The sequence below is a fragment of the Spinacia oleracea genome, chromosome 5 (genome assembly GCF_020520425.1).
Source record: "Spinacia oleracea cultivar Varoflay chromosome 5, BTI_SOV_V1, whole genome shotgun sequence".
Lineage (NCBI taxonomy): Eukaryota > Viridiplantae > Streptophyta > Magnoliopsida > Caryophyllales > Amaranthaceae > Spinacia > Spinacia oleracea.
Genome location: NC_079491.1, coordinates 57,490,062 through 57,551,009, shown reverse-complemented (window position 1 = coordinate 57,551,009; position 60,948 = coordinate 57,490,062). Strand labels below are relative to the sequence as shown.

The 60,948-nt window shown below is 35.1% G+C and overlaps 4 protein-coding genes across 4 annotated transcripts; 2 read left to right on the top strand and 2 right to left on the bottom strand.

Moving 5' to 3' along the window:
• Positions 1-3,650: 3,650 nt before the first annotated feature.
• LOC110777486 (cytochrome b561 domain-containing protein At4g18260) lies at positions 3,651-10,000 on the bottom strand. The gene is made up of 4 exons (XM_021982092.2): positions 9,724-10,000; positions 8,823-8,990; positions 4,287-4,435; positions 3,651-4,047 (listed from the first exon to the last, which is right to left on the bottom strand). Exons 1-4 carry the CDS (start codon positions 9,883-9,885, stop codon positions 3,696-3,698), a joined length of 831 nt encoding a protein of 276 aa, XP_021837784.2. The 5' UTR covers positions 9,886-10,000; the 3' UTR covers positions 3,651-3,695.
• A 7,619-nt stretch (positions 10,001-17,619) lies between these two features.
• On the top strand, positions 17,620-24,137 carry LOC110804854 (uncharacterized). The gene is made up of 11 exons (XM_056829670.1): positions 17,620-17,669; positions 17,778-17,921; positions 19,386-19,688; positions 19,782-19,871; positions 19,955-20,129; positions 20,280-20,420; positions 20,515-21,111; positions 21,780-21,932; positions 22,038-22,502; positions 22,926-23,539; positions 23,894-24,137. The coding sequence occupies exons 1-11, from the start codon at positions 17,620-17,622 to the stop codon at positions 24,135-24,137; spliced, it is 2,976 nt and encodes a 991-aa protein (XP_056685648.1).
• A 147-nt stretch (positions 24,138-24,284) lies between these two features.
• Positions 24,285-25,837, top strand: LOC130461997 (uncharacterized). The gene is made up of 5 exons (XM_056830327.1): positions 24,285-24,678; positions 24,769-24,827; positions 24,919-25,034; positions 25,128-25,490; positions 25,663-25,837. The coding sequence occupies exons 1-4, from the start codon at positions 24,452-24,454 to the stop codon at positions 25,278-25,280; spliced, it is 555 nt and encodes a 184-aa protein (XP_056686305.1). The 5' UTR covers positions 24,285-24,451; the 3' UTR covers positions 25,281-25,490; positions 25,663-25,837.
• Positions 25,838-26,606: 769 nt separating this feature from the next.
• LOC130461534 (protein FAR1-RELATED SEQUENCE 5-like) lies at positions 26,607-31,213 on the bottom strand. Its single transcript, XM_056829669.1, has 6 exons — positions 31,014-31,213; positions 29,898-29,978; positions 28,870-29,788; positions 28,560-28,724; positions 27,124-28,237; positions 26,607-26,720 (listed from the first exon to the last, which is right to left on the bottom strand). Exons 1-6 carry the CDS (start codon positions 31,117-31,119, stop codon positions 26,607-26,609), a joined length of 2,499 nt encoding a protein of 832 aa, XP_056685647.1. The 5' UTR covers positions 31,120-31,213.
• Positions 31,214-60,948: the final 29,735 nt, after the last annotated feature.

Here is a 60,948-nt window from a genome sequence, read left to right as displayed (position 1 = left end):
TATGCGTATGATTCTTGGTTTCGGGGGTTTCAAGATGCTGCTCTTGTTCATCAACCTATTTTACTGTCTGATCATGCATCTATAATTTTATGTACTGATTGTGTTGCTAGGATGTCTCGCCCTTATCGGGTTGAGAATTGGTGTTTACAGGCAAAAGAGGTGGTGGATTTCATCTCTGCTACTTGGGCCAAACGTTTCTTACGATCTCCAATGTTTACTATTGCGGCTAAGCTTTGTGTGATTAGGAGGTTTTTATTAGCCTGGTGTGTCAAAACTAAGATCATGTGGGGCATTGACTAGAGGCAATTAGCTTCAGTGGTCGCTAACGCTGCATCGGACCTGGCTCCAGGTTCGTCAGCTGCCTTATTCATCAACACAAGGGACGAGTGTGTGGCCCAGGCTGTGGCTGCATTCATTTACTGGAAGCAACAGTCTAAGGTTAAGTGGGATGCTTTTGGGGATTGCCATTCAAAATTATTGTTCGCCTCTATGCAAGCTCGGAAGCATAAAAACCGTATTTTAAGCCTTCAGGACTCTTCGGGTCACTGGGTTTCTTCAGGGCATGGGTTGCAGGGTCTAATTTTTTATTATTACTCAGACCTGTTCCGGGTTCATTTTCCGTATGAACCTCTCACCTATGACTGGGGTAAGCTTCATCTACCAATGCTTTCTAATTTGGATAAGGAAGTTTTAATGGTTCCTTTTACCCATGACGACATTCATTCAGCCATGTTCAATATTGGAGATTCCAAATCTCCGGGCCCGGATGGGTTTTCTTCAGCCTTCTTTAAAAGGCACTGGAGTATTGTAGGCGTCCATGTGGTGTCGGCGGTTCAGTATTTCTTTGTGCATGGGCATATGTTAAAGGATTGGAATCGTTCCTTTCTGGTGCTCTTTCCGAAAATTGATCGCCCTCATCTTGTGTCTCATTTCCGTCCCATTGGCTTGTGTAATGTTATTTATAAGTGTATTGCGAAATGCATTACTCATCGTCTGAGGTCGGTCCTTCCGTCCTTAATCTCGGATACTCATAATGTGTTTGTTCCGGGTAGGCTTATGTCGGACGAATGTTTAATTGCTCATGAAATTATCTCTTTTGTTAATTCTGCCAAAGCTAAGAAGCGTTTCTATGTTGTTCTCAAGTTAGATATGAATAAGGCTTATGATAGAGTACGGTGGGATTTCTTATTTCAAGCTCTTCAGGCTTTTGGGTTTCCTCCATACTAGGTGAACATCATCCGCCAATGTGTGGCAACGGTTTCGTATCAGGTTCTAGTGAATGGGGAGCCGTATTGCTCTTTTCAGCCCAGTTGTGGTCTAAGGCAAGGGGATCCTCTTTCTCCGTATCGTTTTGTCCTATGTATGGAAGTTCTGTCTGCTTTGCTTAGGCAGGCGGAGTCTAGTAAGATTATTCAAGGTATTTCTATTACAAGGGGTGCTCCGCCTGTGTCTCATCTTTTCTTTGCGGATGATTCCCTTTTATTCTTTAGGGTGTCACCTAAAGTTTGTGATGATGTACTTGATCTTCTCTCAGAGTTCAGTACCATTTCAGGGCAGGTTATTAATTATCAGAAATCTTTTGTGAAATTCAGTCTGAATACTCCTTCGGATTATCGGGATTACTTAGCGGCATCGTTACGTCTTGGGAAAAGGGAATCTTTGGGGCCTTATATGGGGGTCCCTGAGGATTTGGGTAGGTCGAAGTGTTCTTCGTTCTATGGCCTAGTGGATACGATTGCGCGTCGTCTGGCTAATTTCGCTTCATTGCGTCTTTCTTCGGCGGCGAAATTGGTGGTCATTAATTCTGTGTTGATTGCTTCTATTACGCATGTGCTTTCTGTTTTTAAGATTCCTCAGTCGATTTGTGAATGTATTGATCGTCTGTGCCTTCGGTTCTGGTGGAGATCGTCTCAGGCTTCTCGAGGTATCTCCTTGATTTCGGCTGCAACGGTTCAGTTACCTAAGGGGATGGGTGGTTTGGGAATCCGGAAAATATGGGCGTTTAATCAGGCGTTGTTAGCCAAGTCGGCTTGGAGGATTGTGCATAATCTGCAACTCCTGGTCTCGCGCATGTTTACGGCTAGGTATCCTGCCTTGTCTCTTCAGAATAGCCATCTTAGGGTTTCCAGTCCTTCGTGGGGTTTCAGGAGTTTAGCGCAGGGTTTCCAGGTGCTAGGCTTAGGTATAGCCTGGAAGCCAGGTTTGGGTACTAAAGTTCGAATTCTGGAGGATGTTTGGGTCTCGAATGACTTGGTTAACTTCAAATCGGCAGCCATTGGGTTGGGTAATCCAACTCATGTTTCTTCGCTTCTTGATCCGCGTTCTTACGCGTGGGATTCTTCGTTAGTTCGTCGTCTCTTTCAGGATGATATTTTAAGTCAAATCCTTGCCTTGGAACGCCCTGTTGCTCCTATTGATGATTTTGTCTATTGGAAGTTCTCTCTAGATGGGGTGTTTTCGGTTCGGTCAGCTTATGCTATGTTAATGCGTGGTGATCATAATGTAGCTTCTACAGCCTCTTGTCCGTCTGCGGATTGGTGGAAGCTTTTTTGGGGATTGCATATCTTGCCTCGGTTTAGGTCTTTATTTGGAAGCTGTTGCGTTAGGGTCTTCCCTTGGCTTCTATTCTTCATCAGCGACGTATGCCGATTGACCCGTTTTGTTCCTTTTTCCACTAGGATCCAGAAACTCCTTGTCACTTGTTCAGGGACTGTCCTTTGATTTCTCATGTTTGGAATTCAGGACCTTTGAGTAGTTTCAGCCCGCCTCAGTCGTCTGGTGTGTTTGCGGACTGGTGTGTTCGATTTGTGAGCAATATTTTCTCTTCTCCGTTTTCAAATAAGCTTCTAGACCTTTTGGGATCTATATTTTGGAGTCTTTGGAGTTTTCGCAATGAGATTCGATTTCGGCAGGCATCTTGGGATCCTGGGGTCTTGGCAATGGTGATTCAAGGTTGGAAGGCGCGGTGTTTGGCGGCTCAGTTGATTCGTCATCCGCAACTTACTCCTCCAGCGGCTGAGGATCCCCGGTCTGTTCAGTCACATGCTTGGTCTTCAGCTAGCTTTGATCTTGGCTCCGGAACCGGTTTACAATGTGTGCATTTTGTTTGATGGGGCTTGGGATGCGTCTTCAAACAATGATGGGATTGGTTGGATTTTTAGGTTCTGCTCTGCATGCGGAGCTCACAGCTTGCTTATGGGCAACTAAAATGGCTCTTCATCAGGGTTTTTCTTCTTTGCTGCTCTGTTCAGACTGTTCGGTCCTTGTCGGCCCGTTGTCCGGGGAAGACGTTGCTGCTTTTGCGGTTTCCTGGTTGGTTCGCGAGCTTCGCCAGCTGTTACGTTCGTTGATTCAGGTTACCATTCGAAAGGTTTCTCGCTAGTTAATTGCTTCGGCGCATGATCTAGCGACTTCTGCTAGGCGCAGACAGCTTCTTCGGCATCGATTTTAGTTTTTTCCCTGTTATCTTTGTTTGATTTTTAGTCCTCTTTGTCAGAAAAAAAAAATTAATTAATAAATTTGACGTCCCTAAATCAGATACTTATATATTCCCCTATTGTATACAAACTTGTGTAAAAGAACTACAGCGTAAACATCCAAGTTAAAGTATAAAAAAGAAATTTGCAAAATAAAGATATCAATCGAGAAACTAAGAATAAGAAAACAATATATATCAAATATATGTTAATTATGAATTATTTGAACAAATTTTTGAATGCATTGACTTTAGAACAAGGCTCCTTCCACAAATCTCTTTTATCATTATTTTTTATAGAGCTCTCTTGATCATCAGAAGGTCTTACTTGTCCACCTTCCCCTAAACACACACCTTGCTTTTGCATGTAATCCCATTTGTCTTGGAAAAGATAAAAGAAAGCCATTGAAGAAATTTCAGCTGTGAATAAAATTATCCAAAGTGTCACACTTCGATTGGTCCTCTTCTTGTAAGCTTCTAAGCCAGTGTATATGTTGAGAATTCCCACTATGCATGTCATTGTGCCAAATATCCAGTGAAAGAAATACCATAGGCTTCTTTTTTTGGTTCCTCTGCACAAAAAATTAAATTGTACATTTTTGGATTATATAATTTGAATAATGTATCATATATGGAGTACTTTGTATTTCTACTTTGAATAATTACTACATGTTTCTTTAATTTTAGTGCTTAATAAATGCATATGTCCAGGACATTGATGTCACTAAGAAATGAGAAGTATTTTTGCATATCTGATATCTGATGACTTTAAACAATTTGGCACAGCGGGGGTAGTATATGGTATGTGTACCTATTCGGTCTACAAAATCCAATCACGGCTTGAACCCAAATGGCGATATAAAGTACTAGACCAATTCTCTGATGGTTGTTATTGAAAGAATTCTCAAAGGTTTTGATCGACTTTATTGCTCCGACTGTGCCAATGGACAATGAGAGTATCTGTAACACGAACAACAAAGGTGACAAATTAGATATAAGTGTCTTTCCTTTTTTTGAATAAGAGAGATACATTAAAGAAAGGATTCATCATCATGATATATTGATATATTGATATACAATTAGGTGTATTAATAAGAGAAAATACAAGTCTAAAATTAAAATGATACCGATCATCTTTTTGCCGTTATAGCTAAGCCTTGATGATGATTAATGCATGCATCAATGCAGTTGAATAGTTGAAGCTATCATTTGAAATCTGGATTGAACCAGATGCCCGGTATTAAAAAATAAAAACGAACTTAACTGGCTTATCTGATTAAAGTTTTGAAGGTGATCTTTATTAGCTGATATCAAATACATTATTGTTGTCTTTCCATACAAAAGACATTAATTTTGCGTGGAGTGAATATTCTAACGAAAATGATAAAGGTCGCCCTAAATTCTTATATGAAACTGTCCTCACCATCAATTAATGGTGAGATCAGTTCACACTTGCGAATTTAGGTATGTTACTTCTATAGTTTAGACATGTTACTTTTTTTTTTATAATTTTAGAGGAGATATTTTTTTTAGTTTAGGTATGTTACTTACTTACTTCTATAGTTTATATATGTTACTTTTTTTTATACGAAGTAGTTTTAGGGGAGATACCTTCTTAGTTTAAGTATGTTACTTCTATAGTTTAGACATGTTACTTTTTTATATATAATTTTAGAGGAAGTACTTTTTTTAGTTTAGGTATGTTACTTCTATAATTTATACATGTTACTTTTTTTTATACGAAGTAGTTTTAGGGGAGATACCTTCTTAGTTTAGGTATGTTACTTCTATAGTTTAGACACGTTACTTCTTTTTTTAATAATTTTAGAGGAGGTATTTTTTTTAGTTTAGGTATGTTACTTCTATAGTTTAGACATGTTACTTTTTTTTTTTATAATTTTAGATGAGGTACTTTTTTAGTTTAGGTATGTCACTTTTATAGTTTAGACATGTTACTTTTTTTTATACGGAATAGTTTTAGGGGAGGTGCATTTTTAGTTTAGGTATGTTACTTCTTTAGTTTAGACATGTTACTTTTTTTTTTTTATATATAATTTTAGAGGAGGTACTTTTTTAGTTTAGGTATGTTACTTCTATAGTTTAGATCTGTTACTTTTTTTTTTTATAGTTTTAGGGGAGGTACGCTATTGGTTTCGCGCTCGTCACACCATCAAGTTGATGGTGTGACCGGTCTCACAGGAGACGCGCTGAAAGGTCGCAACATGCAACCTTTAAGCCGTGTCACAATGATGACATGGCATGCTTATGTGTCATGATTTAAATTGGAATTTAAAATATTTAACATATATATCCTATTATACATGTTTAAAATAAAGGTAGGAAAATCTTAATATTTTAATTTGTTTCTTTCTTTATATCGATTACCTTATTTACATATTTTCATAGTAAATTTTTTGCATTGATAGTAAAAATATTATGATGACTCATAGCCTACGTGGCGCTTATACGTACCAATTAAACTACGACACGTAAGATTGCGACAACTAAATGTTGTCGCAACTTGCGACCTTTATCATCATCGTCTAACGAAAATATATATACTCGATCTTATGTGTTAACTCAACGTTAATAAGTTCCGTTACTTTTTTTTGTTATGAATGAAAGACCCTTTAAGCTTGAATGTTGACAAGCTACATGCATCCATCATGGGGAGCGTTTGGAACTTGTATTACTCTTCAATGAAAAAAGAATTACAAAGAAAAATTCTCAAAGGTGAAGAAGAGAGTATTCTTGGTGTCCTTCGATCTAGGGTTTCTACACTCTTGTGTTTCACTCACACTTCTCTTTCTTAATGTGAAAATCTCATGTTACATTTGGTATTTTATCAAACAAACGATTGAATCGAGTTTGGATCGATTTTATCGGTTCGGGTTGAAACAATTTCATTTCCGTAACGAGTCGGATCCGATCGGGTTCAAAAATTAATGGGTAAGATTAGTTCGGGTTGATTAAGCACGAGTTCATATCGAATAGGATTTCAATCGGGTCGGGTTATAGTTAGTCCGGGTCAGGTTGGGTCGGGTTGCATGGAACGTTAGATTGTAAACGGATTTAGTCGGATTGTAACAGGACGGACTCAACATGAGTCGGTTTCATATCGGGGCGGGTTCATTGGATAATGTTCTGAAATGGGTCGGTTGAAAAAGTTTAGTCAGGTTACATGCATGGGGTTCAAGTTCATATCGGTTCGGATTCTTATCATTATGGTTCTTATTGCTTTGGGTTCATACATTGTGGATAAATTAGTAGCGGCATAAAATTAGTAGCGGGATAAAATGAGTAGCGAGTTGTACTTCGGGTCAGGTCAATTCGGTCCAAATTATAAAATCACAATACCTGGTTGTTACTAAAATCATAATTTACAATACGTTAAATTATAATATTGAGGGCTTAATTAACTTTTAAAAGTGTTAAGAACTTAAGATCAATAGCAAATTAAACGAGTTACGAAAGAAACGGGTTTTGGGTTGTAACCAGTTCGGATTAAACGAGTTACGGGTTGAAAGAACTCAGGATGTAAACGGTTTGGATTAAACGGGTTTTCTCGGGTTGAAACAGAATGGGCCAGTAACGGGTTTCAGATACGTTGGATTCGGGTTGCTGCGAAAAAGTTTGTTATTGGGATTCGGATCTTAATCGATATTTTTGGGTGGTTTCGGGTTGAATATGATCGATCAGATCGGATTTCAGGTTCCAACTTGTGAGTTATTAATGGTTCGAGTAATAAATGATCAAAATAACCCAACGGGTTCAACAATTCAGATTGAAAATTAACCACCCTAATCATAACCGTATGTTTCTTAATTTGATTTCTACGTTCTACTCTTTCCTCTTCAATTGTCCACATTGTACCAAGTAAATCTTTTTTCAGATGCAATAAATTGGGTAGGCTGATGAGATGGAAAATGTTTGGTTGACCCTAAGGGTTAGCAACCCTTAAGATACATATAACATAAAATAATATATAAGTGTAATGAATTGGAGAGAGAAAGTGTTGAAAGGTGAGTTTCAATATATTTGTAACCAATCAAAATTCAATATTTAAAGGGTTACCAACCCTTAGGGTTACTCTATCATTGTCCTGATGAGATGCATGATTACGTCTACAAATTGCTTCATCATTGGCCGATTAATATCACTTTTAACAAATAATGTCCTCGATTGTGCTCTGATTTATTTAAAAAACCTAACTTATCCAACTTTAATTTCGTAGAAATAATGACATAAAGGGTATACGTTGAGTTGACAACAGGGGTAAAACTGAGTGATTTTAAAATACAAGGGCAATGTGCACCAAAAGGGTCAATGCAGAAATACTGATGATATTTCCATTTTGCCATTGATGGCTTGGTTGAATTGATCACCTAGCTAGCTTCCTTATCCAATTTTACAACTTGTATTTTTTTTTAATTGATCGTGGAATAATTGTGGAGGTTTGGTGAATGTAATGATTTGTCTATACATAAAGCTTCCTTTTTATAACTAACAAAACATAGTGATAGCAAAAGAAGATCCTTTCATCGTTGTGCACTCCTTTTATTTCCACAACAAATAAAAATCATAAAACATCAATGGTTGACTTGATTGGTACAACGACGTTCTTCATAGTTTGAGATAAAAAAAGAATGTATCTATGAAATTGTGAAATGATTTAAATAACTTTAAACAAAATCCGATTGGCTAAGAACTATTCCGTACTTCATTTAATTGGTTAACTTTAACGACTACTCTATCTGTTCTATAATTTTCATCACTTTTTTTTATTATGCACAGTCTCCAATACAATACATTAATTTGACCATTAATAATTTTGTTTCGGATTAGTTAAAATTATAAAAATTTGATACTCCGGTATTAGAAAATTTAAATTGTAATGGATGAAATGAGATTTAACAAGTTGCTATTTTTTTCTATTACCTATACTAATAATTACGTTAAAACTTTGACCATGAATAATACTTCCTCCATTCTTATTTACATGACACAATTGTACTTTCGACACTATTCACACATGTTCCTTTGACTTACTTTTGTGATTTATACATAAGAAAAAACATAGTCGTGTGGGATCTTATTAGATTCGTCTCAATAAATATTTTTTAAATATCAACTTTTTATAATTTTTTCTTATCCATAATAAAAGATATTAACGTTTGAAATCGTGCATTGACAAACGTGCCTAAATAATTGTGTCATTTAAAAAAGAATAGAGGAAGTAAACATTAAGAACGTTGTAGAGCGGAGGAAATATATTATGGATTTAATTACAGCGGCCGCACTAGATATCGCGAAAAAGGAAGTAAAAATAAGAGGAAAGTTAATTTACCTGTACTACGAGATGGAAGTAAAAGTAAAGTTTGAGTCTAGTTCCGTTTTCCTCTTTGTTGGATAATCTGATAAGAAGTATCCCTATAGGCATAAGGAATCCTAAGGATGCCCAAAGGAGAACCCCATGAACTGTTACTTCAAATCTCATCTTCGGGCTTAGTAATTCCTGCAATTTAAGGGTATATACAACATGACAAAATAGTTAACAAATTAGTTAATGAATACGGGATAATTATTAATATATTTTATTTTCTGTCTCTTGAAAATTTGAAAATGTTAATTAAAATAGGCTGAGAGGAATCCGAAGAGAGTTTTTAAAAAATCATTGTCATTTCAAATTTCAGCTAAATTATTAAAGCTGGATCAACCCAAAGGAAACCAAGAAAAATATCACCGACTTGGAATCTTAGACAAACAAAATTAAGAATTTTAACTTTAGGGACTAAAAATATTAGGAGACAGTCTTATTGGAAAAAAAAATTAAGGTTAATTTTATTTCATTTGGACAAACTTTTAATCAAGGACTTTTTATTTTATGGAGTTCACCAAAAACTACAATTAGGCTTTGTTGTATTCCCTTTATTCTTATTACTTATTTTTATAAAATTAGACTAAATAAAAAAGCAAAAAAACATTTGTAAACAACATTAAGACCGTATCATAACAGACTAAAAAATATCCCGATTCCAAATGATCATGAGATCGATTCTCATCCTCGCCCTTGTAACTCATTCGCACCAATAAAAAAAATAACAGACTAAAAAATATCCAGCACGGACTAGGAGGAATTACACTAGAAACTAATAAATTAGGCCAAATTAGGCGAAGAGAATTGAGTTTTAGGTTTTAAAACCCATAAAACTAAGCTAAAAGAAAGAGGTAGCAATTAGCAAACTTACATCGCGGTTAACATTGTTTATGTGAGCGAAAGCGGGGAGCGTTTCTTTGAGGGATGAACAAGAAGCAAATGGAAGATGAACGGTAACGAAGAGCGCTAAAAGCGCGAAAGAAGTAAGATTTCTCTTCAATGACACCATTTTTGAAGTATGATTTACATGCATTGTTATTTGTTATGATGAAAACAGTTGTGAAAATAAAATATAAGGAAGTTTTTATAAAGGAGTAATAAAAGCAAAAACATCCTTGTTTTAAGATGATCTATTTAATACAATATCCACATGTTCACACACAACAAAATTTTTATTTTAAAAAAATTAAAAATAAAAAGAGAGTTAATGTTCAGCTCTTTCATCATTGCATGAAAATCACTTAGGATATTGTTGAAATTATGGCAATGTAGGACTTTTTTTTAAGGTGATAAATTAGTGTGTGGTACGGGTGTAATTTTAGTGGAGTTAACTTTTTGTAAATATGTGTCTATATGGGTATGTCGTTAACGGATTGTCGTGGTGATGGAAGATCAACGGCTGATCAACAACCTTCTAATATGAAGCCCCATATCCGAAAATCAAAATAAAATTGAATCTTTTTATTTGTGATTAGTTGATATGATTATTATACCTTTGTCAATATTTTCCTATTCTGTACTCATAATTACACTTCATTACCCCATATTTTTTTCCATTTTTAAGCTTAAGATGGGAAATTGGGAAGGAAAGAAATGTACATTTAAAAGTATAGTAATTTATTACCTTTTGTTTTTTACGTTCACTTTTCTTTAATTTATTACTATTCATTTTTAAGAGTACATTTGTATTTATATGAAAAGATATGACATGCATTATAGCTAGTTAAGATGGTAGGAAGTGTAACTTTTAGTCTACGAGATCCTATGTTCGATCCTTACTACATGATCTTTGGTTGACAATGGCATGTCATGATACTTATTAGTGGTGACGTGGCGTAATAAGGAGGGCTATACGTGACATGTATGCATTTTTATAAACGTCTTTTAAGATATTAGTATAGATGGCTTAAAAATCCCTTCGGATATTGTTGGTACTTCGTACTTCTTCATATTTTTTAGGAGTTATATTTAATATTAAAGAAATTTAGTTAAATTTGAAATAATAATGATGTAAGTGGGTAAAAAATTGGGGAATCGGCACTACAAGAATTTGTATCTTTAACGACAACCTAATTACGACGGGTCAAAAATCCCGTCGCAAAAGTCTTTTACGACGGGGCTAACAACCAAACAAAGACGGGAACAACCGTCGCAAATGTCTATTACGAGGGTTAACGACAGGATTTTCCATTAACGACGACCCCCTCTTATAACGGATTCGCGACAGGAAATCACGTCATTAATTAACAATTATTGGCCTTTAGCGACGGAATTTTCCATCATTAATGGTACAATTTTTTGTAGTGCGGTGTTACGGGTTACCAACACTGGAATTATAACTCCTAAAATAATACAGTTGTAAGTAGCGAGTAATTGTAACTCCTGAAAATGACGGAAGAAGTATTAATTAGTTGTAACAAATGGCTATTGTTGTTCCTCGTATTAATTACTAGTTTACTACATCCATTTCTTTAAGTGTAGTTTACTTAGATTTTACCCTTATGCGAAGGGGAACTTAAGTTCTTTCTCCTTATCTTAATAATAAATAAAAAAATGGGTGTAGCGTCAAAAGACGCCCCATACTACTCAAAACCGCCACACTATTTTCCCTTATTTTCCATTAGTACCCTTACTTAATCTTACTTTCCAATTCTCTCCCACCACCACCGGCCACCACCTCCGGCTACCATCGCCGGCCACTACCTCCGGCCACCACCATCACGTCGTAGACGACGAAATGGCCGAGTTTTCACAAGAGTTTTTTTTGTCCGAATTTTTTTTTTAGAAACTTATGCCATTTTAGCTTGTACCATGGTACAAGCTTATGAATTTTAAGCTTGTACCATGGTACAGACTTATGAGTTTTTAGCTTCGCCCATGGTATTGACTTATGCCATTTAAGCTTGTATCATGGAAGGAGCTTAAAATTCATAAGCTCGTACCATGGAAGGAGCTAAAAATTCACAAGTCTTTTTTTTTTCCGATTACATTAAATCAAATGCAACAACAAATCAAAATCTTAAACAATATAGACTTATGAATATTTAGTTTGTACCATGGTACAGGCTTATGAATTTTTAGCTCCTTTCATGGTACAAGTTTAAACTGCATAAGTCAATACCAGGGTCGAAACTAAAAACTCATAAGTCTGTACTATGGTACAAGATTAAAATATATAAGTTTGTACCATGGTACAAGCTAAAAATGCATAAGTTTCTAAAAAAAATTCCGGACAAAAAAAACTCTTGTGAAGACTTGGCCTTTTTGTCGCCTAGGACGTGATGGTAGTGGCCGGCGATGGTGGCCGGAGGTGATGGCCGGCGGTGGTGGTTAGACTTGGGGCGGGTATATGGGTAAATGTTGAATGATGGGGTAAATAAAGAAGGGTACATGGGTAAATGAATGGTGGCGATTTTAAGTAATATGGGCGGTAAATAGTAAGCCCCTTCTTTAATTAAGCTTGTTACACATGTATTATATTGACCATATATCTTAAATGTATTTATAAGTACAAATTATAAAAAAATAATTGATATTTTAAATTCATAAATTCTTATTTAAAAAAGATGGTGTTTAATGAATATTGTATATCGAGTTAAAGTTAACATAAAATGTTTAAAAGTTATCCCAATATAATGTAACAGTTATCTATTCTTTTAGTGATAAAAGCTGTCATTTTAATTATAATTATTCCTTCAAAATTACTACTTATATATAAAGGTAACTATATAACCATTTAAAATGTTTATCCTTCAATTTTTTTTCATAATATAAAAGTTAATCAAAACATGCATGTTAAAATTTACCAAAAACTAGGTACACGTTACCCCGATGTACAATAAATTTATTGTACACCGTTGGTGCGTGCAACACATTTTGTATTTTAAAAATATACTTTGATAAGAATGTAATAAGATTACAAAGAATTTTTTTATTTTTTTGGTTATAGGGTACGTTCTATTCACCTGATTTTCACTTATTTTTCTGAACTTGTATGAACTTATTAGTACTTATCAAAACTTATTTTAATTATAAATCACTTGTGTAGCCCTTATTTTTCCTGAACTTATATTATCTGAACTTATTTTTTCTGAAGTAAGTAAAAATAAGATGAACAAAACAGAGCTTAAATCACAAAATATAATCAATGTTTTATTTCTTTGGCTACATAAACATTAAACAGCACACCTGTTCTTAAATGGACTTGGTCCACACTAAATTTATTGTGGACCATGCATTAAAATAAAGTCAACAACATGTTCCTAGTTTATTTTGGCATTTTATTAGGATTATTATGAAAAAAATATCAAATTAGTGTCGTTGATACATGTTGTGCTTGAATAATGTGATTTTAAGTCACAATTCGCTTTTAAAAACATAGGGTTATTTTGGTGTTAATTTATTACAGTTACTAGTCTTATATGCACGCGATGCGTGCAGGATTATAAAAAAATAAAAAAATGTGTTGTTCCAGCTAATCACCACAAATAATAGGCAAGCAAAATTATTGTTTCAAAGTTGATCTAATGAGAATTTAGACATCATTTCTACTTTTTAAAAAAAAATCTAAATATTCAAACAATATAATACTCATTCCCGTACACTTTGAAAAAGCTTAATTGTAATACCGAAATAAATAAATTAATTAAAACATACATAGAATAAAATAGTGTGTTTCATTTTTTGTTCTCACATTGTACTTGCCTAACACTCCTCCGCCCAATCAATTTGCATCACATAACTACCATTAATTATAAGAATGTCCTAGATTAAAATCTTCAATTAGTGGAGGTAGCCCACGAAAAAGTTTTGAAGTTTGAGAATACTTTTTCCATGACTCGACCTATTATGTCCATTAAGCTGCATAAACGTTAATCATAGTCATAGTAGATTGAACTCTAATGAAATAACAATTTTATTTTAGTAGCTAAGCAGTCTAAAATGTATTGTGTAAGGTAAGTATTATTACTTTTCAAATTATCACTTTTACCATATAGGATAAGTCAGAAATTATAATTAATCTATTATCAGATAAAACTTATCCTTCAAAAAATCAAATATTAATCTATGATAAAGTTATCATGTGTTCAAGAATAAAGAACTTTTCTAGATAAGTTTATTTTTTTTCTCAAAAAAATAAAAGAATAAAGAACTTTTCTTTTAACGAATTATATACTCCGTACTCCACTTACTCCAAATTGGTGGTGGTGGTGTTCTCACCAAATTACTCCAACCAAACTTTTCTTAATAAAAACAATAAACCCTACTCCAAACATATCTCTTTCTCTCGCCTCTTTTCATCAAAACATCATATTAGGAAATTATCAATTCATCTAATCTCTTCCTCTCGCCTGTTTTTATCAGAAAATCATCAATTTGTCTGATCTTTCTTCGTCGCTCTCTCTTCTTTGGTGACAACACCAGCAGCATCAACATTAATAAAGAAGGAGATCTGCCCAATTGCCCAAAGACGCCGACAATATTCCTCACCAACCGCTTCTCATTTTTCTTATTTAGGCTAACTATTATTGGGGTTTCCGGTATCGCTCCGCCGCAATGGTGGTGGTGATGTCTAATTTGATTTATCTGTTAAATTTGAGAATTGTATTTCATCACGATCTTCTTTTGATTTGTAATGCTGGAAATTTATAAAGAAATAGTTGTTTCCGGGAAGAAAATGAGAGAGAATGTCGGCGTGATTTACAACATTAATTGAGTGATTAATGTGTTATTTACTTTGTAATTTGCCTTCTTGTAGCTGTATTCATTAATTGTTGTTGACTTATTTGCTACGGAGTATAAATTTTGACAATTCTATACGTTAGAATTTCGTGATTGAGGATTAGTATTAAACAGTCAGTTTTATAAATTAATTCAATTTGATTAAAAAAATCAGTTAGCTATATGGATTAATTTTTGTTGACTTCTTTGCAATAAATTTTCCCAATTGATTGATTATGTACGTTAAAATTTTGTGATTGATGATTAACAGTAAGTAGTTTTCTAAATTAATTTAATTTGGCTAAAAAAATCAGTTATTAATCTGTATCTTGGACACAAAAATTTGGGTTGTGGGTAACTGGTTATTGGTTAACGGGGGAGGGTATAATTGAGTTTTGGCAAGTGGACACGAAAAGTTAATTTACTACAATACCCTCAGGAGCTGGCTTATAGAATAGAGATTATATGAATAATAAAGTCACTATGAGTGTAAAAATGATGCTAGAAAAAACTATTGATTTTGGGTCTACATTAACATTATTGTGGATCAGATCCACGCAAAAATAATCCTAAATAGCAAAGACAAAGAACTTAAAAAATACTAGATAGTTGTTTAAAAACGGTATAAATAAAATGCCTTTTCTTTTCTAGAAAATCAAAAGGCAAGTACTCCTCAAAAAACCAATTGTTGTCCTTAACTACAAAAGCTCATTTCATAATTCATACTCCGTATATGTTAATTTGTTAAAAGTTAAAAACTAGAAGTGGTGGGGCTATTTTTACAAGCTTTTGGAATTTGTGTGGAACCGTGGATTATGAAGGATTTGGATTATTTGTTGAGAGGTCCTCTATTGTATCTAACTTATGGTGTCATGCATGCATCTTCTATTAAATTTACAGCTAGTGTGTGATCCGGGCTTTGCTCCGAATTTTACTTTTTGTAAAAATGTGACCATTGTTAAAATACTGTATTTTACATTTATATGGTAAAATAAAACAAATATTGTAGCTAGTTGAGATGGTAGGAAATGAAACTTTAATCCATGAGGTTTGATGTTCAATCCTTGCTACATGCTTTTTTGATTGTCACTAACATGCCACGATGCTTATTAGTGGTGATGTGGCGTATAAGGAGGGGGTATACGTGACACATATACGTTTTCCTAAACGCCTTTTAATATATTAGTATAATTCAATAGGGGGGAGGGGGAGTTCAAAATACTTAGAACTTATTTACTTTATTTTTTTAGATGATATAATTTGACTTCTGACATTATTTATATAATCTAGTTTGATTATCAATTTTGATTAATTTATACTTAAGAAAAAATATAGTCGTTTTTCGTGTTGTTATAATCGTCTGAATGTGTAGATTTATAATATAAACTAGTTAGTGTCCTTTGTGATGTCCCGTATAAAAGATTAATGGATCAATTAGATTATTATATAACTCGCTTTGAGTCTAATTTAATTGGAAATTTTGGTAATATTAATCCAACATTTGACCGATTTTCTTTTATTAAGACCACATGTGACATATTTTTTTTTTTAAAATACGAACCTTTATGACCTAACTACTTTTATTAGGCTTGAATGACCAGTTATCGGAAAGACCATACACTACAAAAAAAAGAGATAAAAAAGGGCGGACATATTTGCACAACGAAGGCGAATCTAATTTTGCCTTTGTAGAACTAATCAAATAGGGCAAAGTAGGAAAATTTCGCCCTCTTTGATACAAAAAAGATGACGACTAATATAAATCGTTTTCTTTGAACATAACCAAAATAATAAACCCCATAATTAAGCAACGCGCGGATGGTACAGGCGCGTGCACCTAGATCTAGGTGCACCTGCACTAAAACGCAGAAAAATAAGAACAAAACGCAAAAACATAAAAAAGCAACAAAAAACATAAAAGAACACAAAAACATAAAAGAAAGAACATCAAGAATTAAACCAAAAGAACAATAAGTAAAACAGGAAAGAACAATAGCATTGAAAACCAAAAAAGGTTAAAACAACAAATAAGTAAAAACACGTAAAAGAACAATAAGTAAAAACACGTAAAAGAACATAAAACACTAAAAAGAAAGAACATCAGCAATTAAACGAAAGAACAAATAGAAAAGAACAATCATATTAAAAACCAAAAAGATTAAAACACGTAAAAGAACATAATACACTAAAATGAGAGAAGATCAGAAAGTAAAGGAAAAGAACAAAAAGAAAAAAAGAAAAACACAAACATATTAAAAACCAGAAAGGTTAAAACAAGGAAAGAACGATTTCTCTGCACTTTTAAAAAGAACATGGCAAATGCAACACCAGACGCACAAAAGAACAAAAGAACCAACGAAAAGAACAACAAAAACGTTAAAAAGTGAAAAAACCGCCAAACAGAAGTTTTTTATTGAAATAATGAACGTGGCAAGAAAAAAAACCGCAAAACAGAAGTTTTCCTATGAAAACATAAAACGTGGCAGTTAATTTCTCTCTCCTCAAAATCTTTTAATAAAAAAAAAATTAAATAAGTTACTTGTCTTTCATTTTGTATTTTAAAAAATTAAAAAATAGATTACTGTTTAAAATAAAAAAAATTAAAAAATATAATTTAAGTAAAAACAGTAATAAAAAACAAATTTAAAAATACTAACAACAGATAATAAAAAGAACACAAAGGAGACTCAAACGAACATCATTTTCTTTACTTATAGGCCAAAAGAACAAAAGAGCGGACGAAAAGAACAACAAAAAAAAAAGGAAGTTTAAATTTGAAAATACTGTAGCAGTTATTTTCTCTCTCTTCAATTTATCATATATAAATACATCATTGAATGCGACATTTATTTTCATTTTCACACTCAACCTACATGCAAAACCTTCACTCACCAACAATCAAAAAAACAGTGCAAAACCTTTCAAATTCTTGCAAATCCGAACTTCCCCAATTTGGAATTCTACTATTTTCACTCTAAAAACTTCCCCAATTTATTTTTTGGAAGTGATAATCTGGTTACAAAAACTTGAACCCTAACAATTGAAAATGGGGAAATCGAAAAAAGGAGAAGAAGTTGATGCGAAATGTTCTATTGAGTAAGAATTCAACTTCATTTTTCTTTTCTATTTCTTGAATTTCAGTTTAATTTTAATTTTTAGAGAATTTCCCATGAATTTTAATTTTCTATAAAATTTCATTTGAAGGGATGATGTTCCTTTGACAACGACTTTATTGAACTTAAGAAACAAAAAGAAGAAAGAGAAAGAAATTACACCAACAATTGATGCGGATTTGTTGGAAGATATCAACAAAGAAATTTCAGAAACGGAAGAAGAAGAAGAGAGCGAGTAAGTGGATTTTTTAAACAAAAACCTTGGTTCATTTACACCTTCTGTTTGTTCTTTTTGTTTTCCTTAATGTTCTAATTACAATAACGAAATCAAATACATTTTTTAACGAATTTAAAAGAAGATCTACATTTATGTTTTTTTTAAATGTATTTTAAGTCACTGAATCATACACTTAGAAGAACAATGGTATAGATTTAAAAGAACAACGAATGTTAACTCAAAAGAACAGTGGAAATTTAAATTAAATAAGTAGATCTATGTTCTTTTATTTATTTACTGTCTGTTCTTTTTATTAGCCCTACTGTTTGACGAACAATTCGCCCAGGTTAAAAGAACAACAAATAGACTAAAAAGAACAGTACAATTTTGACGAACTTAAACCTAGATCTATAATTTTGTTCTTATCTATTGAATTTGATCTATGTTCTTTTTTATCTATGTTCTTATCTATAAAAACTTAAAAGAACCAACTGTGCAGGTTTAAAGAACAATCAATGTAGACTCAAAAGAACAACCAATGTACACTCAAAAGAACAGTACAGTATTAATGTAGGCTTAAAAAGAACTATGTATCTAGAAGAAAAGAACAGTCCATGTCTACTTAAAAGATCACTAGGCATTAAAAGAACAATCAATGAAAATTAAAAAGAACAATGTGCTTAGATTTGATGAGATGGTGTTCTTTTTACTTGTTCTTAAATGTATTTAAAAAAAAAAAGAACAATCAATCACGGATAAAAGAACAAACAATCTACATTTAAAAGACAAACCTAAAACTGTTAGCACACAGTAAAAGAACACTTAATAAAAAGAACATAAGAAAAGGAACATATAAGCATACCTTGATCAACAGTTGAACAACATTTATCAACAACATCAACATAAATCCTCAGCAAATGATCACAATCCTCTTGAATTTCATTATCTCCTTCAATTTTCTTTCTACGAAAATTAGCAAATTGTATTTTTTCATCTCCTGAGAATTAGTATTCTGATTAATTCACTAATTCTCAAAAAAACAGGAACAATAATGCGAAAAGTTGGAGAGAAAATAATCGCATTTCACTCTTTCTCTCTCTTAAATTCTCTCTTCTGTTGAGAGAAAATAAAACCTCTCATTTTTCTCTCTCTAAAATGTGTTGCTAAAATTATGAAATGATGAATGAATGAGAATATGGAGGACAAACATTATTTATATATTGTATATGAAAAAATAAAAAAATCAGATGAATAAGATATTGTACAAGGGTGCAGGATGAGAACTGTGCACTTGTTTTTTGTGTTGTTCCTTTTTTCATAATATGTGTTCTTTCCAAAAGCATAGCTGTGTTCTTTTGTACACGACATGTTGTTCTTTTTCCATTACATGTGTTATTTCAAACATTTTTCTGTTGTTCTTTTTTCATAACATGTGTTTTTGGTGTTGTTCTTTTTTTCATGACATATGTTTTTTCATTATAGACTTTCCAAACAAAGGAAAGCATTGCAAGAACAACAGAAGATGGTGCAAGCACTTCAGGAAAAGCTGCTACAACAGGAAAAGCAGCTGGATCTGATTGAACAAAAAAAGAAGGGTGGAGAAGGACAAAAAAATTCCAGCAAAGATCCTGAAAAGCAGGAAGAAACTGAAAAGAAAGAGCATGAAGTAAAAGTGCATGAAGAAGTGAAAGAACCTGAAAAAGAGGAGGCTGAGGTAAAAGTTCCAGAAGAGCTGGATGAACCAGAAAGAAAAGAAAAGAAAACGAACTTAAAAATTACTTTGAGGTATCATCTGTGTTTGTTAATACTATTTCATATTTACATTGTAGTTGTTATTTTCGTTTCTTAAACATACTTTTGAATTTATGTTTTTACTAGAAAGAAAAAAGACGGAGAAGAAGCTGGTGAGGAACCTGAAAAAGCAAAGGGGAAGTCTAGGAAATCAATACCAAACAGGAAAAGGACAAGGTAACTTACATAAATGGTGTTCTTTTTATTTTCTGTGTTTTACTTTTTTTTTACTACTTATGTTCTATTATTTTGGTCAACAGAAGTCAATTGCTGAAAGAAGAATTTCCCGATCTTATCAAAGAGGTAAAGCAGGAATTGGAAGAGGCACATAAGAAGAAGAGCTTGTTGCCTGCTGAGAAAATTTCAACAAAAAAAGTTGCACCAAATGCTAAGAAGGGGAATGGAGTTACTTTGAAAAAGACTGCAGCACTTAAGGTAAACTTCACATTACCCTTTTTGTATATCTTTTTATTTACCTTAATGTTATATTATAATAGAGATAAATGCTGTGTTTTAAATAAAGAATGTTCTTTTTTTCCTGTCTTGTGTTCTTTACATCATCATTTATGTTCTTTTTTCATTCAGAGGGGTAGCAAAGTTAATCAGATAGTTGTGAGGGAGGTTTATGAAGACGAGGAAGATGAAGAAGGAGGTGAAGAAGAAGGTGAAGAAGTAGAAGAGGAAAGTGAACCCTTAATGAAGAAGGGGAAAAAAGTAGTTGAGAAGGTCAAAAATTTTCTTAAGTTATTTGTTCTTTTTCTTCCATATAATGTTCTTTTACTCCCTGACTAATGTTCTTTATATTTTTTCTTTTTTCCAGAGAGCAACAAGAAGTAAACAAATTGTTGTTTCTGATGAGGTCATGGAGGTGGTGGATGATGAGAAACCAAAATCTTTGGTTGTTGCCAAACCAAAATATGAAGAAAGGAAACTAAATCTAAGGCAAACTCCGCAATTGATGATGCGATTCTTGAGGGGAATTGCATCTAATGAACCACATGATATAAGAAAACAACAAGCCATCGTGGAGTTAGGCTTTGGATCTCTTCTGCAACTTGACATCCCACAAAACGAAAATCCATTCCCGTACGAGTTGGTTAGGAATTTCAACTCGTCCGACCGGTCCTTGCATCTACCAAAGTCTTCCCTTGATATTACTGTAGAGGATGTATACCTGGTGTACGGTATACCTATTGGAGAAGCTCCGGTCGTGGAATGGACTGATGAACAAGATCCTGAAGTGTTGAGGGTTTTTGCTGAATTTTGGGCATACTGGAAAGTGAAGTCTGGATGCCCAAAATTGAAAGAAATGGTTGAAAAACTGATCAAAGATGAGACTCCAGTTGATGATAACTGGAAGAGATCTTTCCTAGTGGTTGCAGTTAACACCTGCATTAAATCCACTACTAATTTATCGGTATACATCAAAATTCCTTTGTTTCTCATTAATGTTATTTTATTTCTCATTAATGTTCTTTTGTTTGCGTATTATGTTCTTTTAAATGTTTATTAATATTTTTATTGTTCTTTTATTTGTTTGTCGAATTCCATGTTCTTTCTTTCTCTTTCACTGTTCTTTTATTCTGTATGATATTCCATGTTCTTTCTTACATCAAAATTCCTTTGTTTCTCATTAATGTTCTTTTATTTCTCATTAATGTTCTTTTGTTTGCGTATTATGTTCTTTTAAATATTTCTCACTGTTCTTTTATTCTGTATGATATTCCATGTTCTTTCTTACATCAAAATTCCTTTGTTTCTCATTAATGTTCTTTTATTTCTCATTAATGTTCTTTTGTTTGCGTATTATGTTCTTTTAAATGTTTATTAATATTTATTGTTCTTTTATTTGTTTGTCGAATTCCATGTTCTTTCTTTCTCTTTCACTGTCCTATTGTTGTACTTTCCTTTATATGAATGTTAGTTGTGTTCTTTTCAGTTGTATTCAATATTCTTTTGCTCTTCTTTCATTGTTCTTTTCATTCTCTCCAATGTTCCTTTATTTTCTATTGAATGTTCTATTTTCTTATTCTATTTAAAATCATAATTAATGTTCTTTTCTTTTATATTTTTCTGTTTCAAAAGCCAAACTTCAGATTCCTAGCAAGCACTGTTGACTTGGAGCAAGTGAGGAATCTAAATTGGTGCCAGTATGCATACACCAGCCTTCTTGGGGCAGCTATGTACTGGAATGTGGACCGTAGCAGATGGTTTGCTGGTCCACTACCATTTCTAATGGTAAATTTCAATCATTAAGCTAGCATTTCCCTTTGTTATATATATTACTTTCATCTTCTTCTTTCACCTAACTAACAATAAATTATGTTGTTATTGTTAAATTAGGTATGTTATTTCGATCGGGTGCAGATCATGGAAGAGTACCCTCCAAGGAACTTCCCCCTAATTTCTTGCTGGACAAGAGATATGATAAGCAGCAGGGTACGCAATGACAATGCTACAGGCTTCGGACATGGCTTGATTCTGGACAGAATTCAAGGTCCACCTGAGCTACAACTGTACAGGGAGGAGATGGAGCTGCTCAAACAGCAAAAAGCACTCAGTGAACAACCACCACCACTTCTTCTTCAACACCCACAACAACAACAGCAGCAACATGATGAACAACCATCGCAGCAACCACTGCACCAACCACAACAGCAACATCAACACCAAGAGCCTAACTGGTCCACAAATGATGTGCCCAGAGAACATCAAGGTGCACCAGTGACTCAACTCGGGGATGACAAAGATTTGCCAGAGCAACAGGCAGACCCCAGTGAGAAAGCAAAAGTCCCTTCTACAATTGAGGTAAAAATTAAATTCACTCAACAAAACCATTGCATTTATTTTTTCAACGTTTTTGTTGTAATGTTCTTTTTCCTCCAACAAATGTTCTTTTACGTACTCAATATAATCTTTTTTCCTACCATGTTTTTTGCTTTCTGTGTTTATGTTCTTTTTATCAAAAACTAGTTCTTTACGTTCTTTTACATGTTCTTTTAAATGTTTATTCATGTTATTTAAGCATGTTCTTTTTTCTTAAAAAGATGTTCTTTTATATGTTTAAGCATGTTATTTACATGTTCATTTATCTCTTTAACATGTTCTTTCGATCTTTAACAATGTTTCTAAGCTCTACTTGAATGTTCTTTTAGGAATCTCTCTTGTTCTTTTTTCCATTCGAATGTTCTTTTTATTTATCCAGTCCTTATTGTTGTTATTGTTAAACAGGAATTCCATGCTGAATTCACTAAAACCACTACTGAACTCAGTAGTGTCATGAACAAGTTCAACGACTTATTGTCGTTGTCCAGAAAGTTCTTTGACACTACTATTGATGTCAAAAAAAGTCTGCCATTCAATATGGCAAAAATGTGGTCAACATGCTCTGGAACTGAAATTCCAGTTACTTTTGAGAAGGGCAACTCTACAGAAGAGCGGCAAGAAGGAAGGAATACTGAGGAGATTGGTTCAATCCTCAGTCAAGATAAAGAATTTTTCAGTTCAGACTACTTCACAATACTATTTGAGGAAGCAGTACGAAAGGCAACAGAAGGAAATGAAAGAAAGGAAATCGAGGAATCTGAGGATGTTCCATTTGATTTGCCACCATTTTTAACACCTCCGATCATGCCTTCCCAGCCTAATGTATTTGCTGATTTGACATTGAAGCTTGGAATGGTTTCCGATTCAAATCCTCCTCCTCAGGCACACGACTTTGAAGAGGAAATGAGATTAGAAGCAATCTTGGCAAACAAAACTTTGACTGAACGTGATTTGGAGACAATTTCAGGGGACAACAAAGATGAAGCTGAAAAACAACAGCCACCTACAGAAAAAACTGAGTATGCATTCTTTTAAAACAGTTCACATACACATGTATAATAAATATGTGACTGTTTCTTTCATTATTCACAATGTTCTTTTATAAACAATTATTTGTTTTTTTATTCGTTTGATTTGTTCTTTTTATTAATTCTCTGTCTTTATACAATTATTTAATGGATCTTTTGTTTCTTTTATTCGGAATGTTCCTTTCATATATTTCTTTATGTTCTTTCTATATTTACTTTAATATCTTCCTACTTTTAATATTAACTTATATGTTCTTTTTCATTGCACTTTTGTTCTTTAATTCTTCTCATTGTGTTCTTTGTTCCTCCTCACATGTTTTTTTTTTTTTTGTTTGTAATACACAGAGAACCTGAAAATGTGAGATCAGATATGGAAGGTTTAATCCAAGGAGCTGAAGATGGAAAACCAATGTCTCCAACCGTTAGAACTGAAGACTCCGAGTTTCAGACTATGGAAGGTTTAATCAAAGGAGCTGAAGATGGAAACCCCATGTCTCCAACTGTTAGAACTGAAGAATCCGAGTTTAAGACTCCAACTGCCGCTGAGTCGCAGACTGAAATGGAAACTCCATCAATATTCCTGAAGTAAGACTACTGTATTTTATTAAAATATAATTTTCATAATCTTCAATTTAATGTTCTTTTCTTTCTCGCTTTTGTTCTTTTTATTTATAGTAATATATTCTTTTCTTTCCACTCTTTTAGCACTCCAAGTGCGGTGTACTCGCAACCAGAAAATGCACCTACATCTATGAACATAGAGTATGACTACTGCATTTTATTTTATAAGTTATTTTTCGTTTATTATTACAAGTTATTTTTCATTATCATTTATAAAATGTTCTTTTCTTTTCACTTTGTTGTTCTTTTTATTGTTAGTCTGAATTCGTTTTTCCCTCTAATATGTTCTTTTTACTTTATAATGTCTTTGTTTTCATAAGTAAGGAAGAGGATCCAGATAACGTACAAGTACCTAAACTTGTTAAGAGAAAGAAAAATGTTCCCCTCAAGTTACTGTCACCCTTCTTAACTCAGTATTCACACCTACTGGTTGGGGAAGAACAGTTGAATCAAAAGGAAAAGGACATGCGATGCGTACTGGATTATGCCTTTGGAAAGGGAAGCCCAACGTAAGAATTTTATACTATTACAAGTATTTGAATGTAGATGTTCTTTTTGTACATGTTCTTATGGAAATTTTATTTTCATTCTTATAACAGTCAGGTGTTGTACACTGATGATTGGAATATAGTTACCAGAGAAGAGTTTCAAACCCTAGGTATATATTTAATTATTGGAATTTAAAATGTTCTTTTAAATGCTGTTGATGTTCCTTTTACTCATATTTTTGTTCTTTTCCTTTAAAACAGCTCCCAATGTGTGGGTGATGAATAATGTTATTGACACTTTTGCAAGAATACTGAATGATGATCCAGATCAAAGTGTCAAGAGTAACTTGAAGTTCTATTTCTCTACAATCCCTTTCGTAAGTTTTAATATCACTAAAAAATCATATTTTCGTACTTCTTCAGTTATTTTTATTATATAACATATATTTAATTTTTTTTTTTCGGTGCAGAATATGCTCTGCCAGAATGAACCGTATGGTGGATCACAGGATAGTCAAGCAACCGAAGGCAAACGCTTAGAAAATTTTATTTTAAGTGTACGCCATGAGTATGTAACTGCTGGTGTGAAGTCTTTGAAGGGATTCCATCTGGTAAAATTATAAAATTGTTCTTTTCTTTTTTACATATGTTCGTTTTCCTTTGTTTAATGTTCTTTTCTCTGCTTGTAGTTGTTCTTTCCAGTCTGGTCTGGTGATCATTTTTATCTCATTGTAATCAACCAAAAGGCGAAGAAGGTGGAGATCATTGACAATCTCTCCTTACCTGAAGGAATTACATATGATGATAAATATAAAACATTTGCAGAAAGAACTGTAAGTCTATTTGAAGAATTTCCTCTTATATATTTTATTTGTTCTTTCCTTTGTTGTTCTTTATTCTTTTACTAAATTAAATGTTCTTTTTTCCTTCCTTTGTTGTTCTTTGTTTCTTTGTTGTTCTTTGTTCTTTGTTCTTTTACTAAGTTAAATGTTCTTTTTATTTCAGTTTGAAGCATGGACAATATTTTCTGAACAAGAAGGACATCCTTTGCGGAAGGCACAGATTTCAGCATATGAAATTGTGTTGCTTGAAATGCCATGGAAGAACAGAACAAACAAGACTGATTGTGGGGTATATGCAATGAGGCATATGGAGACCTACAAAGGCAACCAGACTTGGAATTGTGGCTTCAAAAACACAGATGAAGATGTAAGTAAATTTTGAATATATGTACGTATATTATTTTAATATATAATCTTTTATTAATGTACTATTTTATGTTTTCAGAAAGACTTTATTTGCAAGCTGAGAATGCGGTACGGTACTGAAATCTTATTATCCGTTCTGAACAAAAGGCATGAGCTAATGTATCTGGCATTGAAGAGAGCTAATCAAATTGAATAGTTGGTTGTTTTCATGAAGGCAGAATAATAGTTACCTTTTATTAGAAGTATGCTTTAAAAAACAATGGTATATTTTGTAGATATGGTTATTGCTGGAGTTATGGGTTGTTCTTTTAAACATGTGTCGTGTTCTTTTGGAAACAATTAGATGTTCTAGTAGTTGCAGATAAGTAGTTTGGATATTTTAAACAAGTATTTCAATTAAAGGTTCAAGTTCTTTTCAATCCCAGACCATGTTCTTCTATATCATGGGATATGTTCTTTCCTTTCCAAAATTCTTTTTATTCTCTTTTAGTAAGTTCTTTTCACATTTAAGCATATACTCCTTTATGCAATAATTTTGCAATCCTAATTGCACAAAAATCAAAACAAAAATAAGAATATATACAACTAAAAATTCTCATTTCAAAATATTGATTGAGCGAAACATCAGTAGCCCGTAAAAATATACATCAAAAGAGTAAAAGAACATTATTGAGAATACAAAAACAAATGATTAAAAACACAACAAACTAAAAATAAAAATATTACCAATCGTAAATGAATCTACAAAGGTTGTATGTGTACTCCAAAATAATCATCTGGAACATATGCTTCCAATTGTGAATTTGAAGATGTTGGATGAACCAAAACCCCACCAACATGTAAATTTATGATACACTGAAAAAGAACAAAGAAACAATAAGGAAAAAAAGAACATGATAAAGAAGAAAAAAGAACAAAATAGATAATAAAAAAGAACAGTTCAAAAAAGAACATAATAAACATTAAAAGAACAAATAGATGTTTTTTTTAAAAATGAACTGTTTAGCAAAAGAACATAAACAAAAAGACAAAAGAACATATAGAAAGAAAAACGAACAATGATAAAAAAAAGGAACAAACTAAAGGAATAAAAGAACAAATAGATTATTAAAAAGAACAGAACATAATAAAGTAAACTAAAAGATCATAAACAAAAAGGATAAATAGAACATAAAAATGGAAAAAAGAACAATGATAAACAAAAAGAACATTCCAAAGTAATAAAAGAACAAATGAATGTTTAAAAAGAACAGTTTACCTGATCAGTAGACTGAGTTTCCTCCCTCAAATTATCAACATGTCTTTCTCTTCTCTTGTTCCAACCTTTCAGTTTATTGCGTTTCTTCTCAACAATTCCTTTAGGTCTCACATTCCTCTCATTAGCCTTTTCAGTCCCGTTCTTAATCTTCCTCTTTCGCTTTGGTGGATTTTGAATCATTGTTGGAATGACTTTTTCAGCAATCGGTTCAACAACATCCGGCAAAACTGTGTCTGTTGAAGGCTCAATGACATCAAGTAGAGTTTCTTCTCGCACATACTTGTTTGATACATTACCATCCCCTTCAACACCACCAATATACTCCTTCACTTTGCATGACATATCCAACACACTCAAATCAATAAGCTTCCTTGCAGCCGGACAATGTTGAGCTTCATTTATAACTTTAATGCAATTTCTTATGCTTTGCATCCTCCAAACTGAAGCAGAAACAACACTTACTTCATTATCTCTATCTTCTCCTTCTTCAACAATCATGTTCATAGCCTTTTTGGTCCATCTCTTCATAATGTATTGTTTGGGAATCTCTTCAACATTATGGACAATGAAAACTCGAAGAATATGAGAACAAAGAACTCCTATCTCTCCATATGACTTGCAAGTACAATCAACAACCATCTCTTGCTCATTAAACATCACAACATGTCTAATAAAATCCTTTGTAGGATGCCCAACAATGTACTTAGAAACTGGAAACTCATAGGAAATGCGTTGACACCTCAAACCAATTGCTTTGATGAATCGTTGCTCAAATATCAAATATATTGCAATGGTATACACATCCCGCGCATGCAAACATAACATGTTATCCGCACATGCGTAATATCTATTTCCAATAGAAGAATTATAATCTCCCTTGTTCTCCTTACTTCTCCATTCATCAATTACATCTAAAAAACACTTATAAAAATCACATAAACCATTCGTTTTATGCAACCTCCTAGAAATAGAATGATTTGTCGTTTCACTCCTTTGAGAAGATAAAATACCCCCAGAAAACCACTCTTTGTTATATGCAGGACACCATTTCTCTTTCAAATCATATAACCTCTCTATCCATTTGTGTGTCTTGCAATTGTAATCAGTCATAAGACTACAAAAGAACAAACAAGGAGAACAAAAGAACAATCAGAGACACAAAACGAACATCCTGAGTAAAACAAAGAACAAATGAAGACAAAAAAAGAACAATATACAGTACAATAAAACTTGAAAAGAAAGTACACACAATCACAGTTCAAGAAGTATGGACTCTATTAAACAAAGAAAAGAACATTAAAATACCAGATTAAAAGAACAAGTTTCATCAACCATGAAAAGAACACTATTTAACATTACAAAAAACATGTTGTCGAATGAAAAGAACAAAACAAAATTTTAAATACTAATCAGTCTATTAGCAAAATAATTTTTACCTATTCCAATAATGCTCGAACTCAGCAACTGTGTCAGTATATTTCAAAACATAATCAAACCGACGTTTGAAACCTTCTTTGGCCATAACACCTTTGATGTTTACAACAGCATTTTCCCCAATGTGCCATGTACACAAACGATGCCTCGATTTTGGAAACACTTCCCTAAAAAACCATAAACCAAAAAAATAGATAAAAATATAAACTAAACAGAAAGACAAAAGAAAAAGAACATAAAAAATAGTACAAAAATACAAAAGAACAAAAGTGTTTGATGAACGAACATACAAACAACCTAAAAGAACTTTACCTTATAGCCTTGTCCATGGCAGAAGATTGATCAGTCATGATAGTCACAGGTTGCTTCCCTCCCATTGAAGTCAAAAAAGAATTAAAAAGCCAGTCAAAAGTACCTGCCTTCTCATTCAATATAAAACCCACTCCAAACATGATATTTTGAGTGTGAAGATTCATTCCAACAAAAGGCCCACAAATCATATCGTATTTATTAGTACGATAAGTTGTATCATGAATCAATAAATCACCAAAAGCTTCATAATCAGACCGCATTCTTCCATCTCTCCAAAAAAAATTGATCAACTGATTCTCTTCATTTAATTGAAAATCATAATAAAAATCATGTTCTTTAGCTTGCCTCATAGCGAACCATCTGATCAACTGATTTGAATCACAACCATCCAACTTTTTCTTCTTCTCTGCCAAAACAGCATCATACGCGTCAGGAACAGTGAACCCTAAATTCGCCTCACCACCAACTTCTTTCCTCATAGCTCTAAGAACATCAGCAAGCTTCGTGCCACTACAAGTAAAAGTAGTAAGAAAAGCCAATTGTTCTTTTGAAATGTGCCTATGTGACCTAATAAGGTGTCTCTTATTAGCAGGAACCATTGAATGGTTATGCAGACGGGAATGTTTAGAAAGAACATACACTCCAGTTTTCTTATCAACATCAAACTGAACTGAAGCCTTGCATCCAGTTCTCCTATCAATTTTTTTAAAGGATTTAGGCACAACACCATCTGGATTTTTAAACCCCTCGTATGCACAAACAAAAAACCGTTGTCGAACTATTCTAGTACCACTTCTATACTCCTTTTTACCCTTCCTAGTACCAAAACCATTCCTAAATGCATGACTGTTGTATAACTCATACGCCTCATCATCATCCTTAACTACACTTCCCTCTAATGAAACTGGTTCTTCAAAATCTGCATGACGATAAAAAAGAACACAAAGAACATCATAAGTATGATAAAGGAACAAACACAAGACGTAAACGAACATTGTGATAAACAAGTAAAAGTACAATTCATGTACCTTGGCCAACAACCACATAGGATTCTGGATCCTCATTAGCATCATTTTGTTCTGAATTATTAACTGCATTATTTAATATATCTGGAAATTTATAAATAAAAAAAAATCAGAAAAAGAAAAGAACAAAAGAACTTAAAAGAACAGTAGCCATTAAAAAGAACAATGCACCAAGAGTAAACGAACAATCCATGTAGACTGAAAAGAACACTAGGAATGAAAAGAACAATCAATGAAGAGTTAAAAGAACAATCAATTAGTCAATCAAAAGAACGCATTAAAACTTAAAAGAACAATTTGGGCAGATATAAAAGAACAACCAATAAAGAATAAAAAACAACAGTACCTATTAGAAAAGAACAATGCATCAAGAGTAAATTACACACTCCAACTAGACTGGAAAGAACACTACGCATTAAAAGAACAATCAATAAACAGTTAAAAGAACAATCAGTTTTGTCAATCAAAAGAACACATTAAAACCTAAAAGAACAATATCGGCATAATTATCAACAATCAGTTTTGTCAATCAAAAGAACAATGTAAACTCATAAAAACATAAAAGAACAATCCGTGCAGATATAATAAAAAAACCAATAAAGAATCAAAGGAACAGTAACTATTAAAATGAACAATAAAAATAGAGTAAACGAACACAAAAGGTGACCGAAAGAACACTATGACTTAAAGAACAATCAATGAAGAGTTAAAAGAACAATCAATAAAGAACAATCAGTGTTTATTTGAAAAGCTAAATATAATAAAAAGGAACGTCTCAATACGTATTCTAAACATGTTCATTTGATACTGAAAAATGTTCTTCTGAAATGATACAATGTTCTTTTCTGCAAACAGACAAAATCAACGTATATTCCTTAAATATAATAGTTATTACAGAATCAGTTTCACCACATAAATGAAATAAATGCGAAATCAACGAAAAAACCAATTCGTAACCTTCATTATCAACAATCACCAAAATCAACGAAGAATGAGATTCAAAATTAAATTAATCAAACTAATTACAATCACAAAAAACATAAAAAGTACGATTATTATGAAATCGAAATCATAAAATCAAAGAAAAATGCAACTCGTTATTACAAATTGAAAGAATACCTTCGTAACTCTGATTTTCAGCTGAAGAATTCAGATGACAAGAAGAAGAATCATTCGAAATTGATGTTGAAACAGAGAAATCATGGAATATTTGAGAATTTTCCATCAGTTTCTCTCTCTAAAAAAAATTTATGCACAAATGTAAGCTTTCTCTCTCCTATTCACACTTTTTGAATTCAAAATTATGAAGCCCAGACATATAAAAAGGAGCGAACAACAAAAAAAATCGCGAAAACTAAACAGGGAAGAACATAGCACATGATGTTCTTTTGTATTGTGAGACTTGTTCTTTTTAACTGCAGAATTAATGAAAATACGCGTTTTGTTTTAAAATGTTTGCGTTTTAATCCCGGTGCACCTAGATCTAGGTGCACACGCCTGCACCATCGAAATTGCGATAATTAATCGCTTATTTGTTTTCCCCCAAAGTCATTGTAGATTATCCTGTCCCAGCTCAAATTATTCGGGCTCTATATCCCCTCCCATAAATATCCCCCTAAATCCTCCATAGATTTTCCAATAAACCAGAATTTAATTAAAGTTCGCTGCTGTTTCGTAAGCTTGAAAATTTGTTCGAAAATTACTAGATTTTGTTGAAATTAGGTCAAATTCAGACTTACTGATTCATTTTTTTCTCTTTCTCTTTCCTAAAATTTCAAATTCACACTTAAATTCCCCAAATTCCTTCAAATTTGGTCATAAACCCTAATTTATTGAAATTAGATAAAATTGATTTGCTTCTTTGATTCGTTAGCTATATGTTTCATCAAAAGCTACTGGTATCAATCATTAATTTCCTAAATGTGTCCTTAATTTTGTGTACCGGCACTAATCATTATTTTTACTTGAGATTAGTCTTTGAAGGCTATGGCTAACAATGTCTTTTCAGGCAAGCTAACTGTTCGTCAATGTTATAGCACAAGGGTGGTCGTACTGGATGGGGACTTCAAGTTCGCACAATCATCCTGTATAGCTTATTTATTTGATGTAATGGTGTTACTATAAAATACTTTCATGTTGACAATATATCTTGAAGTTAGATATGTCTTTCTTTATAATCAGTATCTCTTTGATTTTAGTATATTTTCTGAACTTGAAAATTTGGTTTTTTTCATAGGGGAAGAATTCTTGAAGTTTTGAGGAATTGGCTTGAGAGAACGATACAAGTTATAGTTTTGACTGATGGTGAACGAATTTTAAGAGGAATTACTCTTTAGCAGTTTGATGAGTGTTATACTCTTCAGCAGTTTGAAGCAAAGGCAAAGGCTTTTGAGAGGAATTACTTGAAAAATCGGGATAAGAAGGTAGTATCGCTACTCTAGGTTGAGACCCTTTACTGGTAGGAAAATGGGATAGACCCTTTTCAGTAGGGTATGCAAATGATATGCTCGGGTCGAAATTTATGCCGATCAAAGAGGTGAAGCACTCGAGGTTGAGACCCGGATCCGACAGATACTTGCTTTAGCCCACCCATAGTAATTAGTGATTTATATTTTGGAAGTTCGAAAAGAGAGGTGCTAGGGAGCAAGAATGGTAGGGAACAAGTAGAAGAAAAATGGTAGGAGGGAGAGGAGTGCAGAGGAGAAGAGAAACTGTAAAACAAATGAGGAGGAAAGAGAAAGAAAGGACGAAATATAAAGAAAAACAGGAAAAAAACAATTAATTTTACAACAGTAAAATATCACGTAAGACATATCACCGGATACAATAGGTTTATGACTTGTTAGGCCCAATAAAAGTAGTTTGGTCTTAATGATGGGATTACTAAAAAAAATATGTCATAGGTGGGCTTAATGAAAACAAAATGGCTAAAGGTGGATTAATATTACCAAATTTTTGAATTCTATTTGGTGCATTGCAATATATTGTGTTTTGAGTATGCTATAATAAACTTTATCATGCAAGGATTAGCAACTTGTAAAAGTAATGAAATTAGTGACGTGAGACAATTTAGAAAAGATTTAGATCACTTTTCTAATTATATTGACTTAAGGTAGTGTTTGGAAATGGTACTTTCATTTGAAATACTGGATTTCAATTCCAGAAATTGAAATTCAGATATTCAATTCCAGAAATTGAAATTCAGATATTCAATTCCAGAAATTGAAATTCAGATATTCAATTTCAAATAAGGTGTTTGGAAAATTTTAGGAATTTTAATTCTAGAATTTCAAATGATTTTTTTTATAGATATTTCAATTGAGATACATCATCTTCCCGATCTACTCTCTCACTCTCACCACCTCCACCCACCAAAGTTCACAACCCCCGCCAACCACCTCCATACGCCACCTTCAGCCACCAATTTCACCTGAAATTTACTTGCAACAACTATAACAACCATAAATCATTCAATTCAACACCTAAACTTCCCCAAAATAAAAATCACACTCCAGAGTACTACTTCTCTTTCCTCCTGCTCACCTTACATTGTTGAAACCTTCAATATCAATTTCAGTCCAATTCTTCAATCTGTAATTTTTTTTTTATCAAATTGATAAACAAAGATTACCATCTAATTAAAAAGTCGTCTCCTATGATGGCAGTAGCGGAGGAGGAGAAAAGGCGGCGAGGATATATTGATGGTCTACGACGACGGTAGCAATGGAGGGCCGGGGAAGGAAGAGAGAGAATGTGTTAGTTTAGGGGAGAAAGAGAGTATGTGACTGTCTGACTGAGTTTAAGAAGAGGAAGAGTTGCAATATTAGAATTTGAAATGACAAGCATTTTAAAATAATTTCAAATTCTTATTTTGGGTTGTGTTTTACCTAGGGTATGGAATTGGGTCAACCCAATTCCAAATGATTTGTAATTCCAAATAGCTGAATCAGGCCAATTCCATCATTTGAAATGAAATGCCGATATCCAAACATGTCATAATATAACTTGAACGTATAAGAAATAACAAAATAAGTTGTTGCATAATGGTTTCAAGTACTTTATACACGCAATGCATGCCGATATTTTCAAAAATCTGATTGGATATAGGCTCAAGTAATGTTCCAACGTTTTATTAAAAAATTAACAATTTTTGTAAGGGTATTATAGATATCTTACGTGGATACCTAGCTAAGTGCTAAATTACTAAGGGTGCGTTCTATTCAATTCACCTGATTTTCACTTACTTTTCATTAACTTATCTTACTTGGACTTTTTCTTTTTTGAGGAAAATCTATTATCTAAACTTATATGAACTTAACTGAACTTATCAAAACTTATTTTAGTTATAAATTGTACTTGGTCAACCCTTATTTTCCCGAACTTATCTTATCTGAACTTAACTGAACTTATTTGAACTTATTTTACCTCAAATAAGTGGAAATAAGGTGAACATTGAAGGAAATATACCCTTGGTCTAAGTTTGCATTTGATGCATTTAATTCAAAGTCTAATAAATGTGATTCAATATTAAATAAACAAGTTAATTATTCAGTGAGATCAAGTGATCTGAATGTCTAGGTAGAGGTTGTTTCAGCTCAAGGGGAATTAATAAAATTAATGCCACAACTTACTCTAACCGTAGTGGGATCACGCATTTAGGTGAATATAATATTCAGTAAATACTCAAATAATGGGACAATCGGAAATTGTGGATATTGGTTTCAGTGGGGGCTAAACAAACCATCAAAAGGCAAAGACGAGGATATTTGAATGAAATAAGATATTGTCGGAAACGGAAATATGGTTCGTATCTAAAATATTATTGGAAATAGAAATTTTACCACAATCAGAAAAATTACCAGAAACGGAGATATTGTTCGAAATAGAAATATTGTTGCTATCGTAAATATTGCCGGAAACGGAAATATTGTTCGAATCAGAAATATTTCCGAAAATGAAAATATTGCCAGAATCAGAAATATTGTTGGAACGGAAATATTTTTCGAATCGGTAATATTTTTCGAATCAGAAATATTACCGGAATCGGAAATCGAATAGCAAATCGAAAAGTAAACACGAAGCTCGATCTATGAGCTGAAATCACGGGTCGAAGGGTCGCGTACAAAACGACCCATGGAAAGGCAAAAAGGTCAACCAAGCGCCAAAGCATGGGGCAGTGCAAGCCATCCCAACACCCTTGGGCCAACAGCATGGCAGCAACGCCATTTTGCAAGCAAGCAGGCCAGCGTGTCGCGCATGGGCTGCACCTAATGGGCCTTGTGCCTTGGCAGCCACGTCACTTAAGTACCAAGGTAACTTGCTTTGCAAGTTACTTGGGCCACAATCACGACTTTTGTTGGGATTAGGATTCTAAGTATTATATTCCTAATCTAATTAAAGTTACCAGTTTCCTAAATCTACCCTAATTATTATAGTTTCTTAATCCTAATACAATTGGTACTACGGAAAAACAAGGCACTTTTCGACGCTTTTTACGCTTTTTTGGTCATATATCGACGTTATAAACCGTCAAAAATTTGTATATCGACGCTTCAACGAAGCGTCGAAATATTTTACAACGTCGCCATTTGCTCTTTATAGACGCTTTTCTGGGTCACTATTTGCCATATTTCTTCATTTGGTCGAAATATTTCGGCTCTCTATTTGGTCGCTACTTACTCCACTTTTGTGAAACACATATGCAACTTTCGACCCTTTGCTCCGTCATTTCTTGTGTTCACATTTTCGTTCCCCCAAATCTCGACCCTTTTGAGGGTCACAATTTGATACTATATTTTTACCGCCAAACAAAATTTGACCCTTCTAAGCGTCACAAAAAATAAAACCATTGTTCTTCATTCCTTTGCATAATAATAAAATAGTTGTTAATCTAATACCATGATTGCATTTATCTCCAAAAAACTATATTAAGTCAGATATAATTAGCAATAAAACTTTAAATATTAATGTATATACTACGTTATCATAAAACAACGTAATTCATCTAATTCATACTAATTACTGACGATGTACTTCACAAAAAGTGCTAACAATCATCCACACATCAATTTGCATTGTCTACTCAAACTGAAATAAAAGCAACATTTTGAAACAAAAGCAATTTTCTAGAATCATATTTTCTACACTAATCAACATAGTAAAAAATTAAAGAAAAACAACTTCCTAACTAAGAACTAATTTAAGCGAGTAAATCCTAACGTCGTGATAGCTTAGCTTTAACATAACCTGTTGATCCCTTCATATGCGTTTCACCATTACCACTTGGATCACTTGTTGATCCCTTCATCTACGATTTACCATTACCACTTGAATCATCAATAATCTGCACAGAAAAATTAATAATGTCAAATATATTATATTAAATGATTATTTTTAACAGTGCACGTAACAAGAAGACAACAAGTCCAACAATAGTAACCAAAGAAAATTTTCAAACGTATGTTACATCTAACAAGGCCATGTCCACAGACGCCCCATAACACTAGGTTAAGACTGAAGCTACAAAAAGCAATATTTTGACATTTTGACAGAAGGTACTGAACAAATGTATTCAGAAATTTCCATAAGTATGAGATATAATTAAAATGGGCCTAGTTACCTCAAGTCTTTTCAATTTATTTTCTTGTTTACATAAAAGATGTACTTCACACATATCTGTTAGGTTATGATACATATGACATTTACATAGATCATGCGGAAACAACCAGTAACCCAGGAAACATATTATTTACACATAATCATATAGCATAATTAGATGCATACTCTTTGTTGCGTGCCCTCCCTAGCTGCGCCCGAACCGAACAAGAACAAGTCTTTTAGGACTCCAAGTGTCGTCCCTCCGTAGATAGTCCACAGCACGTCCGGATCCGCCTTAAGATTGACCAACTAGAATCGCCCTTAAGGTACTAGAAAATTTCGGCACTTTTGAGCAAGATGTGTGTTTGATTTTCTCTCAAAAAACTCACTTTTGAATACTTTGAAACTTGTGTATAAATTATGACCCCTAGGCCTTTATTTATAGAGTTATGGAAAAGGAATCGTAATCCTAGTAGGATGCGAATTAATTGGAATTAGAATCCTACATGAATTCTATTTAATTAATTTATCCAATTAGGAATAGACATTTAATCATATACTGACTCTTGCAGATTCAGGAATCACGCATGAGCACAAACTCACACACACACGGCAGCCACAAGGACTGCCCATGCGTGCGAGCTGCAGCCCACGCAGCAAGGCCCACGCATCCGTGGCCTTGGCGCGCGCTGGGCTTGTGGCGTGCGTGCTTGCTGGGCGACGGCCTGGCTTCGTGCTGGGCCTTCGTCCGGCAGGCCTCGTCCGATGCTAATTCGTACGATACGCTTCCGATTAAATTTCCATTTCCGGAATCTATTTCCGATACGAACAATATTTAATATTTCCGATTCCGGAATTAATTTCCGTTTCGAACAAATATTTAATATTTCCGTTTCCGGAATTATTTTCCGATTCCGGCAATATTTCCGATTCTGACAATATTTCCGTTTCCGGCAATATTTCCGATTCTGGTAATATTTCCATTTCCAATAATATTTTCCGATACGTACCATGTTTCCGTTTCCGGCAACATCTACGACTTGGATAATATTCATATTTCCGATACGATCCATATTTCCGTTTCCGGCAATATCATCGTTTCCGGAGTATTCATTTCTTGCCTGTGACGATCTTAGCTCCCACTGAAACCAAGATCCGTCGGTTCCGAATATTCATAGATGGAGTATTTAATGCCATTAAATACTTGATCCGTTTACGTACTATTTGTGTGACCCTACGGGTTCAGTCAAGAGTAAGCTGTGGATTAATATCATTAATTCCACTTGAACTGAAGCGGCCTCTAGCTAGGCATTCAGCTCACTTGATCTCACTGAATTATTAACTTGTTTAATTAATACTGAACCGCATTTATTAGACTTAACATAGAATGCATACTTGGACCAAGGGCATTATTTCCTTCAGTCTCCCACTTGTCCTTAGGGACAAGTGTGCATTTCCTAATTCCTTTGTCGCTCGATGCTTGCTCTTGAACATAAGGTAAGAGTTGTCATCCTTATTATGTCCAGAGGTGTTCCTCGGTTTCAGAGTTCAACTGATCAAATAAACAGATAATCATAGCCTATGATTCATCCGAGCACGGCCATGCATTTCACAGTTTCTAGCTCTCCGAGTGGCCTTGTACAACTTTTAAGCATCTCATCCCGATTTATGGGAGGACAATCCCAATCTTGCGATCTTGAGATTAGACTTCGTTTGATAGGTGATTACCTGAGCGTTGCCTTTATAGCCTCCTTTTACGGTGCGACGGTTGGTCAACGTCAAAGCAACCAGTTCTCAAACAAGTAATCTCAAATCACTCAGGTATTGAGGATTTAGTGTCTAATAATTTAATGAAATTTACTTATGACAGACTTTCATCTCTTACAGTAAAGTTTCATAGGTCTTGTCCGATACTAGTCTTCCCAAAGTAAGTATCTATGCAAATGATTATGACATTGCCATGTCCACATAGTTCAAGAAACAGAACTACTAGTCATCTTGCATTCTAATCGTCTAACGTTTTCTATGCGTCCAATTTTATAGAAAACTCCGATTAGGGACCATTTTCAACCTTTGACATTCAAGTTCACTTGATAGACATTTCTTAGTCACAGGACTGGTCCTGACAGTCTATCTTGAATATATCGTCAAGTTGAAGGGACTCATCATTTAATAAACCACGAATTAAATGGAAAAATGAATTCCTTTCATTTATTGTGAATGATTAACCAATAATGTTTTACAAAGATTTAAACTCTAAAACTTTAAAACATTAAACAGAGACATCAAAGCCATTCTCCAATATGCTTGATTCCCAGAGCTGCAGTGTGCGAGTTGTGCTTCGCTTGCGGCAGAGGTTTAGTTAATGGATCTGATATGTTGTCATCAGTTCCAATTTTGCTTATCTCGACTTCTTTTCTTTCAACGAACTCTCGTAGAAGGTGAAATCTACGAAGTACATGCTTGACTCTCTGGTGGTGTCTAGGCTCTTTTGCCTGTGCAATAGCCCCGTTATTATCACAATACAGGGCTATTGGTCCTTTAATGGAGGGGACTACACCAAGTTCTCCTATGAACTTCCTTAGCCATATAGCTTCCTTTGCTGCTTCATGTGCAGCAATGTACTCCGCTTCAGTTGTAGAATCCGCAATGGTGCTTTGCTTAGCACTTTTCCAGCTTACTGCTCCTCCGTTGAGGCAGAAGACAAACCCAGACTGTGATCTGAAATCATCTTTGTCGGTTTGGAAACTTGCGTCCGTATAGCCTTTAACAATTAATTCATCATCTCCACCATAGACCAGGAAGTCATCTTTGTGCCTTTTCAGGTACTTCAGAATATTCTTGGCAGCAGTCCAATGCGCCTCTCCTGGGTCTGACTGGTATCTGCTCGTAGCACTGAGTGCGTACGCAACATCCGGGCGAGTACATATCATAGCATACATTATTGAACCAATCAATGATGCATATGGAATCCCATTCATTCGTCTACGCTCATCAAGTGTTTTTGGGCACTGAGTCTTGCTTAGAGTCATTCCATGAGACATGGGTAGGTAGCCTCGCTTGGAGTCCGCCATCTTGAACCTATCAAGCACCTTATTGATATAAGTGCTTTGACTAAGTCCAATCATCCTTTTAGATCTATCTCTGTAAATCTTGATGCCCAATATGTACTGTGCTTCTCCTAGATCCTTCATCGAAAAACATTTCCCAAGCCAAATCTTGACAGAGTTCAACATAGGAATGTCATTTCCGATAAGCAATATGTCGTCGACATATAATACTAGGAAAGCAATTTTGCTCCCACTGACCTTCTTGTATACACAAGATTCGTCTGCGTTCTTGATGAAACCAAAGTCACTGACCGCTTCATCAAAACGTATATTCCAGCTCCTGGATGCCTGCTTCAATCCGTAGATTGATTTCTTTAGCTTGCATACCTTTTTAGCATTCTTTGGATCCTCAAAACCTTCAGGCTGTGTCATAAACACAGTTTCTGTTAAAACGCCGTTTAAGAAAGCAGTTTTGACATCCATCTGCCATATTTCGTAATCGTAATATGCAGCGATTGCTAACATTATTCGAATAGACTTTAGCATTGCAACTGGTGAAAAGGTTTCATCGTAATCCACACCGTGGACTTGCCTGTAACCTTTTGCAACCAATCTAGCTTTGAAAACTTCAAGTTTCCCATCCTTGTCCTTTTTCAGTTTGAAAACCCATTTGCTTCCAATGGCTTGGTAGCCATCTGGCAAATCGACCAAATCCCATACTTGGTTTTCAGACATGGAGTCTAATTCAGATTGCATGGCTTCTTGCCATTGCTTGGAGCTAGGGCTCGTCATAGCTTGCTTGTAAGTCGCAGGTTCATCACTTTCAAGTAATAGAACGTCATAGCTCTCGTTCGTCAAAATACCTAAGTACCTTTCTGGTTGAGATCTATATCTTTGCGATCTACGCGGGGTAACATTTCTAGATTGACCATGATTCTCACCAGATTCTTCTAAAGATCTCTGAGTTTCATCCTGAATGTCATCTTGAGCATTCTCTAGAGTTTGTTGTTCGACTCGAATTTCTTCGAGGTCTACTTTTCTCCCACTTGTCATTTTGGAAATGTGATCTTTCTCCAAAAAGACACCATCTCGAGCAACAAACACTTTGTTCTCAGATGTATTGTAGAAGTAATACCCCTTTGTTTCCTTTGGATAGCCCACAAGGATACATTTGTCAGATTTTGGATGAAGTTTGTCTGAAATTAATCGTTTGACGTATACTTCACATCCCCAAATCTTAAGAAAAGACACATTTGGAGGCTTTCCAAACCATAATTCGTATGGAGTCTTTTCGACAGCTTTAGACGGAGCTCTATTTATAGTGAGTGCAGCTGTATTTAGTGCATGTCCCCAAAATTCTAATGGAAGTTCGGCCTGACCCATCATTGACCTGACCATGTCTAGCAAGGTTCTGTTCCTCCGTTCTGACACACCGTTCCATTGTGGTGTTCCAGGAGGAGTCAATTCTGATAGAATTCCACATTCTTTCAGATGGTCATCAAATTCATAGCTCAGATATTCACCGCCTCTATCAGACCGCAGCGCCTTAATCTTCTTGCCTAATTGATTCTCTACTTCACTCTGAAATTCCTTGAATTTGTCAAAGGATTCAGACTTATGCTTCATTAGGTAGACATAACCATACCTACTGAAGTCATCAGTGAAAGTGATAAAGTAGCTGAAACCACCTCTAGCATTTGTACTCATTGGTCCACATACATCTGTATGGATTAAACCCAATAGTTCATTTGCTCTTTCTCCAACTTTAGAGAAAGGTTGCTTTGTCATTTTGCCAAGTAAACATGATTCGCATTTACCATAATCCTCTAAGTCAAATGGTTCTAGAATTCCTTCCCTTTGAAGTCTTTCTAAGCGTTTCAAGTTTATATGGCCTAATCGACAATGCCACAGATAGGTGAGATCTGAATCATCCTTTTTGGCCTTTTTGGTATTTATGTTATATACTTGTTTGTCGTGATCTAATAAATAAAGTCCATTGACTAATCTAGCAGATCCATAAAACATCTCTTTAAAATAAAACGAACAACTATTGTCTTTTATTATAAAGGAAAATCCCTTAGCATCTAAGCAAGAAACTGAAATGATGTTTTTAGTAAGACTTGGAACATGGAAACATTCTTCCAGTTCCAAAACTAGCCCGGAGGGCAACGACAAATAGTAAGTTCCTACAGCTAATGCAGCAATCCGTGCTCCATTTCCCACTCGTAGGTCGACTTCACCCTTGCTTAACTTTCTACTTCTTCTTAGTCCCTGTGGATTGGAACATAAGTGTGAGCCACAACCTGTATCTAATACCCAAGAAGTTGAATTAGCAAGTATACAGTCTATAACGAAAATACCTGAAGATGGAACGACTGTTCCGTTCTTCTGATCTTCCTTTAGCTTCAAGCAATCTCTCTTCCAATGCCCCTTCTTCTTGCAGTAGAAGCATTCGGATTCAGAAGTGGGTTGACTGACCTTCCTCTTTGCAGATTTGGCGCCAGTTTGCTTAGTTGGGCTGGCCTTGTTGCCACCTTTCTTAGCATTCCTCTTCTTTCCAGATTTCTTGAACTTGCCCCCACGCACCATAAGCACATCCTGCTTATCACTTTTGAGCGTCTTTTCAGCGGTCTTCAGCATACCGTGAAGCTCAGTGAGCGTTTTGTCCAGACTATTCATACTGTAGTTCAGTTTGAACTGATCATACCCGCTATGAAGAGAATGGAGGATGGTGTCTATAGCCATTTCCTGAGAAAACTGCTGATCCAGCCGACTCATATTCTCAATGAGTCCAATCATTTTGAGAACATGTGGACTTACGGGCTCGCCTTTCTTAAGCTTGGTCTCAAGAATTTGCCTATGAGTCTCGAATCTTTCGACTCGAGCCAGATCTTGGAACATGTTCTTCAACTCACTGATGATTGTGAAAGCATCTGAGTTGATGAACGTTTTCTGCAGATCCGCACTCATAGTGGCGAGCATTAGACATTTCACATCCTTGTTGGCATCAATCCAACGATTGAGGGCAGCCTGAGTGACCCCGTCGCCAGGAGCTTCGGGCATCGCCTCATCTAGGACATACTCCTTTTCTTCCTGCATAAGAACTATTTGCAAGTTCCTTTGCCAGTCAAGGAAGTTTTTCCCGTTCAACTTCTCCTTTTCGAGAATTGATCGAATGTTGAATGAATTGTTGTTTGCCATATTAAAAACTACAATTGAAAAGAATAAACAAATAAATAACCATTCACAGTTTCTCTTAATAAACTTAAATTCTAGCATACATGCATAATTCAATGTTTATTAAGCATTTTATTCAAGTTATGTGTTCCGGCAGGTGTGAATAAAATGATTCCAAGATCCTAAAATCATTGAAGAACTAAGCACAGTTTGTCGACTTAATCCTAGAACATCTTAGGTAAGCAAAAGCCTTTTGCTAATAGTCTAGAAACTATTCTTGGTTGATAGGTACGTCTAAGAACTTATTAGGTAAACCTATCGAATTTGCCACGACATAAAAGGACTCCTTACTTATATCGTTGAGTTTCACCAAAACTAACATGTACTCACAATTATTTGTGTACCTTGCCCCTTTAGGACCAATAAGTAACACCTCGCTGAGCGAAAACTATTACTAGATTGATGTAAAGGATATCCAAGCAAGTGTATATTTTGGCATGGCACCTTTTAACTCAATTTTTAAGTTTGGAACTTAAGGCTCTTACTATGTTGGTTAGATTTTAAGTGAACTAAAATCCTTAATCATGCAACATAATCAAGCTTTTGATCTCATGCATTTTAAGACATATTTAAAGCAATAAATAACTTAAAACATGCATAAGATATTTGTGATCTAGTATGGCCCGACTTCATCTTGAAGCTTTGACTTCAAAGTCCGTCTTGAAAATCTCCGTGGGAGGCACCATTTTCTTCAAATAGGATAAGCTATAACTAATTACAACTATTTGATGGTACGCAGACCATATTTGAATTGAAAAATAACTTTGGTACTTTAGACCAATTACATTCAAATTAATGGTACGCAGACCATATTTTCTATCCTATTTGGGCCATACTAGTCACTTCATAACCTGCAAAACAGTACATATACAATATATACCATTCACCCATTCATTATCATGAATGGCCCACATAGCTGGTTAGTAAAACACATTATGCATCACGTAAACATTTGCAGCAATTAATCAAGGTCACCAATAATCTACCAATTATTCAGTCCTTATTAATTCTAATCGAGTTGTTTTAACCTTAAGGATTTGTAGACCTAATCAAGAGTTTATGACTAAAAAGCGCTCCCACTCAAACCAATAAATTCATATGCTTTACTAATTTTAAACATAAAATTGTATTTCTAGTCTAACCGGAAACATACAAATTTAATTAAAATTTAAAGCTCATATAAATTTATAATTGAATCCAAAAATTTAATTTAATTTCAGTCGCATTTAAATTAATTCATGATTTTAATTTTAGTAAAATAATTAGAATAAATTCCATTTATTATAATTATAATATTCAAAATTAAAATCCAAGAAATTAATTCAAATTATTAATTTTAAAATTAATTAAAATTACGTGAACTGAAATTTTCAAATTAAACATTCAAAACGATCTAATCGAAACGCAAAACACCCTACGCGTTGCACGCCCATGGGCCGTACGCACACAGCCATTGCTGGCCATGTGCGCGCAGCCCATGCGCTCGTCGCATAGCTGCTGCTGTCTCATCGCAAGCCTCCGCACAGCGCCCCATCGCACGCGAGCTATCGCTCGCAGTGCGCGCGCGAGATCGCTCGCTGGGCGCGCTGGCTCGCTCGCTGTGCGCGCGAGCCATCGCTCGCTGGGGCGCGACATCGCTCGCTGGGCGAGCGACATCGCGCGCTGCGCGCGCGAGCCATCGCTCGCTGGTGCGCGACATCGCTCGCTGGGCGAGCGACATCGCGCGCTGTGCGCGCGAGCAGTGCTGGGCGCAGCGCTCGTGGCACGCGAGCTTGCGCTCGCTGCGCGCGAGGCTGCGCGCACTTGTGCGAGGCAGCGCGCGTTGTGGCGCAGCTCGCTTGCTGCCCACACGCGACTGCCTTGGCTCGCCCTTCGCCCATGCCCATTCGTTCATTGCTCGTGGCACACGACACAAGGCAGGGCTGCTGCCTTGTGCTCGTGCACTACGCCCTTGCTCATTGCATTCGTGCCGCACGGGCGACGAGCTCCCTTGCTCGTCGTCGCATGCCCGCATTATACAACACCCCTTAAGGGTAACACGAAGCGTCCATTGCTTCGTGCGTGCAAGTTATATGAACGAATCGCATAAAAATTTAAAATTTATATTTAAAATTAATGACAAATTAATAAATATTATTAATTTCATAATTTTAGGGCGAAAAAATCGAAAATTTATTATCCAATTGATTTCCGATTGTTATGGATTCAAGTCTAGGTCATAAAAATTTAAAATTTATCGTAAATTTACAATTTTTATGGTGGTTTTTAATCATAGGTTTCTAATTAAATTACAATTAATTATGAAAATCAAATTAATTCTAAATTATTCTAATTTTCAACAAATTAATCATAATTACAAATTAGATTGCATAATTAACAAGACTAGGCATTCAAACTTGTTAAACATATGCAGTAGGTCAATCAAAATTCAAGATTTATCAACAGGAATCGCAAATATTTAATTTAACATCTTAAATTTACGAAATTTTGCATCCGAAAAACTAAAACCTTCGAAAAGTCATAGTTAGGCTTCGAATTTGAGAATTCTGGGTTCGGCAGAAAAATACTATTTTTGTCAAAATTTTAGAATGCCTTTTACATGCGGAATTGACACAAAAATCACTCAATTCGGATGAGTAATGAAGAAACTGCCGAAAAACTGCGTGCATATAATTAAATAAACGCAATTTGCAATTAATTAACAATTACGAAAATTAATCACCCCTTTTAATTCTTGCAAATTTGTAATATTTAACCATGTTCATGCAATTTAGATTATGAAAATAATAAGGGGCTCTGATACCACTGTTAGGTTATGATACATATGACATTTACATAGATCATGCGGAAACAACCATTAACCCAGGAAACATATTATTTACACATAATCATATAGCATAATTAGATGCATACTCTTTGTTGCGTGCCCTCCCTAGCTGCGCCCGAACCGAACAAGAACAAGTCTTTTAGGACTCCAAGTGTCGTCCCTCCGTAGATAGTCCACAGCACGTCCGGATCCGCCTTAAGATTGACCAACTAGAATCGCCCTTAAGGTACTAGAAAATTTCGGCACTTTTGAGCAAGATGTGTGTTTGATTTTCTCTCAAAAAACTCACTTTTGAATACTTTGAAACTTGTGTATAAATTATGACCCCTAGGCCTTTATTTATAGAGTTATGGAAAAGGAATCGTAATCCTAGTAGGATGCGAATTAATTGGAATTAGAATCCTACATGAATTCTATTTAATTAATTTATCCAATTAGGAATAGACATTTAATCATATACTGACTCTTGCAGATTCAGGAATCACGCATGAGCACAAACTCACACACACACGGCAGCCACAAGGACTGCCCATGCGTGCGAGCTGCAGCCCACGCAGCAAGGCCCACGCATCCGTGGCCTTGGCGCGCGCTGGGCTTGTGGCGTGCGTGCTTGCTGGGCGACGGCCTGGCTTCGTGCTGGGCCTTCGTCCGGCAGGCCTCGTCCGATGCTAATTCGTACGATACGCTTCCGATTAAATTTCCATTTCCGGAATCTATTTCCGATACGAACAATATTTAATATTTCCGATTCCGGAATTAATTTCCGTTTCGAACAAATATTTAATATTTCCGTTTCCGGAATTATTTTCCGATTCCGGCAATATTTCCGATTCTGACAATATTTCCGTTTCCGGCAATATTTCCGATTCTGGTAATATTTCCATTTCCAATAATATTTTCCGATACGTACCATGTTTCCGTTTCCGGCAACATCTACGACTTGGATAATATTCATATTTCCGATACGATCCATATTTCCGTTTCCGGCAATATCATCGTTTCCGGAGTATTCATTTCTTGCCTGTGACGATCTTAGCTCCCACTGAAACCAAGATCCGTCGGTTCCGAATATTCATAGATGGAGTATTTAATGCCATTAAATACTTGATCCGTTTACGTACTATTTGTGTGACCCTACGGGTTCAGTCAAGAGTAAGCTGTGGATTAATATCATTAATTCCACTTGAACTGAAGCGGCCTCTAGCTAGGCATTCAGCTCACTTGATCTCACTGAATTATTAACTTGTTTAATTAATACTGAACCGCATTTATTAGACTTAACATAGAATGCATACTTGGACCAAGGGCATTATTTCCTTCAATATCAAATATCATCCTTCACAATTCATACAAAACACTTCAACTAATTTTCAAAATGCATTACAGAGATAATATTTGGGATGTATATCATCAAGAATATAAATGCATCACAAAGATGATATGTGGGTTGTATATCATCAGGAATATTCAACAACATCCCTTCCAGGAAGATCAATCAAAGTTCATCTTATCATTTGCTTCTCATGATTATATAGATTCTCAACATAAAAGTACTAGCACCATAGTCTTAACATTGACATTACATCCAGAAGTCTACCAGTCCCCTGAATTTTCTTTGTTGGACACTAAAACTTCATGTAGATGGAATTGAACTATGATCAGTTTGGGCATCCTAGAATAGTTATTTCAGACATTATAAATTACACCAAACCAGATCCTAAGGCAAATATAATCAATGGTTCTAGACACTCAAAACTAAACATCTCACTCGCCTTCAGGTCATCGCCTTTAGCAGCTTTTCTGCCACCTTGCCGAGAAGATAAGGTGAAACAACGTCAGTAGATGTGACATCCTTAGATACTTGGTTTACTAACACCCAGTTGATCTATGTTATGAAGTTAAAAACAAAGATAATGTTGGTTACCTATTTCAAATAATATGGAAATATTAAAATAAAGTTCTCAATTTTATTTATTTAATCAAACGTAGTTGCTTAGAAAGAACTCCATAGTATACCATTTTCTAGAATAGGTTAAGGTTATTGTTAATATCTTTCCCACTAGAGATTTTTGAGTTAGTTTAAAGTTTATGTATGAAAAATTGAATAGAATATCAAGAAACTCTACCATTTTTGTTGAGTGGTAAAAGCACGTTATACAAAGCACAATAGCACAACATCAGGAAATCGTAAGACAACCTTTTCTGGACTCTCGGGTATTCCATGCTCTAGAAACGCCTGAAAGTCACACAGCCTTAGCACAAAGCACAACTCTATAGTTAAAAGTTCCAGGATAGTACTTAACATTGACACCTTACATTCATCAAGCAAGAATTATACGTATTTATCCAGATTACAAGCTTATATTGGTGTCCAAGGCCGTCTAAGATGACTCTTGCAAGCTTTCCAAGGAGGAGCCTAGATACATGCATAATTTATATATGCCAAAAGGCATGTGATCCAAATGAACACTGTAAGGAAATAAGAAAATGCGGTAACTAAGTTGAGTTTATGAAGCAAGAATAGAGTATTTCTTTTCCTTTTTAGATCAAACGAGAGAGCATCAACTGTGCAGAAATCCTTGTAAACACTGATATCTTTGTGCTTGATTCAAACAGGAGCTCTGTAAGGATCCCGAAACTTATTATTTTTCTGTTGTTGAGAGATAAGTGATAAAGAATAAGTGAATTGAAATAAAAATCAAATCCCTTAGCTTGTAAAAAGGAAACAGTCAAATAAGTGAATTGAAATAATAATACAGATTAAATATCATCATATAGACAAACAATACATCATGATCACCGCCCATAACTTGGGCCATATCCCGTATTCATCCCCCTACTAAAACATTTGACAACACAAGAACAAAAGTAAATGGCAACAATAAGATCAACTATGCTCTACCTAGCCACCAAGTCATTCTCACTTTTTCCAAATGCCTCTGTTTATTAAATATAATGAAAAGTCGAATATCAAGAACTTAATACCACTAGATGCCAACATATAATTAAATTAACCTTGATGATTATGGATTTTTTCACACTTATCAATTTATACCCTTACGTTGTTTATGATGTTTCTGATCCCTAAAGGAACATCATATTTTATTGTTCGATGATAACCTTCTGAAGTTTGAATGTCAAGAGATTTGTTTGTTTATTAATCATCATATGACTCAACCCTTAAATGACCCCATTTTATTCAAATAAACACTCAACGATTATTTTTGTTTACTTTGAATGTGAGTCTTCTGTGTCCAGACAGAAAATTGTTTATGATGATTAATAGAACAAAATGCCATTAAGTTCCAGCCTTTTTAAGGACTTTAAAACAAACAGATGACCCTACAGCTAATGTAGCACAACTTTGCTTCATTTCCTACTTGTAGTTCAATAACCAAATTTCGCTTCCAAAATTTGAGTTCTTAACAAAGGTTAGAACCTCAAGAGGTAATCCAATACCATTGCAGTTTATTTTTAACATTAACTTCAAGGTAGAAATAGAATTTTGAATTCATTTCTTTTGTTCCCGTTTCCTATGCTTTCTAGCACCTTTTCTTATAGTCAAAAGGATTTTACTCTTTGTTTGATTTTCTTAGTGTGTTATGCTTACAAAATCTCTTTCTTTTGATACCAATTCATTTTGAATGACCATATCCAATGAGTCTAGTTCATTATTGAATAAAAAGGAAATTGATTCTTAACCAGTGGTTATAAACGAGCCTTTAACTCAATACTTCATTATTTCAAAACTACCCAGTATTCAGAATATATGAGATCCAATTGGTCTACCATTCAACAATGTGTTGAAAACAACCATGAAAATCCCTATAAGAAAATGTAGCATCCAAGATATGCTCTCATTCTCCCTTCTTTTAAGAATTTCTCTCAAACATGTTACCAATTGATCAAGGATAATATTGCAGCTCTATTATCCAAAACACAATGAAATTGAAGATGAATAATTATATGAAATATAATTCATATTTATATTCTAGAAAATGAAATAGCAAAGAATAACATTTATCATACTTCAATAGCTTGAAATAAAAGCATTCATGCAATTATTAAAGCTATTAAACATTTCATTCATGCAATAAATACATAGTCCAAAATGAACGAAATGAATACAAGACCTAAAAAGTCTCTAAGTCTTAAGCATGCTTTGGCTTGCCTTAATCCTTTGAAGATTTTAGGTAAGAAAAAACCAATTGCTAGTAATTTCAAACTACTCTTGGTTAACAAGTTAGTGCAATAACTTATTCCTTTGCCACAATATGTACCAATATTGTTTCAGGTACAACCACAATCAGCGTGCTCCTTTTGGATGCCTTACCATCTAGGAATAATAAAATAACACCTCGCTTTCGCGGAAACCTACTATCTTAGGTTTGAAAGTTTTTGTAAGTGCTTGATCTAGTTGTTTCTATGTTGGTTTGATTATTTAGTGAACTAAATCTGTAACACCCCGACAATTCCCTTTTTCTAAAACAACCATTTTATAAATATAACTATAGAGAATTATCAAGGCATTATCGCCCGTGTGAAAAAGTACGACTTATTCAGAATTTTGCAGCGGAAAACATAAAACTAACTTTTAAGTTCATAAATAATCGATTACATATTAAGTCCAAAACCAATTAACGGAAATAAGGAAATACGAATAGTACGACAACTTTCAAATCTAAGTTAACAAACCAAATCACTTAATAAAACCAATATAACTACAAGCTCTCTAATCCCGATCCCAATGATGCATCATCTTCAAACCTGTAGATGGGCAATGCTTATTGATCCTTAGAGACTGCTCACCAAAGTTGGGTCATCACAGGATCAATAAGGCATAGCCATGATCAACACACACACAAACAAAGCACGTAATCAGCAAAGCTGAGTACTACATACTAAAAGCAATAATAATCCTAACATGATACCACCAAACGAATCATCCTAACATGATACTAATAAACATAAATAAGGGCAGACAAACATGATAATTTGACGACCATACTTGACTAGACTAGGCTAGACTTATAACAATAATATTATTTTAGTTGAAATAGACAATGGACCGAGTTTTCTAGCTAGAGGCTTCACTAAGGAAGACGAGGTACGGGCGCGACTCCGTAACCTCAGTGACCTGCGATATCGAAGAACGTTTGAATAAAAATAGGACACGGTGATCAATCCGGTCCGAATTAAAGGCCATGGGCTACCACCATGAACCCCAACTCCTGTTTGTCCGTCACTTTAGACGTGCACAGTCTAAAGCTATTGCTACTCAGTTTCCCTTTACATGATTTACAAATTGAAACTCTGTTATGACTTAACAATCACATAAGGCATACAAACCACATGTATTCACAACTGTTCTTATCTTGGAATTAAGTAAGTATCATAAAGGGATCAAACAAGACTCATTCCAATTAAATCCAACCTTTCCTTTAATACTGATTAACCCCTCTATATGGGTATAAGGTTTCAACTTACTAAACAAGGTCCCCGGCTCTCATAAAGTAGTGAAAAGCTAAAAGGGAACAACAATCAACTGATCTGAATCAATATATACAAAGTAATCTAGTGTTCCCAATCAAACATGTTTGCATCAATCATCCATACTAACATGTTATAATTCTCGTAATGCAATATAGGTTCAATATGTCCATGCAACAGTATTAAACATGCAATTTCAACCTGACTAAGTTCGTCGATAATATCAAAATCACCAAGTTCAACAATACTATCAACATAGCCAAGTTCAACAACAAATTCAACATGGTTTCAACAATTAGCACACATTCCAAGCACACAGGTATGTACGTACCTTGTGTAAACAAACTGCAAGACCACTTTAATAATTCAAAAGTCGCCTAAAGAGAATTCTCCGCCTAAACAACCAACAAATATTCCCAATCAACTTCTAATCACTCACAACAATAACAAAGCATTTTAAATACATCCTAAACATATTTAGGACATTCCCTAACATTAAAACTTGAACATTTGATTTCCTAGCATCATAATCATTGAATCAATGATTGAAATTCGTTGAAAACTCTTCGCAAACGTCATACTTTAAATTTTCAGCAAAATGAAATCATTTAAAGCTTTCCCAAAACCAAATTATCATGCTTAGAACATAAAAATAATAATTTTAATAATTCATAACCATTCTATCATGATTTTAAAACTATTAAAATCTTAAAAATTCATGTTTTAATAATTAAAATCCTTATTTTAATTCAATTATATAAATCTGAAAATTAAATTATTAATTATGCAAAGTATATAATCTGAAATTCCTAACTTAATAATAAAACTATAATTTAATTCAAGAAACATGGATTAAACTAATAAAACATATTTAATTAAAACATAACTAAAGCATAATTTAGTTTAGGGTTGAGAATTAATCAAAAACTAGGAGAAAGAAGAGGTTGGCCGGCGGTGGACTGCGCGGCAGCAACACAACTGGTCGCGGAGGATGGCGGCGCAATGGTGGAGCAGGGTGGTGGCTGCGCTGTGGCGTGCGTTGGTGGTGGGTAGCACTTGAAATAAGAAAGGGGAGAGGAGGAGAGCCGGCTGGGCAAAGCAGCAATCAACGGTGCAGCACACCGGTGGTGGTTGCCGTGGTGGTTGCCGCGGTGGTTGAGAACGATGGTCGGCAGCAGGGCACGGTGGTCGTGCGGTGGTGGCTGATCCGAGAAACAAAAAAAACGAAGTGAGGAGGAGCGAAAAAGAAAAACAAAAGAAAGAAAAGAGAAACGAAAGGGAAGAAGGACGACGAAGAAGAAGGTCGAAGCAGAGGGGTGCTTACCGGCGGCGGGCGGTGATTGACCGGCGGCTGGAGCACGGCGTGAAGGAGGAGAGAAAAACGGCTGTGAGGGTTTGCTGTACGTGAGATTGAAGGAGGGAGAGGAGTGTATGCTTGCTTGGGTTTCACGTGAATTAGAGTAAGGGAAGGGAGGTTTGAGTTTTTGGGTTTTAATGTTGGGCTTTCCCAAGTGGGCTAGAATTAGGATTTAGCTTTTATGATTCGAATCCAAAACTGAATAAGATCGTTTTCTAAATTCAATCAATTTTCGTAATTCAAATTCTTTTCAACTTAAAATTCTAAAATCATTTTCGATTTCGTAAATCGTTGAAAATATTAAAATGTAATAAATAAATATACGTTAATTATATATTTATTTCTAAAATTCGTAAATTATTTATTAAATATACGTTAAAATATATAAATAAAATGTATAAAATTACGGGGGATTACAATCTACCCCTCTTAAAAGTAGTTTCGTCCCGAAACTTGACACGAAAATTCACATATCTTTCCAAACTTTTCAACTTATTCTTATTGTAGAAGTACTTTGTGCCACTCTTGTGCACTCTTTTGCCAACTAAGAGTTACTTGTTATATTCACGAACACATTTTCTTATGCGGAGAATCTATTTACTTGCATGAACATGTAAAGGTTGCTAAAAATAAGCATAAAATGCATAAAAAATACCATAAAAATAGGTAAAAAGCGCGAATTTCTATCGCATTCTACCCCTCTTAAAGAAAACGAGTTACGCCCTCGTAACTCATCTTAGGGAATCATTTTGGATATTTTTATTTCAACGAATCATGTCCCCAATGCTATATTTCCACTAAAATCGTAGCAAGTGGGATTTCTACCCTTCTTTCCACACAATGCCTCAACAGGTGCCATCTTAATGCTCGCATGGTAACTATTGTTATAAGAAAATTCAATCAAATCTATGTGGTTCTCAACTACCCTTAGAGTCAATAGCCCAGGCTCTCAATATATATTCCATAGTTTGGTTAGTCCTCTCAGGCTGACCATCAATTGCAGGGTGGAAGGCAGTACTCTTTTTCAACGTTGTCCCAAATTCAACTGGACCTTATTGCCAAAATTTCATACTTTTGTGCTCGGTAAGGATCTTACATGTTGCCCTATAAAGGTAGTGTCTCCAAATATTCGCAGATAGCACAATAGTAGCTAGCTTTAGGTCATGAGTAGGTTTAATTAGCCTCGTAAGGTTTCTACTGACGCGACAACGAGTGTGGAGGTCAAATGCTCCTTTAAAATTTGGAAAGCTTCCGCACATTTCTCACTCCACTTGAATTTCGATTCCTTTTTCAACAAGTTGGTCATTGGTTTTGCTTTCTTCCAAAAGTCTTTCACAACCTCCTTTAATGGTCATCTAGGCCTAGAAAACTTTAGATATCAGACACGTTCTTGGAATAGGTCACTCACTCACAGCTTGAATCTTAGCAGGATCTACAGAAACTCTTTCTGGTCAACTTTTCCTTTTTACCAAACCTCCTTATGTCTTTCATAGATGTACAACTTTTGGGCTTAACTCTTAGCTCTTTCACCAATTCACATATTTCCTCCCATCTTTTCAAGACAACAAATGATTTTTAACGATCCTGGACCACTCAAATCTTCTCTTAAATTTATTCCCTTACGTAACGTAGTTTTCAATCAATTTAGTCCTTCACTTTCCCGTCGGTGTCACTTATACACATATGACTTCAAGATTTGTATACTTCATTTAATAAAACTAGATTCTTTCTAAGCGTCTCCAAGTAATTCTCAAATGTTTGTCATGCTCTTTCTCATTCCTTGAACAAATCGGGATATCATCAATAACATAATAACGAATTTAATTCGAAATTCGTAGAAAATCTTATTCATCAAATCCATAGTTAATGCAGGTGCAATGGGTAACCCAAAAGACGTTACTCTAAACCCTTAATGACAATACGAATCCTAATGAGGTCTTAAGTATATTCTTATCAGCTACTCTCAATCGGTGGTACTTTAAACCCAAATCAATTTTTGAGAACACCCTCGCCCAATTCAATTGGTCCAATATGTCATCTATGCCAGGCAAAGGATACTTGTTCCTGATGGTGTTTATCTCCCTAAAAGCGATGCATGATTCCATACTCTTATCTTTCCCCTTAACAAACAGCACATGAGCTCCCCACGGTGATGTACTAGGCCTAATATATTCCTTGACCAAACAACTCTTGCAACTGTGTCCTAATTAGTGAAGGAAATAATGCCCTTGGTCCAAGTATGCATTCTATGTTAAGTCTAATAAATGCGGTTCAGTATTAATTAAACAAGTTAATAATTCAGTGAGATCAAGTGAGCTGAATGCCTAGCTAGAGGCCGCTTCAGTTCAAGTGGAATTAATGATATTAATCCACAGCTTACTCTTGACTGAACCCGTAGGGTCACACAAATAGTACGTAAACGGATCAAGTATTTAATGGCATTAAATACTCCATCTATGAATATTCGGAACCGACGGATCTTGGTTTCAGTGGGAGCTAAGATCGTCACAGGCAAGAAATGAATACTCCGGAAACGATGATATTGCCGGAAACGGAAATATGGATCGTATCGGAAATATGAATATTATCCAAGTCGTAGATGTTGCCGGAAACGGAAACATGTTACGTATCGGAAAATATTATTGGAAATGGAAATATTACCAGAATCGGAAATATTGCCGGAAACGGAAATATTGTCAGAATCGGAAATATTGCCGGAATCGGAAAATAATTCCGGAAACGGAAATATTAAATATTTGTTCGAAACGGAAATTAATTCCGGAATCGGAAATATTAAATATTGTTCGTATCGGAAATAGATTCCGGAAATGGAAATTTAATCGGAAGCGTATCGTACGAATTAGCATCGGACGAGGCCTGCCGGACGAAGGCCCAGCACGAAGCCAGGCCGTCGCCCAGCAAGCACGCACGCCACAAGCCCAGCGCGCGCCAAGGCCACGGATGCGTGGGCCTTGCTGCGTGGGCTGCAGCTCGCACGCATGGGCAGTCCTTGTGGCTGCCGTGTGTGTGTGAGTTTGTGCTCATGCGTGATTCCTGAATCTGCAAGAGTCAGTATATGATTAAATGTCTATTCCTAATTGGATAAATTAATTAAATAGAATTCATGTAGGATTCTAATTCCAATTAATTCGCATCCTACTAGGATTACGATTCCTTTTCCATAACTCTATAAATAAAGGCCTAGGGGTCATAATTTATACACAAGTTTCAAAGTATTCAAAAGTGAGTTTTTTGAGAGAAAATCAAACACACATCTTGCTCAAAAGTGCCGAAATTTTCTAGTACCTTAAGGGCGATTCTAGTTGGTCAATCTTAAGGCGGATCCGGACGTGCTGTGGACTATCTACGGAGGGACGACACTTGGAGTCCTAAAAGACTTGTTCTTGTTCGGTTCGGGCGCAGCTAGGGAGGGCACGCAACAAAGAGTATGCATCTAATTATGCTATATGATTATGTGTAAATAATATGTTTCCTGGGTTAATGGTTGTTTCCGCATGATCTATGTAAATGTCATATGTATCATAACCTAACAGTGGTATCACGAGCCCCTTATTATTTTCATAATCTAAATTGCATGAACATGGTTAAATATTACAAATTTGCAAGAATTAAAAGGGGTGATTAATTTTCGTAATTGTTAATTAATTGCAAATTGCGTTTATTTAATTATATGTACGCAGTTTTTCGGCAGTTTCTTCATTACTCATCCGAATTGAGTGATTTTTGTGTCAATTCCGCATGTAAAAGGCATTCTAAAATTTTGACAAAAATAGTTTTTTTCTGCCGAACCCAGAATTCTCAAATTCGAAGCCTAACTATGACTTTTCGAAGGTTTTAGTTTTTCGAATGCAAAATTTCGTAAATTTAAGATGTTAAATTAAATATTTGCGATTCCTGTTGATAAATCTTGAATTTTTGATTGACCTACTGCATATGTTTAACAAGTTTGAATGCCTAGTCTTGTTAACTATGCAATCTAATTTGTAATTATGATTAATTTGTTGAAAATTAGAATAATTTAGAATTAATTTGATTTTCATAATTAATTGTAATTTAATTAGAAACCTATGATTAAAAACCACCATAAAAATTGTAAATTTACGATAAATTTTAAATTTTTATGACCTAGACTTGAATCCATATCAATCGGAAATCAATTGGATAATAAATTTTCGATTTTTTCGCCCTAAAATTATGAAATTAATAAGATTTATTAATTTGTCATTAATTTTAAATATAAATTTTAAATTTTTATGCGATTCGTTCAAATAACTTGCACGCACGAAGCAATGGACGCTTCGTGTTACCCTTAAGGGGTGTTGTATAATGCGGGCATGCGACGACGAGCAAGGGAGCTCGTCGCCCGTGCGGCACGAATGCAATGAGCAAGGGCGTAGTGCACGAGCACAAGGCAGCAGCCCTGCCTTGTGTCGTGTGCCACGAGCAATGAACGAATGGGCATGGGCGAAGGGCGAGCCAAGGCAGTCGCGTGTGGGCAGCAAGCGAGCTGCGCCACAACGCGCGCTGCCTCGCACAAGTGCGCGCAGCCTCGCGCGCAGCGAGCGCAAGCTCGCGTGCCACGAGCGCTGCGCCCAGCACTGCTCGCGCGCACAGCGCGCGATGTCGCTCGCCCAGCGAGCGATGTCGCGCACCAGCGAGCGATGGCTCGCGCGCGCAGCGCGCGATGTCGCTCGCCCAGCGAGCGATGTCGCGCCCCAGCGAGCGATGGCTCGCGCGCACAGCGAGCGAGCCAGCGCGCCCAGCGAGCGATCTCGCGCGCGCACTGCGAGCGATAGCTCGCGTGCGATGGGGCGCTGTGCGGAGGCTTGCGATGAGACAGCAGCAGCTATGCGACGAGCGCATGGGCTGCGCGCACATGGCCAGCAATGGCTGTGTGCGTACGGCCCATGGGCGTGCAACGCGTAGGGTGTTTTGCGTTTCGATTAGATCGTTTTGAATGTTTAATTTGAAAATTTCAGTTCACGTAATTTTAATTAATTTTAAAATTAATAATTTGAATTAATTTCTTGGATTTTAATTTTGAATATTATAATTATAATAAATGGAATTTATTCTAATTATTTTACTAAAATTAAAATCATGAATTAATTTAAATGCGACTGAAATTAAATTAAATTTTTGGATTCAATTATAAATTTATATGAGCTTTAAATTTTAATTAAATTTGTATGTTTCCGGTTAGACTAGAAATACAATTTTATGTTTAAAATTAGTAAAGCATATGAATTTATTGGTTTGAGTGGGAGCGCTTTTTAGTCATAAACTCTTGATTAGGTCTACAAATCCTTAAGGTTAAAACAACTCGATTAGAATTAATAAGGACTGAATAATTGGTAGATTATTGGTGACCTTGATTAATTGCTGCAAATGTTTACGTGATGCATAATGTGTTTTACTAACCAGCTATGTGGGCCATTCATGATAATGAATGGGTGAATGGTATATATTGTATATGTACTGTTTTGCAGGTTATGAAGTGACTAGTATGGCCCAAATAGGATAGAAAATATGGTCTGCGTACCATTAATTTGAATGTAATTGGTCTAAAGTACCAAAGTTATTTTTCAATTCAAATATGGTCTGCGTACCATCAAATAGTTGTAATTAGTTATAGCTTATCCTATTTGAAGAAAATGGTGCCTCCCACGGAGATTTTCAAGACGGACTTTGAAGTCAAAGCTTCAAGATGAAGTCGGGCCATACTAGATCACAAATATCTTATGCATGTTTTAAGTTATTTATTGCTTTAAATATGTCTTAAAATGCATGAGATCAAAAGCTTGATTATGTTGCATGATTAAGGATTTTAGTTCACTTAAAATCTAACCAACATAGTAAGAGCCTTAAGTTCCAAACTTAAAAATTGAGTTAAAAGGTGCCATGCCAAAATATACACTTGCTTGGATATCCTTTACATCAATCTAGTAATAGTTTTCGCTCAGCGAGGTGTTACTTATTGGTCCTAAAGGGGCAAGGTACACAAATAATTGTGAGTACATGTTAGTTTTGGTGAAACTCAACGATATAAGTAAGGAGTCCTTTTATGTCGTGGCAAATTCGATAGGTTTACCTAATAAGTTCTTAGACGTACCTATCAACCAAGAATAGTTTCTAGACTATTAGCAAAAGGCTTTTGCTTACCTAAGATGTTCTAGGATTAAGTCGACAAACTGTGCTTAGTTCTTCAATGATTTTAGGATCTTGGAATCATTTTATTCACACCTGCCGGAACACATAACTTGAATAAAATGCTTAATAAACATTGAATTATGCATGTATGCTAGAATTTAAGTTTATTAAGAGAAACTGTGAATGGTTATTTATTTGTTTATTCTTTTCAATTGTAGTTTTTTAATATGGCAAACAACAATTCATTCAACATTCGATCAATTCTCGAAAAGGAGAAGTTGAACGGGAAAAACTTCCTTGACTGGCAAAGGAACTTGCAAATAGTTCTTATGCAGGAAGAAAAGGAGTATGTCCTAGATGAGGCGATGCCCGAAGCTCCTGGCGACGGGGTCACTCAGGCTGCCCTCAATCGTTGGATTGATGCCAACAAGGATGTGAAATGTCTAATGCTCGCCACTATGAGTGCGGATCTGCAGAAAACGTTCATCAACTCAGATGCTTTCACAATCATCAGTGAGTTGAAGAACATGTTCCAAGATCTGGCTCGAGTCGAAAGATTCGAGACTCATAGGCAAATTCTTGAGACCAAGCTTAAGAAAGGCGAGCCCGTAAGTCCACATGTTCTCAAAATGATTGGACTCATTGAGAATATGAGTCGGCTGGATCAGCAGTTTTCTCAGGAAATGGCTATAGACACCATCCTCCATTCTCTTCATAGCGGGTATGATCAGTTCAAACTGAACTACAGTATGAATAGTCTGGACAAAACGCTCACTGAGCTTCACGGTATGCTGAAGACCGCTGAAAAGACGCTCAAAAGTGATAAGCAGGATGTGCTTATGGTGCGTGGGGGCAAGTTCAAGAAATCTGGAAAGAAGAGGAATGCTAAGAAAGGTGGCAACAAGGCCAGCCCAACTAAGCAAACTGGCGCCAAATCTGCAAAGAGGAAGGTCAGTCAACCCACTTCTGAATCCGAATGCTTCTACTGCAAGAAGAAGGGGCATTGGAAGAGAGATTGCTTGAAGCTAAAGGAAGATCAGAAGAACGGAACAGTCGTTCCATCTTCAGGTATTTTCGTTATAGACTGTATACTTGCTAATTCAACTTCTTGGGTATTAGATACAGGTTGTGGCTCACACTTATGTTCCAATCCACAGGGACTAAGAAGAAGTAGAAAGTTAAGCAAGGGTGAAGTCGACCTACGAGTGGGAAATGGAGCACGGATTGCTGCATTAGCTGTAGGAACTTACTATTTGTCGTTGCCCTCCGGGCTAGTTTTGGAACTGGAAGAATGTTTCCATGTTCCAAGTCTTACTAAAAACATCATTTCAGTTTCTTGCTTAGATGCTAAGGGATTTTCCTTTATAATAAAAGACAATAGTTGTTCGTTTTATTTTAAAGAGATGTTTTATGGATCTGCTAGATTAGTCAATGGACTTTATTTATTAGATCACGACAAACAAGTATATAACATAAATACCAAAAAGGCCAAAAAGGATGATTCAGATCTCACCTATCTGTGGCATTGTCGATTAGGCCATATAAACTTGAAACGCTTAGAAAGACTTCAAAGGGAAGGAATTCTAGAACCATTTGACTTAGAGGATTATGGTAAATGCGAATCATGTTTACTTGGCAAAATGACAAAGCAACCTTTCTCTAAAGTTGGAGAAAGAGCAAATGAACTATTGGGTTTAATCCATACAGATGTATGTGGACCAATGAGTACAAATGCTAGAGGTGGTTTCAGCTACTTTATCACTTTCACTGATGACTTCAGTAGGTATGGTTATGTCTACCTAATGAAGCATAAGTCTGAATCCTTTGACAAATTCAAGGAATTTCAGAGTGAAGTAGAGAATCAATTAGGCAAGAAGATTAAGGCGCTGCGGTCTGATAGAGGCGGTGAATATCTGAGCTATGAATTTGATGACCATCTGAAAGAATGTGGAATTCTATCAGAATTGACTCCTCCTGGAACACCACAATGGAACGGTGTGTCAGAACGGAGGAACAGAACCTTGCTAGACATGGTCAGGTCAATGATGGGTCAGGCCGAACTTCCATTAGAATTTTGGGGACATGCACTAAATACAGCTGCACTCACTACAAATAGAGCTCCGTCTAAAGCTGTCGAAAAGACTCCATACGAATTATGGTTTGGAAAGCCTCCAAATGTGTCTTTTCTTAAGATTTGGGGATGTGAAGTATACGTCAAACGATTAATTTCAGACAAACTTCATCCAAAATCTGACAAATGTATCCTTGTGGGCTATCCAAAGGAAACAAAGGGGTATTACTTCTACAATACATCTGAGAACAAAG

What these genes read in the sequence shown, in the direction of transcription:
- LOC110777486 (XM_021982092.2), bottom strand. Translation starts at nt 9,885, where the DNA reads ATGCATGTAAATCATACTTCAAAAATGGTGTCATTGAAGAGAAATCTT. An exon ending in ACTTCCATCTCGTAGTACAG is followed by an intron (nt 4,436 to 8,822) that starts GTAAATTAACTT and finishes TTCGTGTTACAG; the next exon opens with ATACTCTCATTGTCCATTGG. An exon ending in GGATTTTGTAGACCGAATAG is followed by an intron (nt 4,048 to 4,286) that starts GTACACATACCA and finishes TTTTTTGTGCAG; the next exon opens with AGGAACCAAAAAAAGAAGCC.
- LOC110804854 (XM_056829670.1), top strand. Translation starts at nt 17,620, where the DNA reads ATGGGGAAATCGAAAAAAGGAGAAGAAGTTGATGCGAAATGTTCTATT. An exon ending in GATGCGAAATGTTCTATTGA is followed by an intron (nt 17,670 to 17,777) that starts GTAAGAATTCAA and finishes TTTCATTTGAAG; the next exon opens with GGATGATGTTCCTTTGACAA. An exon ending in GAAGAAGAAGAAGAGAGCGA is followed by an intron (nt 17,922 to 19,385) that starts GTAAGTGGATTT and finishes TTTTCATTATAG; the next exon opens with ACTTTCCAAACAAAGGAAAG.
- LOC130461997 (XM_056830327.1), top strand. Translation starts at nt 24,452, where the DNA reads ATGTTCTTTTTACTTTATAATGTCTTTGTTTTCATAAGTAAGGAAGAG. An exon ending in TTTGGAAAGGGAAGCCCAAC is followed by an intron (nt 24,679 to 24,768) that starts GTAAGAATTTTA and finishes TTCTTATAACAG; the next exon opens with TCAGGTGTTGTACACTGATG. An exon ending in AGAAGAGTTTCAAACCCTAG is followed by an intron (nt 24,828 to 24,918) that starts GTATATATTTAA and finishes CCTTTAAAACAG; the next exon opens with CTCCCAATGTGTGGGTGATG.
- LOC130461534 (XM_056829669.1), bottom strand. Translation starts at nt 31,119, where the DNA reads ATGGAAAATTCTCAAATATTCCATGATTTCTCTGTTTCAACATCAATT. An exon ending in TGAAAATCAGAGTTACGAAG is followed by an intron (nt 29,979 to 31,013) that starts GTATTCTTTCAA and finishes ATAAATTTCCAG; the next exon opens with ATATATTAAATAATGCAGTT. An exon ending in TTCGAGCATTATTGGAATAG is followed by an intron (nt 28,238 to 28,559) that starts GTAAAAATTATT and finishes GTTCTTTTGTAG; the next exon opens with TCTTATGACTGATTACAATT.